This window comes from Indicator indicator, chromosome 39 (genome assembly GCF_027791375.1).
Source record: "Indicator indicator isolate 239-I01 chromosome 39, UM_Iind_1.1, whole genome shotgun sequence".
NCBI lineage: Eukaryota > Metazoa > Chordata > Aves > Piciformes > Indicatoridae > Indicator > Indicator indicator.
This window is the reverse complement of record NC_072048.1, coordinates 25,356-85,144: the sequence shown is the minus strand read 5'-3', so window position 1 is coordinate 85,144 and position 59,789 is coordinate 25,356. Positions and strand designations below refer to the sequence as shown.

Below are 59,789 nucleotides of genomic sequence, written 5' to 3'. Positions count from 1 at the left end.
CTTGGACCACGAGGTGGAGACATCTGCCTGCAGCTCTTGGTACAATCATTGTGATTTTTAACTGTCAGGTTGTAGCTAAGGTTTAAATAAAATGCTACCTTCCTTCTCCCTTCCTTCCATTTAAATAAATAAAATAAAAATTGTAGTTATCAAGAAGGTCTATTATTATTCTGTTTTGCATTCTGAAAAAAAAAATCACTGAATTGTAGCAACTGTGCACCACTGCTGGGTGGATGTGAGCACTTTCATGTAATTTTGCAGTGTTCATTCTGCAGAGCCACTGGCAAGATTTGATTGTGCAGCCTCCAAGCTCTAGTTGAGAACTTGAGAGCATGTTTTCAAGCTGAGCAGCAAGGAAAAATGGTGAAGAACTCCTTTCTGTGAAGGAAGCTCAGACTTAAGCATATGAGGTAGTTAAAAAATTCCATGTGGGACCAATTCATTTAGGAAAGATCAATGCCTTAGTGTTCAGTTAGCAAAACCAAACACGTTCAGACACCTGACCGTACAGGTAATGGCAAATCACTGCTTTAGACAGGACAGTTGTTCTGGATTACTCAAAAGAGAACAGTGGAGTCTTGTCTTGGCAGCAGGAAAACAAAGGCAAGCTTAGGAGCTAGTGCACTTTCACGTTCCTTGTGTTGTGTGTCATCACTGGGTCCAGGGATAGGGTTCTCCACAGCTTTGCTGAATTCATGCTCCCTTCTTCCCAGCTACAGCCTTTGTCTTGTGTATCCTCATTTGGTTTTATGTTCATAACTTATCCACTCCAGTGCCTTTCAGCAAATTATAAATGTGTTTGCCAAATTGTTTTCTGGGAGTAAGGGAAGAAGGTATTTTTTTCCTTGTCATTGGACTGTTGCTGTTGTGGGATCTATGTGTCTGAGGGACAAAATCCTTTGCTTGAAGGTGACTGTGACAATCACTCCTGTAGTTCATTACTTTAAGGCAGTGAGGCACCATAGTTCCTGCTGTGACTCAGAATGCGAAAGTTAAGGCTTATAGAAGGAGGAAAAAAATTATTTCCCTGGTTTCTTGTCTTGCTCTTTTCAGTTCTATGTATGAAAAAAAGAAGTTTCTGGTGGATGCCTTGTTTTTTAAAGTGTCAAGCAACTGTCTCCCCCCCCACAAACATGTACATTTTAAGGTCAGGGAACCTGAAATGACGTTTGTTGACACATGCATTAACCACTTACAACCAGAATCCTATATGCTGAAGAAGCAGAAGCGCATAAGATAATGATGCTACAGTTTAGAACAGAGAATCTGTGTTACACCAGAGTACAGCTACTAAGCATTTGCAGAAGATGGGCTAGAGCAAGGAATGACCAAGGAAGTGTGTTGCAACCATCATCATCAGGTGCTAAGAAAGGCTTGTCTAAGCCGAAGGTTATCATTTCTGGAAGGGTAGGGACTGGATCTTTGTGCAATCTTTCCCAATAGTTACATCTCTCTGCATCCAGATTTGTATTTGAGGAACCTGCTATCCTTTCCAGCTTGGGTTGTTTTGTGTGTTTGGTTTTACTTGCAGAAAATTTACAAGCAGTTATCATGCAAAGTTCCCGCTTTCTTGACTCCTTCCTCATCCTTGCTCTGCAGTCCCCTCCACAGGACTGTAGCTTGGTAGCAGGGATTCTCAGCCAGCACGCTCCCTCCTAATCGCCAAGGCAGTTTGCTGGAATGGCCTCTGCGGTTGCCATGACAGTGACTAGTGGATCATAACACAAAGGTGAGGAGCCTGTAACTTGAAGGAGGCCTCATGTAGGGTTTGATTGATAGAAGTGATTTTTAGCTTGGTAAGAAAGAGTCTGAGCAGCGCCTCCACTTGCCCCTCACTGAGTTCCCAGGGCCCTAAGCCTTCTTGCAAATAAGGATGTGTTTGCCTAGAAGCTATGAGAAGAGAAGCTTGTTGAGAAAAGACCAAGAAATTCTTCAGTTTCTCTCTGAAGAATTCCAAATTGCAAAAGAAGAGCTAAAAATGGGGCAGAGAGGAGCTATTGATCCATCCATTCCAAAATACATATTATACTGTGACTGCTACTGGCAGGTTTAAACATCCTGATGCTTATTTTTTCCTGTATAGTTGGATAAGCTTAGAAGTCTGAGAGCTCTCTTATTTTTGTAAAGAGTAGCATGCTATTATAGTAAAGATTTTAGACTAAACTTCTTGGACAGGATTTGACAAGGGTTTTTTTGTCTTTTGGCCAGTCTTGCAGTCAATATTCCTCATTAAGAGGGGCTACAAGATTCCTGGTTGCCACAAAGAGCTGTTTATTCTAATTTCCACAGTTTCTTCTTGGTCATTTGCTTTTTAGGGGACTCATAAGATATAAAGCTACTGCTACTGCAATTAGCAAATCTTCTGTTCCCCACTGGTAATCAATAGAGTGCAAAAGAATGGTGAGTTTCACCAGAAATGAAAAATCTTTCACTGAGTTTTCATGGCCCGAATAGTCTAACTTTCAAATCAGCTGAACACCTGTGTCAGTCAAGAAGTCAGAATGTCTTTATAGGTCTAACGTAATACTCCCATTACCAACTAGTGCAGTTCCTGGAGAGAAAAAGGAAGGGAACATGTCAGAAGAAATACTTTCATAATGCTTTCTTCATGCTTGCTAGTGTTGTTTCAGGCCTGCAAGAATATCTCAGGTATTTAGGTCAGTAAACTGTGGGAAAGAAACCTGGAAAAATACGCTTGCATTACGCCTGTGTTAAATGTTGGATATACAGTTGTAGTTGGCTTATCAGTATATCATAATGATAATTCCTCTTTTTACTTGATGTCAGTCATAGTTTCTAGCCAGAATTACCCAAATAATAAAATACGAAATTTTTAACTTGGGAAGGAGAGTGGTTTCACTAGAAAAGGTGAAGAACAGGACCTGAAAGTCAAAAGTGTATTTCCATATGGTGACTCAGTTACCACACAGCTGTAGGCAAACCAAATTTTCTGTGTTGCACCTATAGCTGGAAGCAGATCTTCAAAGGAACACAACATTCGACAATACAACTATAGGTTGCTTTATGAAGTCCTCTGTTTTGCCAGGGGTCTACGCCAGTAGAAGCTAATAGCAGTAGACAGCTTGGAGGACTAGAGACTTCTGTTCAGTTCTATGCTGCACTGTCAGCCTAATGTAAGTAGGAAATGGCCAAAACTGAACACAAATTGACAATAAATTCATACTTTCAAATGGTTCCCATTTTATTTGAAAACTTGAAAATACTCTAAACTAGATCCAATTAGCAATTACCCCTTAATTATTGTGAACAAGTAGAATTCTGATTAAGCTGATTTGAGCCTTAGGTACCCCCTCAGATTGGATTGTCAATTAAGGTGCTACTTGTACTAGTAATTATGGTTTACCATGAAATTACCCTCCCTTCTCTCCTCTCCCCCCCACAAATCATCGAATTATCCATGAGTGGAATTATATTTATCACAGGACTCTGTGCAGTAGAGAATTTGCAAACAATTACAAGCAATTAGAAAACCACTAAGAATGTTGTGCCAGCACAGTAATTAGGGTTAGAAGACACAAATTTTTGCTCAAGACAAATTTTTTGGGTTGTCATGCAAGAGGAGCTGCAAGTGTCTCCAGCAAGCACCCCTGAGGATGAACATCCTGTCACTGGCTCTCATGGTGCCTTTGCAGATGCAGTAGAAGGAACAATGCAGAGAATAGCATGTTCTCCCAGTATGATCCTACAGTAAGGGAGAGACTCTGTGAATTCACCAGTTCAGTGTTTTCCAAGATGTTACAGTGACTGCAGGGAGTAACAGGCAGAGTGCCAGCAGTCAGACCAATAGAAGTCCGATGCAGTGTATTTCAGCAGACAGAATGTACACAAAAGGATAGCAAGCATAAAGTAAACCTGAATTGTTTTCACTTGCCCAGGGAATGAAAACCAAACTTCCTGTGCTAATATTTGAATTCTAGTCCTTATAGTTGCAATCTGTTCTTTCAGTGAGAATTTCCAAATGTAATGCTGTTGTACTTGCTAATGAATAAGTCAGCTTCTGACCTTTTCTCTCCCCTTTCCTCTTCGAGGTGCGGAAATGCAGTTAGCTCTGGTCTAACAGCTGAAGTGCAGCATGCTCTACCACAGAGCTTTTGACTTTGTAGATGGAATAACTGTCCCATTTCATTATCACTTTTACATTTACTACCTTGGAGGCTGCCAGGTACAGTTGCTTTTGTGTATCATTGGGGGGGATCATGGACTATTGTTGTGTATACATTTTAAGAGTTGCTTTCATTTTCTTTCCCCTTTTGATGAAGTAGCTTTGCCTCACCCAATGTCCAGAAATGTTGAAAATGATATTTTCCAACACTTTTAGCCATCCAGCTAAGCATAAACATATTGAATTTCCTTTGGAACACTAAAAGTCATTGCTAGTTTACAGTCAGTGTAAAGCTGCTTTTAAGCAAGCAAAGAAAGAAATATTTGATTTATAAACTGTCAGATCTTAATCATGTTTAGATCAGTGTTTGACTTCTTCTCAAAGAAGACCATCTTATCACCAAAGCAGGTGTTCAAATAGATGTGAGTTTTCATAAATTAGGATAGATAATGGTGTATTTTCCAGTCTTCTATGTTTCCAACAGAGTTAATGCTGCACAAGGTCTTTCTCTTACAATTTTTCCTCAGACTCTCTGGTATTATTTCTGCTTAAGCAATTAGCACATCTGAAAACTTGTCTTACTTTGGAGGCCAGGTTATTCTGTATTTGTCCAAGGCAGATTGCAATCTAGGACGCAGACAGCACAGAATAGAACATTTGTATCATAGTAATTCAAACTACCTGTTTAAGTTAGACAAATGAAAAAAATAGACTACAGCCCACACATTGTGGCCTGGCACAGAGTAGCATCCAAAGATGAATGCAGCTGATGAGATTAATTTGTTGGGCCCTTACTTATCACCTACAGACTGAGGCTTCATATATTATGAGATCATTTCCTGACGCATGCACAACATGCTATTTCAGCTTGGCTCCATCTAAATAGGGCAATTTAGTGTGGCCAGAAGGGGCCAGAATTATCACCAGATTACATTATTAAAATGGTCTGACACTTAGTACAGCCATTTGACTCCTGAGTAGTAGGTCTACCAGGGTCTTCTAAGAATGGCATGTGAAAAGTCTCTTTTTGGTCAGTCTTATGCCTGTCACTTTTTTTTCTCTGGCATTTTTAAGTATGGGAAATTCACAAGCTCTGGTGCAGAATTTTCTTATTTGCACCTATTTGTATGCTGGACTCTGTTTGATTTTTCTCTTCATGAAGTCTTAATGTAATGTATAGTCTGTCTGTAAGAAAAAGGTATTATCCAATGCTACGCAAACTATCCTGCATGTAGGGTCATCCCCACAGGAAGGCAGTACAAGGAACAGAGCTAGGACACTCAGTTCGGCCAAGCTGACATATGCCACATGCCACAATTTGCTTAACTATTTTTCTGAAAAACGTGAAAATGTGGCCTGGATCATGTCAGTGGCTTTAACAAATACTTTAGTGAGCAGCAGTTTAATATGATTCTTTCAAAGGTTCTTTTGGAAAGAACGTTCTGGCAGTTCTTGCAGGAATCCAGCACATCCTACTGATCCTCAGCAGCCAGTCAGACATACCTGCAAAACCTGCTCCATCATTTGTCTACAGCAGGCACAGGAAGATCTGTCTGCATCTACTAATTATCAGGAAAATTTATCGCAATTAAGAGTTCAATTTATTGTTTTGTAACTTAAAGGGTAAGATCTGTGGGGCTCCTGGCATACTGTGCCCCTGAAGATAGAGCAGCACCTCTAATGAACATTTTATTTACCAAAAGTGGTTTGTGTTTGGAAGTGTGTTACTCACAATAGTACTCTACCTATGTTCACCTTTTCTTTTCAGGTGCAATTCATCTTTCCTGTAAAATGCTACTAGGAATCAAAGCATTTTCAGAGAGAAAGTTTTTCTGCATGACTGTTAGGATCAAGATCATGTCTAGTATCCAGAGCCATTCTGAGTATTCTTAAGGCACATTTAGAATGGTAATGTGATTTCAAAGAAAGATGAGCAATTTGCATGTACTGAACTCCTTGGTATTTAGCTTTGTGATATGAAAAGATGATATTGCACTAATGATGGTTGAAGTCAGTGAAAAATATTGTATTGATGTAATTATCTGATCGCAGCATATTCCCAATATCTCAATGACCCGTTTCTAGGCATGTATTTGCTCATGAAACATTTTTCTTTGATATACATTTCAAAACCAGTAGTAAATGTTTTCTTGTGAACTCTGTAACTGAACTCTCTACAACAATATTAACCGAGCCTGATTATCCACCAGTCTTACATGTGCGTATGTTTTTGGTTTACATTATATAAATAGCTGCCTGGCACCAAGAGCAAGATAAAATGCAAGTCTTTGAACTGCAGGAAGGACAGCAGGAGTGACTGACAGCAGCAAACCCGTGAGACTGGTTTTGACAACTTTAATTTATTTGCAGAGCATGCATATGGAAGGGTCCTCACCTCCTGTTTTGGTAATGATAAATGACAAGATGTCGACAGTTATTAATTAAAGTGCCCAGCATAGCAATGTACATGACGATAAGACCTACGAAATGTGTAGCATTCCTTCTACCCCATCATGAGAATGAGGCCCCTCCACTGTTCTCTGGCACCGCAGAGATTACACTAAAACATCAGTATTCCAGTACAAGCTGGCTACCTAGTAACTGCCTGAACACAGGACCCTAAAAATTGAAATCCTCTCACTTGTTATGCGTAGTAATTAAACTTCAGCATTCTTTCTGCAGCAAATGTTTCTCCTGTGTTATTCCCACAGACTATGTTACAACAACAATTTTATCCCCATGAACTGTTAACCAAACATAAAGGGATTTTATCAGTCTGCTTTAACTAAGGATCAAAGGCAAAAATTTTTTTTTCTTGCCAGATATTGTAAATTAGGGTACAGAACACCAAGTGTACCAAGGCAAGTCAGTCAAACAGAATGGACTTGGGGTAGGAGCATTACTCATAACCCATTTCAGCTTTTCTCATTTGACCTGCCAGTATTGCAGCTGCCCGACATTTTCATTTGCCCTGCAACTGCAGTACATTTAATGCTACTCTACTTTCATTTATATCTTTCATATTGATATCCTTTATGTGTGTGCTACTTGAAGCTAATAATGTCTAGATATTGCTTAATTACTCAGAATTTAATATATACCAAATTTCTCACCAGATTATTTGCCTAATGAAGCCTTAGTTTTCCTTTTAGAGTCCCTTCTGAATTTTATGTTGTGTAAGAATAGCCTGCTGAGTTAATTCAGTTGTCTAATACAGATTGTGATTCTTGGCTGTAATTCTGATATGAAGGGGGTGACAATGTAAGCTAGCATGGAGAAGGTTAGACATAGCTGTAATAGGACTCTTTTGTATACTTGCCATTGCCTCAGAGACCCCCCATAAACCTCCTGTAATAAATTAAGTGTTTTTGCACAAACACCCTTAGGCTCATGTCCTTTCCACTGCTCGTGGGCCTTCTACTTGCCTTCTACATAGCAGAACATTCTATATATGTCTAGGATTTAATTTCACCGTTTGCAGAGAAATACAAGTAAATTCAAAATCATGGGTTATAATCTCTGTGTGTAACGTACTTCAAAATGATAGTGCTGTATTTCAGTAACTAGAGGGTGACTACTACTGACCAATACAGAATTATATATGTGAGAGCTGTGTAAATGGGATGTGAACTGAGCTTACTGCTCACATGTAGATTGCTCAGACTGTGCTATAAATCAGCTGCATACACATTTGATGGCCACTTTGAGGTTTAAAGCATGCCAAAATAATGAAAAACTAACTAAAATTCTTAAATTCTAGACAGGCAACATTTCCAGCTATAAGAAAGGAACATGTTTGAGCTTACAGTCCTTAAATTCTGAAATTATGCCATTTTTTCCAGTAAGGATGTCCTAGTCACTAATTCTTGTCACTGAACTATATTCCATTGAATGTTCACATTTATTAACACTTTTCACTCCACAAAGTACCACTGCTCTGTTCTTATTGCAAGTGCAACTCCAAGGAATAATCCTTATAAGTAACTGTTAGCTCTAGGCTAACAAGAGAATCCCAGACACCTCTGATCTGAAGATTAATTTATTCAGAGACCCATATTAACTGATGACCAGGCTGAAATTTCATATGCATTTTCTCAATCTACTGGAATTCTGTGAATTTGTCTGTCCTCTCTCTCCCCTAAATAATGATTGCCTGATAGTGCTACTTTTGTTTCTAGACATGTAGAAATTTATCATGGAATCAAAGAATTTCCAGGTTAGAAAAAACCTTAAGATCATTGAATCCAACCATGACCCAACATGTCCCTTTACACAACTGCACGGATGGCAACCCACCGCTTCCCTGGTCAGCCTGCTGCAGAGCCCAGTGACGCTTTTGGTGAAGAAATTTTTCCTAATATCCAATGTAAATCTCCCCTGGCATAACTTGAGGCCATTTCCTCTCATCTTGTCACTTGTTACCTGGGGAAATGAGTGAAAAGTTTCTGGTTCTTAGCACCACTCTTAATCTGAAGAACAATTTTAGAAGAAAATGATTGCTTTTAAAACTATCTTCTCGTGTTAATTTGACTAGAAGAAAATAAGGCCCTGCAAATAGCAAAACCCTCCAAATGGGAGAGTAATTACCTTAAATTAAGCCTTATTTCTGGTTATAAAAAGACCCAACACACAACAACCACTACTCAATTCTAAAAGCATGTTGTACAGACTGGAAACATTAGAGTTAAATACTATCCATATTATAGTGAAAGGGAAGGAAATAGGCAGGAGGAAGGAAGGAAGAAGAGATTAGAGAATCTGGCAGATGTAAATAGCCTCAGAGGAGCCACTATGTCCCAAGGCCTCCCTTAAGGGAAGTTTTTATACTGAAGAATCTGTTAGCTTCAATGAAGAATGACATAACTTATTTATCTAGTCAGAACTGAGCTGTTTGCTTAAAACATTGGAATAACTTCATGCCACAAGCATTAAATTGTTAGTGAAGTGATAAAGATGTCTGTTTAATTTAGGGGCTTGATAACCACGAAATAAATACACTTTTATTTCTCAGTTTGAGAGTATATTTAAATTGCCTGGAAAGCCATGAACAAGAAAACTTGAGTCTGAATGTAGGAGTCTTCAGTAGGAATATGTAGGACTTTGGACTTTTAACTCAGAGTCAGAGCTGCTACCCTTGGAGATGAAATGAAGGTATTGCACTTATGAACACCAAGCACAGACCACATCTTGGATGCTGTACTGATTAATAAGAAAAGGGCAATTTAAATCTGAAGTGCTAATGCTGAAGTACCATAGCAGCCCCACTAATACCAGTTGGAATCTGAGTGACACAAATATGGCAAAAAAAGTGATTCACGTCACGCACACACTGACCTGCCTATGATGGCTAAAATGGATCTTCAGGGCATCAGCATGAAATAGTCAGCCCTTGGTAGTTCCAGAGAGAAGTAGGGCTGGGATAGACTACAAGCTTAGATACTAAAGTGTGCAAAATGACACCAACCTGTGTGGTGTGGGTGATACTCTAGAGGAAAGGATTGCCAACCAGAGTGACCTTGACAGGCTAGAGAGGTAAGGCCAAATGCAAGGTCTTGCACCTGGGTTGAGGCAATTCCAAACACATGTATAGGCTAGGTAATGGCTGGATTGCAAGCAGCTCTGCAGAGAAGGACTTGAGGGTATTAGCGGAGAAAAAAATGTGCACTTGCGGTCCAGAAAGCCAAGCACATTCTGGGCTGCATAAAAAGAAGTGTGGCCAGGAGGTCGAAGCAGGGAATTCAACTCCTCTGCTCCTTGTGACACCCTCACCTGCAGTACTAAGTTCAGTTCTGAGGACCCCTGTGTAAGAAACACCTGCTTGAATGGGTCCAGAGGAGGCACCCAAAGATGATCAGAGGGCTGGAACACCTCTGCTATGAGGGCAGGCTGAGAGAGCTGGGGTTGTTTAGCCTAGAGAAGAGAAGGCTGTGGGAAGACCTCACAGATGCTTGCCAGTACTTAATGGGACTTTACAGAAAACATGGGGAAGGTTTCTCAGGGACTGTAGTGATAGGATGAAGGCTTATAGTTTTAAATGGAAGGAGGGTAGGCTTAATTTAGATATTAAGAAATTCTTTACTGTGAGAGTGATGAGGCAGTAGAACAAGTTGCCCAGAGAAGCTGTGGATGCCCCATCCCTAAAACTGTTCAATTTAGCCATACACTGTGACAATCATAGAGGTGATCAGTGCTGGGCCCCATCCTATTCAATATCTTTATTGATGATGAAGGAATTGAGTCCATCATCAGTAAGTTTGCAGATGACACCAAGTTAGAAGCAGGTGTTGATCTGTTGGAGGGTAGAAGGGCCCTGCAGAGGGACCTGGACAGGCTCAATGGATGGGCAGAGGCCAATGAGATGAAATTTGACAAGGCTAAGTGCAAGGTTCTACACTTTGGCCACAACAACCCCAAGCAGCGCTACAGGCTGGGGACAGAGTGGCTGGAGAGCAGCCAGGCAGAAAGGGACCTGGGGGTGCTGGTTGATAGTAGGCTGAACATGAGCCAGCAGTGTGCCCAGGAAGGCCAATGGCATCCTAGCCTGTATCAGGAATAGCATAGCCAGCAGGACAAGGGAGGTTATTCTTCCCCTGTACTCAGCCCTGGTCAGGCCACACCTTGAGTATTGTGTCCAATTCTGGGCTCCTCAATTCAAGAGAGATGTTGAGGTACTAGAACGTGTCCAGAGAAGGGCAATGAAGCTGGTGAAGGGTCTGGAACACAAACCCTATGAGGAGAAGCTGAGGGAGCTGGGGTTGTTTAGCCTGGAGAAGAGGAGGCTCAAGGGTGACCTCATTGCTGTATACAACTACCTGAGGGGAGGTTGTAGGCAGGTGGGGGTTGGTCTCTTCTCCCAGGCAGCCAGCAGCAGAATGAGAGGACACAGTCTCAAGTTGTGCCGGGGGAGGTATAGGCTGGATGTTAGGAGGAAGTTCTTCACAGAAAGGGTGATTGCCCATTGGAATGGGCTGCCCAGGGAGGTGGTAGAGTCGCCATTGCTGGAGACGTTCAAGAGGAGACTGGATGAGGCACTTAGTGCCATGGTCTAGTTGATTGCTTAGGGCTGGGTGATAGGTTGGACTAGATGATCTTGGAGGTCTCTTCTAACCTGGTTGATTCTATGATTCTATGAAATAATGTTTTCAGGGTTGTCTTTGTGTTACTTATACTTTTATTTCAGAATTATCAAGGCTTGTGCTGATAAGTTTTACCTCTACTCACATTTTACTGATTAGTTTTATTATCCTGGATGCATTCATGTGTGGACTACCCTAGGTGATCCTGCTTTTGGCAGCAGGGCTGAACTCAAAGACACTGGAGGTCCCTTCCAGCTTCTAACATTCTGTGGTTCTGTGATCCTATTTTCACAATAATAACTTATCCCCATAAAAGAGCAGTGAGAACTTTTAGGATTTCATGGTCCAGTATCAGGAATGGTTAAGAGAGACAGAAGAACCAACAGTCCTTTGCTTTGATCTCCAGGCACAGTAGGTTTATTACACTCTAGTAGGAATAAAATTCATTTTGGCATCAAAAAAATACAGAAAAGCATCATATTCCTAATTCAATGGAAAGACAAGATGACATCATGACCCTTGTCCATGAAACACTGCAGCCTGACATTACACCTCTCCAACATTCAGTGTAAAAGCTGTTTTCATAGTTCTGGGAATAGAAATGTCCGGGCCCTTGTATCTAACTGGAAAAAAACCCTTTGTGCAGGATTGTTCTCTGATGGCTTTAAGGCTGAAAGTTGCACTGTTTTGTGTAACCAAGTAACACCAGTTGCATTTGCAAGTTCTGCAGCTTGTACTGCCTTTATTTTAAACTGTGAGTTATTTTAAAGGTGGGCTTCCATTACTCATCTATGGAGAGTTTCAGTTTGTTCAATTTTCGGGTTACAGCTGCACAGTATGTTCAATCCAAACTCAAGCTACATATAAATATGTTCTATGTTAATTTAAGACCTTTGAGCCTGTTTACTATAGAAAAGTTGTTCTCTGTGCCCATATACTGTACTAATTTGAGTGAAACGAGCTAATTATAAGTTGATGTCATATGGCTAAAAAAAACCCTTGTTTATTCCTTCTGTATTTCACAATGCTGATTTTCTCAACCACATTTGCAGAACACATGCATAATGTGTTTTCTGTGCCTAGGACCTCATTGGATAAAGCAAACTTTTTTATTGCGTAATTTATAATTAAAAAGTTGAACCTCATGCAAAATCTTTGGGACCTAGTGGGTAGCAGCAGACTGTTTGTGCTGCCTGTGAATATATCTTTTCCTGAATGATAGCAGAATTGTATTTTTGCCAGAAAAAGAAATAAAGCAGGCATACTGACTGTTTATAGTAGGTCATGGAGAGAATACAGTATGGTTTGTCATCTACACAAGTTGGAGATTAAAAATAGGGGACAAATGAATGTTCAAAGCTGGTTTAGGGAAATCATGAATACTGTCTGAAAAAAAACCCAACTTGATTGTTTTTTTCTGTGGACTACCCATTATGACAGTTGTTCAGCTGCTGGCAGGCAGCTGTCTCCAGCCAAGTAAACGTAAATTTAGTTCAGGAGCACCTAAATTACACACCATTATGATATTTTATTGCAAAAATTACAATGAAGAAATTCACTCTTGCCTGAAAACTTATAGTCCTGAAGAAAAGCTGTTACTACTGTGTCTGTAAAAGTATTTGCAGAGCAGGTCTCTGCCCATTACAAAGTGCTCATTTGTTACTCTTAAAAAGCCCATCCCATGTATGGCTTGTGCCCAGTAATGTTTCACTGATGAAAGGACCATCTAAGGTTGCTGTGTTTTCAGTTATTTCCTCTGGGTACTGGATCAAGGTTTTTTTCTCTGAAAAGAATTGGAAATGTACAGATTTGGTGTGAAAGAGACTTGCATTTCCTGCAGGAACTCATCCTCAAACCCCCAGTTAGAGATGGCATCTCCTCTGTACAGCATGTCCCTCAAGTCATGAATAATGCTTTCAGCCAGCACTGACATAGATCAGCAAGTCACTCTCTAAACATCTGCCCTGTTCTGTTCTAGAGCCCTGCTAACAGCTGTAATCAATGTCTACTAATGTGAGGCTAAAATAATTTATGCTTTTATTAGAGAGTTTTTCTTTTTTTAGAAGATAGAGAGGTTAAAGTTAAATGTGTGGGGAATGTAGTCATCCACTTCTGTGAAATATCCCACAGTTTGGTTTTCCAGCTGTTTGCAGAACAATATTACTTGCTGTTCCTCTCCTGATAACATAAATTGCAGAAGAGGTGGCTGGAGGGGACTGCTTCAGGAGTAAGATTACAGAAACCCAAGCATATCTGCAGACTGCTCCTCTAATCCACTTTTAACCTGTGGTAAGAAACCAGTGTGAAGAAACTGTAAACAGGATGGGTGTTGAGAGGAAATAGAGAGGAGTAAGTGCCTCAGGGCTCCCTGTATTCTTATAAAGCTTTTTTAACATGCAAAGAACTGATCACTACATTGTAAGGTAGAAAAGTGAAAGATTCTGAATGGCAGCAGGAAAATTCTGCACTTTTGGTACAAGAGAACTGTGTGGGAGGACTGGGTTTGGTTCTTAGATGTTTGGTTTTGGTTTTGTTTAGAAGGCGACTTCTTTAAGGTGAAACACTTGGGAGAAAGATGTTACTGGTTCACCTGAGGACCTATATATAGCCTGAAATCCAGCATGACATCTTAGATAAAGTGAAGTCTTCTTTTAGTGGATTATCAGAGTCAATATTTTAAAAACAATGTTCCACTAATTTTAGATGCCCTTGAGACTGAGGATTGGCTTTTAAGAGAAACTTTTTGTAAGAAGCATTTGCAGGTGTTCATGCTAATTCCTGAAAATTAAATGCCAAATTCATAAAGTCAAATCTGGAAAATGTTGCCACAAGTATGACAACTGTCTGTATTAGTTTTTATAAGAGGTATCAAATAGCGGTAGTGAAAGGATGCCTTGTCTACTGGGTGTTTTGAAAAAGCTGTTTGTCTTTACAGCTGTGTTCAAAGATCTGCATGTTGTGTGCAGTCCAGGCTGTTTTCCCTGACTTCGCTGGAAAATGGCTTTGTTTCTTAAAGAACATGGCCTTATAAATCATAGTGGGCAGAGGTCTACAATATCAAATTGTTACAAAGTTAAGGGTTACTTGGCAGCACTTGCAAGGAGATTCCACATTCAGGTTTTTTTTTTGGTGAAAGAAATCTGAAGCAATCAGACCTCAGTCAAGAAATGTTGACTGACAATCCACAGGCTTCTTTGGTGGCTTAATCAGGTTATGAACACATGAATCAGGAAATACCACTGCAGGTAGGAGAGAAAATTAAATCAGCTGAATTTTTCTTTCTCAGAAGTAGAAATGAGGATATCAAAATAGTTCTGAGTTCCACTTCTTCCCAGGAAGAAATTTTCCATGAGAAAAGTCATGCATTGGAGCAAGAAGTTAAAGGAATTTCTTTAGATATATGTGGGGTTATTCACTGGGAATTAAGGGCCCTGACACTATCACAGAAATGGGAGTCAAGACCCTGACTGATTGGTAATTCACTGTCTTTGCAGCAAATCAGCTTTATATTATAGCTGAAAATCAATGAGTCTTCCTGTAATTAATCATTGTTTCTACTTTATTCACAATATATTTAAAAATAAAAATAATAGACTAATATTTTAAAGCAGTATTACTTCCCATTCTCTACATGGAAAAACATTGCATAAATAATTTCTGAGAAAAATAAATAAATAGGTAATTTGCTCTTTGAAACAACACCTTTTCTTTAGGTTCTGGTCCCACATAAAATAGCTGCAAAATCTATCAACAATGCAAATTTGCATAGTTTATATGATTTCCGCATAAAACAGAAAATAAGAACATTAAGGAACTGTTTTCATTTTAAACAGTGTTCATCTGCTACGAGGCTTAGCAATTCTACGGGATATATACAGCATGTAGTGATTCTCTTTCTAAAAATATTCTTTAATGTAAATACACAAATATTAGTCTGAATGTTGAGAAGCTGTATAAAGGAAACTTGCTGTCAAACTAATGACTTACCAAAGTTGTACATACCAAAGACTTTTCTAGAGGAATTAACGACTTTTAAATTAGCAGAGGCTCACTTTTAATGCAGGGTCAGGACTTTGCTTCCAGAGCTTGGCTTGTACATATTTTAGCACTATGAAGTGTGTGGCCAGATAATCCAAACTCTACAGAATAGAAAATGTAAATTGATATATGTAAACGGATACTACAGTCAGTTATGTTTTAGGATATAAAGAATAGTCAGTATCTTCTATGTTAAATTTACGGGACAAACATCAGTGAGGTTATCTGGTTTGAGAAGAGCATCCATTTCATAAATCTCCTCCACTTAGTAGAATTTAAGTGTTCCTAAAGAAAGTCATTGTCCTTAAAAAAAAATATAAGGTTTTATCTGGGAAATTCTCAGTTTTGAATCTGATGATCTTACAGTCTTTTAATTGAAAGTATGAAATAGATTTGTCACACTTCTGTTTTGAGAGCACAATTGTCTCATTTTAATTCTTACGTTGAAGAGGAAACAACTGGAGCATGAGGACATCTGACAGGAGGTTAAGTTCCCAACAGTTTGGCCACCATAACTGTGAAATCCCTGCTATCACTGACTTTCTACAACTCCTTTAGAGAGTTGTAACTCTCCTGGTGCTTCCTTAACACATGCCTGTCATGCATCATGGCACTTGTAAAAGTGGGACAGGGATCTCAGATTTCTCTTCACCTAAAGTGAGTAGAATGACTTCTAGCAAAGTATGACTGTCACCATAACAGCTTTGCTTCCCTCTGCCTTCCTAATTGTACAAGCCACATGATCTCAAGTGAATCTCCAAGTTCTATCTCTCCTCTCATACTGAATTTAGTTTTTGCTACCTTCACCTCAGTTTATCTCATTCTCTTATCAGACAATAACTGCTATCATCTGACAGATTTTTGACTGTGTGAGCCTTTGACCCTGTTTAGCAGAAGGAATTGGAACCTGCTGCGGTCAGAACATCATGGTGTGGCCTGTGAGTGCCATGTGATGTTTAGTAAAATAGCCAGAGCTGCTAGGCTGTATCACCCAGAGATGACTTCTAGTATGAATTTTCTAACTCGTGCTGGTTAGATTTGCTGCTTCTGGCTCTGGAGAGACGGAGCTTCTTGTTCTTCTGAGGCCTGACAGCTTCCTTTCCAAAGTCCTTAAGCTCAGACTGGTTGTGATAGCGAGTGAGGCGCTTGCATTTGCAGGACGTGACAGCTCGGAATTTGTAAGTCCGAGTATCTTCCTCGGGACAAGTCATCTGGATGCGCTGCGTGCGAGTGTGAGCAGGAATGCAGCGAAAATCCAGTGCGTTCTGACGCCACCACTTCCCTCTTCCAATCGAATTGGGAAGGAGGTGTGAGGGGACACATTGACCAGAGCAGACCAGTTCCTTGACAGGCTTGATGCTGCGGCAAGGCCCCTCTGTGATGTAGCGGGTGGTTCGCATCTCTCTGCAGCTGAAGTCAGAAGCATCTGCAAACAAGAAAGGTTAATTACTGACAGTTTTCTTCCCTATCCTTCTAAATGCACTTTTTTGGTAGCTGATACCTAGCTCTGAGCTAGATACAAGCTGGACATCTTGAATTTTGGGAAGAGTATCTCCAAAGGCTCAATTGTGCAGCTTCTGAATTTGGCTGCTCTAGTTACGAGGCCCTTAAATAACAATGTACAAACCGATGGATAAAATCCTTCTCTTGCCCCTAGGTAAATTTCCATATAAGGGTTCTGCAGATGGGCAGTAGGGCTTCTGAAGTGTAACCCCAGAAGCAGTGGTTACTTCAGGGGAAATTTTGATAAGATTCTCCTTGCTTGATTTACTTGTGGGCAAACCCCTTCCCCCATTATTCATGCCTCAGAAGGTCTAGCCACTTTGGAGGGTCATTTTGATTCCCTGTGTTAAACATATTAAAACAAGTATGCAAGAGAATTGCAGATTTGAGTAACTGTCCAGTCTTCACTCTCTCTTTCTTAGTTCCTATCCACTTCAAAACATATGCATGTATCGGTGGCCCTAATTCCCCTTAGGTGATGTCAGAGTAGTAAGAGGCTAAAAAATGAAGTGTTCAGATATAACAACAAAACCAGCCTGCCTTGACCTGGTGGTTGGTGGGGCTGCCTGTGAGAAGCAGAGCACTTCCTGTTTTAGGGATGTAAGACCCTTATAAACTTGCACTCTCAAAAACTTCATATTTTTTCTTGTAAAATATTGTTAATGTTATGGTTTTAAACAACTTAACTGATAGCTGCAGCAGAAAAACACAATTCCCTTGCAGTTGTTCCCAGAAAAAGGAAAAAGAAGGCTAGGTCAGATTTACAACGCACAACAAAAATTGATTCTAACATTACACACCTCTGCAGAAATAAAATACCTTCCAATTCATCTGGACATGTATTCCCCTTGGGAGTGCTTCAGCTGTTCATAACAGCTTTTTTGGCTGCTGGAATCTGGCTGAAAAGCTGTCTGTTGGCAAAGGACAGTGAGCATCACACCTTTCTCACCTAGCCAAATGCAGCCTCCATGTGTTATTCTTACATTGAGACTCTTTCTAAATATTAAGAATTTATATTATTATCTCCACTGTCAACCCAGTGCTTCATGCTAACATCAAAGAGAGAAATATGACTAGTGATACTTCCTCACAGTGCTTGCAAGCACAAAACAGAGAAATTGAAGTTATATCTTCTACAGGTTTAATGTATTGGACTTGTGTCAGCAGAGAGCAGCTGTACAGAATAGGATGCATGTTGTAGCACCTAAGGATTACTCAATAGATTAGACCACATTTTTCGTCAGTAGATTCAGGTATATCCCTTCTCACATTTACATTGATGATTTTTCAACAGTAGATGTAAATCCTTATCTCTCAGAGCACTAAGTCCACACCTAAAAGTTTTAATAAACAAACATACACCATATTTTTTTGTTTTTGTTTTTTTAATAAACTGTCTGTTAGGATCCAAGATAGTAATGATTATGTTATTTTTCTTACCATTAGGCTCTGGAGCTTGTTGTATGTGTCTTCCTCCATGCTTTGCCTGGTTCATTGTATTGTTGCTGAAGGTCTGCTCCATTGGCGGTTCTGTATTTTCAGTGATCTCAGGAATGATTTCTGTAGCATCGTTTTTAAACGTTTGCCACCCTTCCACAGATTGAAATGCAATTTGTGTTAAGACACAGACAGAGCACACAGCCCAAGAGATCTGCATGGTGGCAGCTCACAGATCAGCTTCTCAGCACCCTGACAGTCTCAGATCCCAGGCAAAGGCACATTATTCCCCTTTTTAAAATCCTTTTTAGAACCAAGCCAGCCAATGTCTATACAAAGTGGGAAGGGCCAAACAACAACTCATTCATCTCAGCTTTTGTCAGAGTGAGTGAGTGTGGGGGTGGGTTGGTGACGATATTCTACAATTTCTGAGTAAAAACTTCTCAGATGTGCTTCATTTTTGTGCCTGGTAACAATGGTGATTAACAAGACTAGGATGAATTGCAACCTGATAAGTCTTTCTGCTTCTACCTTTATATTTGAATCTTTTGCTATTGTCTTTTACAAAGGTTTCTTAGACTTTTTATTTTTATGGATGTTCTTCCTCTTTCCCCTCCTCTCTCTCCCTTCCCCTCAGGTATAAAATAACCAATCTATAAACTGTAGCTCAGTAGTTATGAGCAAGGGAGATGGAGTGGTAGCTTTTTTTTTACCTTTACAAAACAAGGAGCTCTACATTTTGTTTCACAAATGTACTTGAAGAAACAAGAAAGAGCTTCTTTTCAAAATGAGCAGTTGTTTCGCTTAACTTTCACTCAAAAATATGCTATTTGGAAGATGTTAGGGTAAAGAGCCAGCATGTATGTCACACTTTTTGATGTGCCCTTTCTCATGTTTTTATCACTTAATAAAAGCCACCCCAAAATATTTGCATTTCCTTTAAATTTTCCTGCTGATATTCTGCACAAGTGTTGAATATAGGACATTTTCTCATTTTCAGCAGAAGAACATGACCAGACTGATTTCCATTCCTCTATCAAGAAATGAGAATTAATGACCTTATGCCTAGGGTATCTATGACCAAAACGTATTCATGTGTCATGTTTTAAAAAGCTCATCTATGGTATTCTTCCTCCTTGTGAAAATAAGATGGCAGTGGTGACAGTTGCGTGATTTCTTTGTCTCAAGACCATGTACACTTTGAAGTTATTTATGGATGATGCCAGGCTAAATACTTTAACTGGAAAGCATCTCAGCTTTTAGCCAGGTTAGATATTACACTGAGATCATCATAGCTAATGAAAGCAAAATTTACTTAAAGCAACAGAGGGACACCAACATGTGTAACTGCAATGTTTGTCGTATCCATCCTCATGAAAATATTTAATTAAGAAGAGTCTGAATTGCTTCATTGCCTTACTTTTCCTTGCTACTGTAAGACTCATTACCTAAGGCTTGCATTCCATTCTGACAGTTCCCATGACCTGGCACAGAAAACATAAAGTGCCTGGTGCTCAGTATGCAACTGTCTTTGTCCACACCTGGGCTAAGAGTGTTCTATTGGGTATCCAGACCCTAAGACACATGTGCAGTTCAAGCTTACTGTGGACAACTCATAATTTACATGCTGCCTAGAAATTAATTTTCTGACATGTTCAAGAAGAACTTGTTTGCTTCTTAAACAGTTCTTTTCCTAAGATGCTGCTAAGCCACCCATGCCCAAGCACCTTTTATTTGTCTCCTAAGAATTTTGCTGATTCACACACTACCTTGAAAATGTATTCAGTCTGAATGCTACTATGTGATCTCCAAGTAGCCAAGAATAAATGGAATCTTAGTAGTTTCCCACCAGAGAGCAGCAAACGCTCTAATAAAACAGTCTAGTGACTGCCATTTTCAGTGATAAGAATATAGGAGATTCACACAATAGCATTGTTCAGAGATGGAACGATGACTATCTGGTGAAGAATTATAAGCCTGCAGCTCCATCTGGTGAGTCAGCTGGCCATCAACCTTGGTATACTGGAATTAAAATTTAAGAAAAACCCTCAACAATTGATTTCCAGGATTTATTTGCAAAATAGACATAATGAATAGGACACTAATTCTCACAAACAAATCCTTACAAAATACCTCTCAAAACTGTTCACTTTTACTCACTGGCAAACCCCAGAAACTAATTTTAGCAGAAACCTCTGTGCTGTATTAAGTGAAAGTCCGTTAGATAGTTCCTCCGTTGAAAACATTATAGTACATGGAAAGAATTAATTTTCAAAGAAGAACGGAAAAAAATCCTGCTTCTAGTAGTTCTAGCTCCAGAAATGTCATTAGTTCTGGATGACAGAAGACAGTTCAATTAAAATATTTACATGATGAAAACAAACACTGCCATTTGCTCAGCAGGAGAGCTGTATTTGACACAAGTTTTTCAACTCGGAGAGCATGTACTGTTCGTATAGCCTGCGCTTTTCAGCTTCAAAGCCTTTTATGAAGATTAATTCTTTCTCACATCACCAAGAGAGGAAAGCCAGGCATACTCATATAGGAGAAAAATGTGTCCAGTCCTAACACAGGCTCTACATCCAAAAATGGAATTACAATAAAACATAACTGTGGCTGTTAGTCCTGTATTCGGATGCTATCACTTCTAACTCTGAAATAACTTCATAGAATGCCTGCTTTTCAGCAGTAACATTCTGTAGCATTCTTTCTCAAAGTATTTGATGTCAGTACCCATGGGGCAGGGTTAGCATGCTAGATGCAACACTTATCAACCTTGCAGTTTTAGCTGCAGCACCAAAGGATGAAAAGCACTCAGAAAATGTTATTTTTGCTTTGAAACTTAATTTCCAGTTACAGATGTCACTCTTCTGTTTATGCAATGGCTGGGAAAGATTTAGTTCAGCATGAGTAGGAAGTGAATTTAGTTTTACCGATACAAACATTTTATCTGCACTTTGTTCCATGCTATAAAACGCTAACAGCTTCTTGTGTCCACTTTCCTCCCTCTGTTTCCAACTTCACTAATTCTTTAAGTAACAAACCTCCAAGCTACTGCTGCTTCCTTCCTTCCTTTGTTGTACAGGATTTGGCATGGTAGAGTTCCTTGTTCTCTGTTTTAGAGATACCCAACCCATCCCTTCTCCAGAGTGCTACCTATGCAGCAAGTACTCCATCACTATTCATGACCAACATATTAATGTGAAATCCAGATCACACTATTTTAGACATAATTAAGAGGTTTCAACTCAAAAAATGTAGTGTTGCTATTTGCAACAAAGAATGGCTTAAAAAAAAATCTTTCCCAATTAGCATGCTTGTAAGGAATACCTCACAGCACAGGGCAAGTATGCAGTAAATTCAGAAGAAAAAGTATTTCTTCCAATACTTTCGCAGTTTTATATTACATGGAAAGAAAGCTCTCATTCCCATTTTTATAGTCTTTCCTTCTACAATAACAAAAAGAAATTTAAAAGTATACAGCATATAATTAATAATGAGAAGCATAGCAGCTCTTCTTGGCCAGTTAAAATAGACACAGAAATTTAACAGCAAGGGAAGCCTAAAAGATGAAGGGTATGATCCAGTACTGGAGCTGTGTTCTCACATTCTAGCTATTTTTAGCCTACTCTAAAAGCAGAGCTAAAAATGGTTTCCACACTGAGTCATCTATCAGTAACTCATAATAGGATATACCATCTTCAGAGTTCAATTTAAAAAATCAGTTTAGAGCATTGCCCTGTTTATTCCTCTCCACTTTTATATTACAAAGTATTTGTTGAATCATTTTGTTACACTAAGATAAACAGGCCTGAGTACCACTGAAGTTACCATTAGAAGTAAGCAGTGTCCTAGGAGTTAAAAGGCCATCTTGAATGCAGGAACAAATTCCTGTACCTTTTGATTTCTTATTATTTGTGGATACTGACAAATGCAAACCCATCACCATAAGGTAAGCAGCCTCAATTTTAATAAACTATTCTGGGTTTAATCTGACAACTGCTAGCCTTCTTAAAATCTATGGAAGAGTAACAGAAAATTCTAATGGTTACTGGTTTCTTAGCTCTTTAATGAATGGGAATTTTTGACTTCTAAGAAACAGGTCAAAGACAAAGTGCATGCCAATGAATCTCCATTTTTTGTTTATTTGTTTTCTTGCAGTGCAGATCGGTATTATAAATAAAGGGTGTGAGACAAGACAGGAAATAATTAGTATCTGTGTCCATAGTGAAAATCCTAAAAGGAAGATTTATAAGTATGAAAAAGCTCAGTATAGTAGAAAATGTAAGGGCAGTATTCTTATTCCCCAAGATACACTGTTTGAAAGTAAGAATTTTGAAGAAACCATTCATTTAACGGGAGAAAGCAAACCAGGTATGAAATCAATGAAACTGACTACTGCTCTTGATTACTGAACCATCCTGATTCAAAGCAAGCACTAGATACTGCCTGTAGGGAGGTGAAAGGAAGCTGTTCCCCAGTTGTTCATTTAAAGGACACAAAACAGAAAAGGCTACTTTATTTGGCAGCTCCCATCCCAGGCAAGGAAAAAGTAAACCTTGTCTTTACCTACAATAGTCACCTCTGGAATGTAATTTGAAGAAAGTTATCTAGCTATACAGAACTTCCTCTTGCTACTCTCACCCCACTGAACTACACAATGTACACCCTTTATGATTTCTGATTAGTAAACAGAATATAATAAACTAGATCTAGGCTTACACATTTTCCTAATCCAACAGTGTTTCTGTTTAAAATAATGTTAGGATTTTCAATCTAGAACTACATTAAAGAAGAGATGCAAAGGGAATACATACATCTCAGGTTCTGCTAACCAACAATTTCAAGTTTGCAGTGGAAGACCCTTTGTGTTAATACATTGTTCTAACTCACAAGTACACATTTAAGCACTCAGCCATACTGTAAACAAAGCTCCTTCTCCCAACATTTGCAATGAGTCATTTAATCTGTATGTCAAACAGAATCAATACATTATTTATTTTAATAGAAAGGAAATGTTTCCTGTTCTGTGTGGTATGTAACAATGTCCATTGCTCTTTAATGATACCATACAAGCAATCCAGGAAGAGCATACTTCTGCAAACTGCGTTGTAAGCATACCCTTATGAAGTAATCTGTATGCACTCATTCCACTCTGTTCACAAACAGTGATAGTAAAGAAGGGAGAGAGACACTGTTAAGTCAAAACAAGTCTCATAAGTCATTATATTCTGATACTTAGGACTTTATCACACATCCAGTACAAGCACTCCTAAAATCAGACATTATTTCTTCCTCGATATTAAATTCTTACCTCAGCATTTGCTCTTGACATTTTTTTCTGGTATGATTTCAAAACAAAGGTAAAAGAGCATTTAATGTCAGAGTATTTCATGCCAATTACAACAGCAAGAGGTACAAATATTCTTGGAAATAGCGTGCATCGAGTCTGGGATCTGAATGGCTTTACAACCATGCACTGTGTATTGTGTAAATCTTGCACTAAACACCACACTGCAGTGTTACATGTGAATGCATCTGTGCATTTGTACTTAAATGTTTCTCTCATCCTTGAAGCTCAAACACTCAGACTTTAGGCACCTGTGTGCATGAAAAAGAAGCTGTAGAAAATAAAGTACTTCAATGAAGAGTGATGTGATGTGATGCGATGCGGGTCTCAGAAAACGATGCTCTGGCAGAATACAAGAGAAGGCTTAAATGAATCACACTCACACCAATGCAAACCACATATGCTAGGGAGTCTGCAGGGGGCTCTGAAACGTGAAGATAGCTGTTATCCCTGAAGTTATGCCCCCTAAAAACACCTCTTTATTGCAGCAGCTCTAAATAGTGACACATTTTTGTGCCATCTTGAAAAGCAGATACAGAGTTTGAGGAAGATACTTTTACTAAACAAAAGAAGGAATTCTGTCTCAATTAAATTAGCTTGGTTGGGGTTTGGGAATCTAAACCTCCTAAGATGTCCTCTGATGGTTTGAGAAACTTGACAACAATACAGTGGTGCTCTGTTCTAGGGCTTCAGTTTGCCCTCCTTCACTAATTGCTCATTGAGCTGGCAAAGCTGCCTTAGAAAGCCATCATTGGGGCCAATCTCTCGCTTCTGCCGGACAGCACTCAGTGCAGACTTGACATCCATCTTCTGGCGAAGCATGAGGTAGGCGATGACCAGAGTAGGAGAGCGGCTGTAGCCCTCACGGCAATGCACAAACACTTGTCCTGCAGGGAAGACAGGTCATAATTTGGGTTATACTGGAACATGTGTTTGAAAAAGCAACACTTAACAGCTGGGTTATGAAGGGTACTTCTGAATGCTATAGAAACATGTAGGACTTAGGAGAAAGCTGCTGCCACTCTATGAGTAGCTACACAGTTTGTCACCAAGGTTGTATATAAAAAATTCACACTAAACCAGATTTGCTAGTATATTACAAAGACTCAAATTGTCTATTTACTACATATCTCCAGTCTTTCGTGGCTTAGAGTAAGCCTTGCCCCTAAAGACAACCAATACCAAAGAGCACAAAGAAATGATGCAAAGTTTAAAATACACTGAAGACAGAGAAATATGCCGGATGTCACACACTGCCTCTCTTCAAAGATATTCAGTCTTTTTGCTGCACTGCTGCCGGTTCCTATGCTAACTCCATGTTGGATCATACCTGCCTACTTCTCTGGCTATTTATGAAGCCACACTACCACCTGACTGTGCAACAGAACCAGAAATGTCTCATCACACCTATGCCAGCACAAATAAAATGCTTCCAGCTAACTGATCAGGGAATTCATTCTACACTCTTCCTGGGTCATGCTGAGTTTGTGTGTACAGCGATGGCTTCTGTGAGATGCCAGAAGCTTCCCTCATGTCTGTTGTAGCCAGTGTCAGATGATAGCTTCAAGATGGACCTCCCGCTGGCCAAACCTGAACCCAACATTAGCCTCTATGCTAATGTAAGAAGGAGATAAAAAACCTGCTGCAAAACAGCATCTGGCAGAGAAGAGTGAGAGAAACAACTCTGCAGACACCAAGGACTGGGAGAAGGTGCTCCAGATGTTGGAGCAGAGATTCCTTGGCAGCCTGTGGTGAAGCAGGCTGTTTCCCTACAGCCACTGGAGGCTAATGGTGGAGCAGATATCCACCTGCAGCCTGTGGAGGACCCTACACTGGAGCAAGTAGATGTGTCCGAAGAAGGCTGTTAAACTGCGGAAAGCCTGTGCTGCAGCGGGTTCCTTGGCAGGAACTGTGGAAATATAAAGAGGAGCCCATGCTGGAGCAGGTGTGCTAGCAGGAGTTGTGACCTCATCAGGGACCCATGCAGGAGCAATTTGTTCTTGAAGGACTACACCCCATGGAAAGGACCCATGCTGGAGCAGTTCATAAAGAACTACACCCATGTTGGAGAAGCTCATGAAAGAGTTTCTCATGTGGGTGAGATGTCACACTGGAGCAGAGGAAAAGAGTGAGGAGGAGGGAGCAGCAGAGACCATGTGTGATGAACTGACTACAATCTCCACTCCCTGTCCCCTTGTGCTGCTCAGGGGTAGGAAGCAGAGCAAATCAGAAGTGAAGCTGAACCTAGAAGGAAGGGAGAGGTGGACAGAGGAGTGCAGAAGGTGTTTTCAGGTTTGGATTTATTTCTCATTATCCTGCTCTGATTTGATTGCACATAAATTAATTTCCCCAGGTTGAGTCTCTTTTGCCTACAACAGTAACTGGTGGGTGATCTCATCTTTATCTTGACCTACAAGCCTTTTATTGTTTTTTTCTCCCCATGTCCAGCTGAAGAGGGGGAGTGATAGACCAGTTTGGTAGGCACCTGGCAAGCAGCCAAGGCTAACCCACCATATGGGTAAATCCTGCAGGTAAATATCCAACAATAATGAAGCAGGCCACTGCTCCCTGTGAGAAATCTAACTCAATTTTATTGCTTCCCAGTTGCTTCCTCTTTGACCTGCTTTACAAGACACAAAAACTTTCCTCTTCCCAAATGCAGAGGGAGAAATGGCCTCAGGCTTCTCTCCATGGTCAATTTTTTTCTAAGGCAAGAGAGCAGATGAACCATACACACAGATTTTCATCATAACCACAACTGGCTTTGAGCTATTGCAACAGAAAGCCCGTAACCACATTGCCTTCAGCGGCAGAGGCTTCTCAGTTCAAGGCGAATCTCTTAAAAGAGCTAAACTAATTAGTTTTCAACATCTGAGAGCCTGTAGCCATAAATTAGCAATATTTAGAGAGTCTTAATCATATATATAGAATTGACTTGCTCTCTGCAAATGATCAGAGGCAAAAGGGTCTCTAGCATTCCTCTGTGAAAAGCAATCTTAAGGGTTGCCTTCCAGACATTTGACATACTGGACCTGCCTTCCAGAACTTCATGCAACTACAACACGAAAATGGAATTGAAGGAAAATACTGCTGCATCCCTCTTCACTGTCCTTACTCTGTACTTCACTGTCAAGCAGAATGATCAAATTTCCACAGCAAGTTAATCTTAAAACTGGCTCCAGCATCACCCAGTTCCTCTTTGTTTATCACAGTAAGAAAACATTGACAGGCATAGTAGACAACTGCTAAGGTGAAAGAACCAGCAAATGGAACTGCTACTGTGAATTGAGACTGACTATGCAGCTGCTTAGGGACAGCCCTGGCACAGCTGGCACTGTTGCACTCTCCTACTGCAAACGAGTTGTTAAGAAACATATGCAGTGCATAGAAAATATGCTAGAAGGATACTTCAGTTTGCCTTACCATCCTTCTGCGAAAGAGCTTTCTCAATAAAATCAGCTGCCTCCTCAAAGTAGCGACTGAGGTTAAATTCTGGTGTATCGTTAGCTTTAATGCCATGGTATCTGATGCCTGTGCCTTCGTAGAACTCTGCATTAGTGTTCACATGCATGAATGACTTGCCCTCTGCTGCATTCAGAACATGGGTTATCCCCAGACGCTGCAGCCTCGTAATGTTCTTGGCTATGAACCTGCATGGTAAAAAGAGTCAAGAAAACAATTAGAACTTGGTGAATCATCTAGGTATTTAGATGTCCACAGAAAGTATTGTAAACCAAACCCTTTGATTTTTCTATTAATAGATGCCAATATACTGTACCCAGAAGTGAATAAACTATGGATCAAAAATTCACAGAAATATTTAGAGTCATGGCTGCTATGTGGGCATGACAGCATACTACTGTCTTGGCTGACAACCAAACAGAGCACACATGAAACTTCATCTGCTAGACCCTGCTCTGGCATAAAATTGTAACTCTTTCTGAATATAAAATACTTCTAAGATTAACTTCTAAGATTAACTGCTATCTACATAAGATAATTTAAAACCTAGTTATAAAAAGCCTCTACCTCAGCCACTGGTGTTACAGGGATAGGTAAGCAGCACTTGCTACTCGAGTGGACAGTCCAGAGAAACAGGCATTTCAGGGGACAATTTTAACCACTGTGAAACAGCACTGGCTCATTCTCATGCCACAGGAAGATGAGAAGTAACTATGAGTAAATGTTCCTGCATCTTCAAAAGTCTCATCTGAAAATTCCTCTGTCTCTGTATTATTTGACAACTTTGAAGCCATAGAAAGATCTGGCAAGGCTCTCTAAAGGCCAGCAACACAGTGATATAATTGTCTTTGCTATTCACTGTTTCCATCACAAGAATTATAATTTTTACTGCCTTAGTTGTAATCAATATCCAAATGGAAAGAATCCAGATGAGTGGTGTTTAAGATGCTTAAGTGCTTAAGAAAGCATTTAGTACTTTTAGTTCAGCTCTGTCCTTTCCAGTTCCTCAGTTCTATCAAGTAATTGTAGTTTACAATTTCCACATAATTCAAGACTATATGAACATCTAGAGCATTCCTTTTCTCCTAATGACTATTCACCCCATAAACTGTACTGTAAGCTGATGAATCCTTATGAAGCTTCTACATTTTCTGATGTCTGTGCCAAGTAACTATGTCAACGAGCCAAATATTTGTAAAGACTTCATTACCCAAACAAATGTTGACAGATTTTCCATTTGGCAGGACATCATCTGTGCCAGGGGACAAGTAGCAGTGCCTGGGGAATTCTGCTTGCAACACAGAAGTAAATCCTACAGTGCAAGGCCAAAACAAAAAAAATGTAAATTCAGCTGTGAGTTCCTGTGCTTAGTGGGGTGAGGATATGGTTTATGTAATAGTATATAGATAAGTGTATATCTAATAGTGGTCAGGATCAACAGCAACTTGTGTTCTGGAACTGTGTTTGAATCTGGCAACACAGACCGGCTCCCCAGAAGCAAACTCATTCCAGTGAAGAATTTTTGCAGATTTTATAGATGGATTTCTTATATAGCTAGAGGGGAAAAAGAAAGTAGCTGTATGCCATTTTTTCTCCCTTTACAAATAGTCCTTGGATCTCTCCCATCCACAACATTTCATTGCAGCTGTATCATGTTTGGCACTGAAATGCTAGCTCCTGTTCCATTCCTTCCTAGACTTCCCTGTAGCCCAATTCAAAGTGCTTAACAACTCTGTGCCACTGAGTTATGAAGTGAGAGACAGTCAGACGCGCTGTACCAAGACAGCTTCAAATAAGAGATGTATTCCAACATCTGCATAGATGCTAGAACAAGACAGGCCAGTGAACTGCAAATACAGGTCCCAATCAAAGCTTTGGCTTATTTCCTGCACATGGTAGTAAAAGCTTTACTGAGGCCTTGCATACTGTTGGACCCACTTATGCATAAAGCCTGACAGGCTGAGTGCAAAAGAGGATCACTTACAGTTTGTAGGAGAAGGAGTCAGGTCAGAAAAACATATCTCCCTTCAGCCTTATCTTTACACAAGGAAAGTACAAAAGAGGGACATGCAGCTGGAAATGGCATAAGATCTGCAAAATTTCAAATTCTTTCAGAATGGTAACTAATATAGCAAATGCTACTTACAATGCAGTATTGATAAAAAAGATTTTAACAAAATCCACTTAAGAATTAGCATTATTTCCAGTTTGAGAATATCAAAGATATTACTGCCTACTAAGTCTTGATAAATTAAGTTTTCTGTTCCCACTCTAAAAGAGCTTTTTCAGCTCCCACTCCAGAAGACCTTTTTCAGCACACAAATTTATTTCTTACCTCTCTGGCTCTCCTTCACAGATTTTCAGTAACCTCTTGAAAACACTAACAGTAGAACTGCACTTTGTCTGTAAGTACAGCTAAGGTAAACCGTTCTTATCCTACAAACTGCACTGGTGCTCCAGATATTGCCAGTTGTCAATGATCATATAAAAGGCACTTCTCGGTGGCAAAGCTTTCCATTAGACAGATATTTTCCATCCTGCAATTCCCACATTGCATTCTCTGTTCCTAGATAACCCTGCATGTGAAGTCCATATTGTATAATTAAAATCAATTACTGAAAAATGAAAATGGTTCTGTACTAATTATCTTCACATAACTATTGACTGCACAAATCACTTTGCAGGCTACCATGTAATTTCTTCCAGGTAACTGATAAAAATATGAAGGAGGAAGTAGCTGTCAGATGTCAGTTTGGCCATTGAGATAATTTCGGTCTTAGCTCTAAATGTGAATGCCTTGCATCAAATGGCAGTAACATACATCATTTGGCTTGGCTTAGGAGAAAGTTAATGAAAACCTGTGGGCTTGACTTACATTGCTTTAGGATTTACAAACCTCAGCTATGAACAGTACACTACATACATACTAAAAAGTCGCACATGTCACAGATAACAAGTGCACAAAGATCGATAAAAAAGGGGACAGGAATCAGCAGGGTATGATAGGATTGGAATGGGTAATGTAGGTTGTAATCTTGGGGCAAGAATAAATGTCATGCATATGAGAAAACAAGTCATACTGGTGAGCCCTCTACCCTTTTCCTCATTTAAGGGCTTTTATCATAGCCATATGCCTACCACTCTGCCTCCCATCATGTGTATAAATACTTAAGATGAATAATTAGGATGAGGTCTTTTAGTGCATACAGTACAAAAATACTCATTTGACCAATCACAGGCATGGGTGGTGACTTCTATTAAAGCCTTGCTATCCTTAGGTCATTTTGCACACGGTTAAACCAAGATCTAATAGATATATTGCTACTTTTTCATGTTCCAGCTTATTCCACTCATCTGACCCACAGTTATTACAGCAGTGCTGTGATCAGGCTCCTGCATCATACAGCTCATGGCATCTTGTCTCTCCTCCCTCTTCTGTATGATCACAACTTGTCAGCAAGAAATATCAGGAGAAAGAAAAACCCTAGCTCTGACACAACTCAGAGCAGGTGAATTTCATTCTTAAGCAACTTAATTAGCTTCAGCCTTGTTTCTACTCTATTTTAGCTTAGGTTTGGGACCTCAACAAGGTACTGAATATTTTAGATGTAGTTTATGAGCTGTGCCTCTTCATGTGCCGTGTCAGGAACCAGCAGAGGCCGCAGGCTGCCTGTTTGCCAGGTCTTGCCGCCACAGGCCTCCCGGCTGACAGCTCGAGGCCTTCGGACAGCACAGCCCGGCCCAGGCTCCGCAGGGCCTCCTGGGACCTGCACGGAGCCAGCCTGACTTCCTCCGGCTCAAACTCCCGCTCGGGAGCCCTACCCAGTGAACGCGCTGCATCTCACAGCCCTTCACGGCCTACTCAAGCCTTTGCGATCAAGCACCCACGAGAATTTCGCTCACAGGCTGCCGAGCACGGACCCTCCTCCCCCGCGGCCGCACCTCTCGGCCCCGCTCCGGCGCACTCACGCGTTCCCCACGTGGATGCGCGGCACCACCTCGTTGCTGTGCGCACTCGGCAGGCTGTAGCAGCCGCTCCCGTTAGCCAGGAGGTCGTTCAGCTCCTCCACCGAGATCTGGTAGTCGGACATAGCCGGGCTCTCGCCAATCCCCGCCGGCCAGCCAGAAACCCCTTGGCACAGCAGCTGGGGCCTGGCCCACGGCCCCGCCCCGCCCGGCACCGGCCGCCGCCTCCTTGGGCGGAACAGCGTCAGCTGGTTCTGGCGGCAGTAGCCGGCAACGTTGGTGTGGCCGTGGCGGCGGCGTGGGGAGTTTGCGGGTTTTTCGGGCTACTCTGGTCCGGCTGCCTCTGCCGCGCTCCTCGGCCGCAGGTAGTTTCTGCAACACAGGGGATGGACGCTGCAGGCCTCACCCTGAAGCTGCTTTTAGTCGGGGACAGCGCCGTGGGGAAGTCCAGGTGCGGGCTGCGCGGACCGGGCAGGCCGGGCGCTCTCGATACTCAGCTGAGGTCTCGGTTTCTTTCCCCACAGCCTCCTGCTGAGGTTCACTGACGGTGCGTTTGAGCCGTGCCTGAAACCCACCATCGGTGAGCTCGGAATCAGTCCATCCCCGAGCCGGGAACATCTTCGCTTGTTTTCGTTTGGGTCCGGTCGGCGAGAGGAAACGGCGGGGAGCAGGACCGGGCGGTCGCCAATTCTTTCTGACAAGCCTTCCCTTTTTCTTACGTCTTAGGTGTTGATTTTAAAGTGAAGAAAATGGTGGTGGACGGCCATGCAGTACAGCTTGCAATATGGGTAGGTTTTATTTCGGTCAGATAAAGGTAGCTTTGTTCTCGACAGATGTGAAGCCTTGCAGCAAAGGCAGTTTTCATTCTCATATAACCCAGAAGCACTCCCAGGACAGCACTCCAGTAAACTGCAGAAGAGTGAAGTTCTGGGTGAGGAGTTGCACGATTTCCTTTAGGGGCTATGCAGTGATAGTTTGTGTATAGGATATCAGAAACAGTCTGGATATTCTGGATAAAAACACGGGGAGAAAAAAATACGCTTGATCCACAACTACTTAAAAGTTGCTTCAGGTTTACTGGGAGACTTGAGCATTTGTCCTGAACTTCCTGATGTTACATTTCTGCTGCTTGCACACTGGGAAATCACATTGCAACTGTGTGATCAGGATTATTTACAATATTAAATCATGTCATTTATTATTATAAATAGAATGAAAAAGCCCTAGCAGGCAGAGAATTTTCATTTGTAGTCACAGGTATTTGAAAAAGAACATGCCATTACTATTAAGTAATCGGGAATATTGGAAGTAGAGTGCATATGTACCTTGGGTCAGTATTAACAAAAGTAATATAAATGCTGAAACTTGAATTGTTTTCTTGTTTTCATTTACACTTTGTGTACAGAAAGTAGAGCAAGAGGCAATAGGCACCACTGCTCTAGCTGGTGAGGGTATGTATTGGCCGTATTGTGAGCATCCTGGGCTCTAGCTCTAGCAGAAGCTTTGCTCAAGGTAACCAAGATATGCTTGTCCTAGTAATTGTATGGGGTGTGTCTCCTTGCTGTGAAATCAAAAGCAAGGCCAGAACTTACACAAGTTGTATATCTGGAAAAGGCACATTTGCAGCACTCTTTAAAATACTATCAGGAGAAACTGCTGATTATGATGGAAGAAACAGTGCAGTTGTACAATGCTAAATACAATCTTTAATGCATGTACGGTGCATCAAGGTAAAAAAGAGGCTTCTGCTATAGTGTCAATGTGTGCATAGATGCCTAGTACTCGCCTTAGTAATGATGACCTGAATTAAGGAAATAGTGTCAATTTTAGTTTCTTCTGTTAACAAAGAAGAAATAAATCACAACGTAGCTATTACTCTCTCTATTGTAGCATGTACATAAATTTAGATATGTATTTTGGTAAATATCTTATTTGTGCAATTCATTTGCTTCCTTAGTGTTTGTTCTGAGGGGTTTTGAATTTCATATTGCTCTTAGGAGAAGATTCTTGAGAATATGTGACGTACTGCTGAAATTTTAAACTTATCTGCTTAGACTCTTAGCAAACTTAAAGTAGTTCTTTGTAACTGGATTCTCCTTTCCTGCTGTGGAGGAGCAAATGACAATTTTTGGAACCCTATGTCTCCTTTCCTGCAGAGTGTCTCACTGGAAAACTAGTTATTCTCTCCCTCAGCTCAACTGATTATTAACTGCTTAAGCCTAGCTGGTTGGATTGCAGCCATTTATGTATTTCTCTTGAGTCTGGTTGGCTTTCTTGTAGTCTCACTCATGTTACAAATGTCTGTCCTTATCACTTTAACTTTCAATCAAGTCTTTGCTGTGCTTTTCTGCCCCTCCTTACCTGTTTGCTGTTCTTGCTGCTAATGTTTTCTGACTGCTGCTCTCATTCTGTTTTTGGTTTCACGTATCCTTACTGGTCCTGTGTAGTTTAGAATACCTTTTTTGTTCTAAATATATTTGATTTTGTTTGTGTGTGGTTTGTGGTTTTGTTTTGTTTTTTTTTTCCTCTGTAGGACACAGCAGGACAGGAACGCTTTAGAACACTGACTCCCAGTTACTACCGAGGAGCACAGGGAGTTGTTTTAGGTAGGAGGTATATGGTAGAAAAATGTGATTACAAAAGGTGTGGTTTTCATTACTACTGAATGCACATATCTTTACAAAAGGAGGTTGTCTGAGAGAATTACAGGAACAAGTATAGTTTTTACAACATTACTCATCATTAGCTCAAATACTGAGTATACAAAACCAGTGGCAGGAAATAATGCTTCTCCAAGTATTTTAAATTAAAATGCAAGCTGTTGCACTACGAGCTGTTGAGTTGCTGAATTATTAGCTTTGTAGTTATTTATTTGGTGAGTTTCTGGTAATAAGGCAGATTAGGATTTGTGTAGGTTTTTTAAAAAATCTTTTGTGTTTTGTCCCCAGAAACTATTGATATAATTACTGTAAGACATGAAGTTTGTATCACAAGTAGTGGGTGGCTATTCTCTATCTGTGTGACAACACCAATTATAAGAAGAAAGGATTCTTATTCTTGGGGTTTGCGAAGGCTGAACATCTTGCTGTGCAAAATATTCTTTCTGTGATGCCACATTTTTAACCTTAGTGATTTTAAGTGAATGCAGTTACAAAGTTACCAGTAACTTTTTACTCAGAATACATGTTTTTAGCAGCAGTGTGTGTATGTAGTTACACATTTAAGTGAGGTGACAAAATATTGTAAAATATTCTTTGTGATTCAATTCAGAACTAGTAATAGGTATAAGACAGGTAAGTATGATTTTTCTCTCACAGATCTGTTGGAGAGACGTTTGTGTTGCGTTATCCTTAGCGACTCTAGGTGAGCACAGCCAGTGTGTTCCAGCTCTGGGAAGAAGATATGGTTGATGCATCTTTCTGAAATTCCCTAATACTGCTTTTTACTTTTGGGGGTGTGTGTGTCAGCTAGTGAAGACTAAGTTCTGCCATAATGAAGTAACTGTTGTTCAAGACTACAGCTGTTAAGCATCTTTTCCTCTATTACCAGTGTATGATGTTACAAGAAAAGACACTTTTGCTGGACTAGAGAGCTGGCTAAACGAACTGGAAATGTATACCACCAAAAGCAACGCTGTGAAGATGTTAGTTGGCAATAAAATTGACAAGGTAAGTTTAAAAAATGCATTATTTTGCACTCTTTGACAGACAAGTTGGTCATGATAGAGTATAAATGTGAAATAAGTGCTGAAACTAACATCTGTTGTGTGGGGAGGCATTATGTTCCAGTGTGAGGTGTCCCTGCCCATGGCAGGGGGGTTGGAACTAGATGATCCTTGTGGTCCCTTCCAACCCTGACTGATTCTATGATTCTGTGTTCTGTAACTGAACAATCTAGGCTGAGCAGCAAAAGACCTTGTTAAAGATTTTAATGGAAGTTTTCTGTAGAGATGCAATTGAATAGAGATTATCTTAAGATAGTGTGAGGTTCTGCCTAAAAACTGGTGTATAACATTGAAGTTCAGTGCAGCACAACAGCACAGCTTTCTTTTTGGCCAGACTGTGGCCAGTCTGTGTGGGTGGTAGATGCAGTCATTGATGTATGTTTCTGGGATGTTTTGACATATCTTAGATGTATGTGGCAGAGTGAGATGTTTCACTCTTGCTGTGCTCAAGAAGTTTGCCATATGGGGCTGTCCTGTGAACTAGGTTCTCTTCTACCCCTTTCCAACGCTGTCAATTTTCAGATCCTTCGATGACTTTTCAGCTTTTTGACTACCAAAACCGCCTTTCTGGCATATATCTTGGTCCTAGTTGATTCGGAAGATAGCCACACATTAATTTTGTACCGATTTGATGTTGCTGCTGTTCAGTTTGACCCCCTAATAACCTGCCTAGCAGTGAGCTGTCTGCAGAGCTGGAAAATCCAGTTGCTAATGGCTACATAGTTTTATAGACTTTCTTTCAGTGGAACGTCAGTTCTGCAGTGGTGCTTTTCCAGGGACTTCCTTAAAGTGGCAAGTGTAACTTATTTTAGTCATGTTCTCCATTCATCTCTGCAGCCCGATCGTGAGGTAGAGAGACGAGAAGGACTCCAGTTTGCTAGGAGACACTCGCTGCTTTTCATAGGTATGTAACCCTTGTGCCAAGAGGTCATACAACCTCATTAGCATCAGCTCATTTTGCTGCATTAGTTCATCAGTATGGCTGTAGGTTTTGTTTTTCAGAGATGCTCTGCACTGTGCAATTGGAGGTACCTTTCTCTGAAATCCAGCAACTTACTTTATATAATTGAGTAGGCATGGATTTTATGTTCTTTTGAAACTAGTAGGATTTTTTTAATCCAGAGCCTGTAAGACTGGAATTTTTCTCCTGACTGATGTCAGCAAGATTCCTTGGGGGATCTGCTGTCTGTTGCAGCCACACAAAAGACAGTATTGTCAGACCAATCAAGTGTAGAATATGTATTTATAAAGATAGTGCACAAATTGCGTGGGTGCTTTGTTTTGTTGGATTTTTTTTAATAGAAAATGCCTTTTAAGTGAGAAGATTTTCAGAAGGAACCAGAAGAAATACATAGTGAAAAACATTAATTCCCTCTGCATTCTTTGCTTCCCAGCTTAGTTGTAATTATATTGTAAATTTACTATCACAACCTGGGAACAAGTTCTGTTTCTCCCTTACAGAGAGAATGGGGAGTTGTGGAAATTTTTTAGGTGGAAAAATTAGGTGCTTCAGAGTGGGATGCATTTCTGTTTATCATAGTTAAGTATGCCTTTACAGGAGAATGGAGAGGAGGTGAATTCATTAAAAAAAAAAAAAAAGTATCTTCTCTCTGGTCCCAAAAGAATATATTACAAATTGGAATATTCCCTGCAAATAAGGTAAAATTCTTCCCTTCCCACTCGCCTCCCCTTTCTTCCCCCTCCACCAGAGACCAGTGCCAAGACACAGGATGGAGTGCAACATGCCTTTGAGGAACTAGTCCTAAAGATCCTGCAGACACCAGGTGTTTGGGAAAAAAGTGCAGAGAAGCAGGGAGTCCAGCTAATGGCATCTTCAGCACAGCAAGATGAAAGCTCATGTGGTGCATACTGTCCACTTTCTTAAATTGTAGGTGGCTGTTCTGAATGAACTTTTTAAAAGGGGGTGGGTTCCCAAGGAACTAGTCTGTGCCTTGCAGTACGTTATCATTGCTTGCCCTTAATCACAGGAGCTGTTCTGTTGCTACTTTCTTTCTCCATAGTTAACACTTTTTCATTTTGAGCCAAGAGATCACTTTACCTATTTGGTAGTGCCTGTTGTGAATGCTGTGAAAGAATAATTGAGGTAGGCACAAGTCTGACTTCAGACGGAACTACCTGAAGTCAGACTTAAGGGAAAGGATATAGCCTGATAAAGGTACAGCCCTTAACATGCTCTTACGGAAATGCTGACCAAAGCCAATGTCTGCAGTATTCACCGAAAGGTGGTGGAGGGGATCTGTGTGTATAGGGAGGCAAGACAAGATGAATTTGTTATGTAACTTGGACATTTGCAACTATCCATGTACATGTGCCTTATAAATACAAAATTTCAATAGCCACAAAAGGTGTTCATTTCTGTTTATAGCTCAGAGGCAAGGAGAACAGCAAAAATAATGATGGGAAACCAAGGTATGTCTGAAGAGGCTTGTAGAGTGAAAGTCTACCTAAGAGCTAAAGAATTCTGAATAGTTGGCAGGAATGGATGCTGATTTTTTTTTTTTTTAAATAACTATTATTTTAATGTAAAACTGAATAAATTTTTGGGATTTTTTCAAAACATACCTGTTAACTGTATAGCTAATTAAAAAAAAAGAAAAATAGAACTATTAGGAAGTTATAAACAGGAGCATGGGAAACACTTTCTAGAACAAAATGAAGTTAGAAGTCTGGGTTGAAGGGCTACCCCTGTGGTCTTAATGCTAGTGGCTGCTTTGCTGAAGTTGAATTTTGTCGCTACTCTATTCTGATAGTCTCACTAAATATTGCCATTATTTTACCATAATGAAAATTCAAGACAATCTTTCTGTTGTCTAAGCAGAAATACTCATTTGAGTTAGGGCCCAACAATAAACCTCACTGTTCTGTTTCTGAATAAGATTACCTGAAGAACCACCTTGCTTTTACATTACAGAAATGGAACCTTATTTCAGGAACAGTCTCTGCCACCTTTTCACTGCAAGTTTTGGAAGCCATTGAATCCTAGGCAGGTTTTTCTGCTGTCTAGGAATTGAAGATGCTCACAGGCTTGGCTTTATTAGCAGTAATAGCTGAAAGAGGAAAGCATCTTTGTAACTGTCCCCTGTATTTCTCTTGCTCCTCCTTAAATTCTCAATACTATCTGAAAGGGCAAAATAAACTAGTATTTTAGCACATTCTTACTACATGGATATCTGTTTGTAAATGGCAGCCAACAATGGACATTTTTTTAACTTCACATACTTTGTATCCCATTCCAGACAAAAAAACCCACACAAACCCTAGCCTTTATTGTTTAGAAAAAAGGCAACACTGGCTGATCATGCAAGTACTATATACTAAAGACATCAAAGTACCACCAAGCTAACCCAGAGAAGGGGGATGCAGGTGACTGTCCTACACAATTTTGTGGGCTTTGGTTAATATAGACTCAGTGACACTTGTATATAAGAAATGTGCTTTTAATATGCAATGTTGTTACTTTTGCTAAATGCATTGCAAAAAATAATAACATCCTACTGTTAACACGATTAAGGTGCAAGGAATAAGACTGGTGCTCCAAAAGGTCCTGTTAACAGGCAGAGTACATAGGAAGGATTTGATCTCAGCAGGCAGTGGCAAACAAACTGATGTAAGCTAACATGCACATGTACAATACTCATTTTTTTTCAAACAAGTATAAAGCATAGGCACTTCCAGAATCATCTATCTGCATTTTCTTATTGACACCCTTCTAAAACATCCTGTATATTCAACTCCTGAAATACATACAAAGTGTTCTGAAAGTCAAGATTTCTTCAAGACAATGTGGCTGATCAGATGCTCTGGAAACCTTTACCTGATTTGGAAAATGTAGTCATACATGCTAGCAGGATGTAGCTGAAACACTTGGTACTTCAGCCTCCTTTCAGCAGGAATAGTTATTTACAGGCAGACTAAAAAAAAAAAAGTCTCTTGCTCACAGGTTAACATTTGTCCTGTATCAGGAGGAAGAGATTGGGAAAGTGAGCACAAGCTATGGCTGATCAGATTAATAGCTGTGCAAGACAGCTTGGAGGTGTTGGAAAATGTGGGGACAGACATAAGAAGAGAACTGTATCTCAGCCACTAAGAGAGCTACAGTTTACACTGGCCTAGTTTTAGGGTCTAATTGTAAAGGATTTGCAACTGAATAATCCCGAGTGAAGGGATCTGTTCTGCTGGCCTGATAGCCAGTTGAACTTTTGAGGAACTGAGGTGGTGTAAGCACTCTTGCAGGGTCATCCCTCCCACCTAGCTGAAGCAGCTTATTCTGTAGGCATACTGATTTCTAAAAAGTTTGGCTGCCTCAACTCTAGCCACAAAATTTGGGGTGAAAAGATGAAAATCCCAGCTGGTTATTGCTCTAGCACTACTTAAACACATTGAAGTGTAGGCCTTCTCTGACACTTCACTGTACAAAATGTGCTATGTACAGTCTAAAAGTTACTCCAATATTTTACTTCTGTTTAGTCTGAGTATTCACTTTTAAATGACAGCTGCTTATTAAAGATTTTGATTCCGGAAGATAATGTCAGGTTTTGACTGTGTTGTTTTTCTCATACAGTCTTTATTACCTTTCAGATAGACCAGCAATTTGGAAGTGAATTTGACATGTTTTCCTTTTCATATATATTTATAAGATAGTTTTATACAATCTTTCCCTTAAACAGATGATAATAAGCTACGACCTAACCCAGTTGACTGGCACCCAAAATGCATCCTTGTTTAGTTTCTCTAACATGGTTTTCAGCTGACTGCATGCACTCTGAAGGTCTTCTTTCACCAGTACAGTGTCAATTAAATGACCATATTGCTCTTCAATGAAAGCTGCTGAATTAATAATTTCCTGCTGTTCTTCATCCTGCTGATCAATGCAAGAAGATGGCATGAAAATTACTAGCACTTTACTATATTAGCACAGTAAGGAATTACTTTGAAAGGAGATTAAACAAGAGCTGATACCCTTAGGAAAAGGTATGTTAAGAGATTACAACAGAGTGGTGTGCTACTGCTGGAATTGGTAGGCTACTTCAAAAATTCAGGACAGGGAAAGGGAAAAGCAAAACGTTACAAGAGGGATGTAAGATGGTGACACTGTGTGCTGCCTAAGCTAACACCTGGAAATCACTCAAAAATTGAGAATGAATGCTGGAACCACTGTCCTCAAGTTCAAATGAATGCTGGAACCACTGTCCTCAAGTTCAAATGAATGCTGGAACCACTGTCCTCAAGTTCAAATGAATGCTGGAACCACTGTCCTCAAGCTCAAATGAATGCTGGAACCACTGTCCTCAAGCTCAATAATTTTAAGGGCTTGCATGAAAACTTACCGGATGAACAATGTTCTGTTACATATAAATTTCAGTTCAGGTTAATGACACGATGCACTCTTGGTATTTCTCTTTGCATTAACACAGTGCCAATTTGCAGTTGGTCTAGGTTTGGTCCTTACAAGATATCCACAATGGCCTTACCATTTGATGGGGCTGCTCATCAGAAATAATTAGAAGTAGAATAATTAAGTTTATCTGAGCTCAGCAGCAGCTTCCTCTGCTGCAGCCTTGAACGATGTACAGCTGGAAGACATGCACTTTACTTCATATTACAGAGTCATGTTTTAAGAGTCAGAAGATCTTAATCTGAAGTTCCAGCTAAAGTTCCTGTCACTGTATGTGCGCAGGACCAACTTAGTGCCACATTCTGACCCTTGTTAGCATGGAAAAGGAGCTCTTCCATATTGCAGAAATGCTACTCCAAATACTTTCCTCATATCTAAAAAGACATTAAAGTTAGAATACTTACAAGGGGGGCTGCGATTTCTTCTGACATGGGATATTTTAAGACCTGTTTTTTCTTTTCTGGAATGAGAGGCTTCACAAAGATAACATAAGGCTTAAACTCAGGAGTCCTCAACTGCTTTACTGCCTGTGAACAGATTATTATTTTTTTTTTCTGGTTATACATCAATGATCTACTCAAGCTGGGTTCAACGGTTTTACTAGTATACACTCTGATGTAAAGTCCTGCACACTATACATCTGACCACATTAACTTTTTGCTTTCAAAAGAAAGTATTTTCCTAGTTCAGCTACAAAATATGAATCAAAAAAATCAAAGATAAACTCACAGTATGGAGAGATTACGAGCAGATATACTGGCACTGGTTACAACACTTCCTTTTGCTTCAGAAGCAATAGGAAGAAACAAGAATGAAAACCCTCATTTATGCTCTAGGCACCTAGAACTGTAAACACTGCCGTGCTTTCTAAGACCCTATTCCACTTGTTTTTATTGCTGACTATCTGTTAGAAACACAGATTCTGAGAGCATCATTGTTCTTTGCAAGGCAAGTGACCACAAATGGTGGACAACATCAACTACTCAGGCTGGTAGCCCAGAAAGAAATATTTGCTTTCTTTAAAAACTGCATAACTTACTTCAGGTACCACATCCACCAAACAAACCTTCTTTTTAGCCATCACAGACCGGATTGCCTCAAGACTTGTACCATACAGATTTTCTTTGTATTCTCCATGTTCCACAAATCTAAAAAGTCAACATATTTTGAAATATCATCCAAAAAGAACATACAACTTAAAACTTTTCCTGAAATCACAGTATTCAAATGGAAGAAGGGGAGGGAAGCCGGTAGAAAATCAGGGGAGGGGAAAAGAAGAAAAAAAAGAGGACATTCTTTTCTGCCTTTTTTTTCCCCTCCTCTTGGTTATTTCGTAGCAATGTCACTAACAGCCCTTCAGCACTACTGACCAAGAGGGGAAGAAGTTTCATTGATTCCGCTGACTGATGTTCAAGCCTAACAGAAGACATAGGATGTTTTTCTCTGAGAACAGAGCAAAGTTGGCAAGGAAACGGATGCCAATTCTTCCATCTTCTGGGAAACTAGCCAAAAAAAAAAAATCTATGCTTTCAGGAAACACTCAAAATTAAAGCCCTTCATATCCACTGATTCCAACACACTAAAAAGTGGACTTATAAATAAAACTTGTTACTCATATTAAATGATGATTAAGTAGGGCCAGCTAAACATCTGTTACTTTCACTAGATTAAATTCCGACTAATCATACTACTAAATTTTAACTTGTGATCCTACCAGTTCTCTGTTGTCCCTAAATTGCTTGTTACTAAATTTGAGTTAATGCTAACAGTCCAGACTAAATAAAGAGGTCTTTAATAAAGAGGTTTGAAAAGTCAAACCCTTCTAACAGAGCTAGCCCCCGATTTTATTATTAAAATGACATAAAACTTAACTAGCAGTATTTTTGAAATACAGTCAAGCATGCCAGTATTTTAAAATTAACTCACTTGTTTTGCTGCACATCTGTCTCAAATGATTGCTTAGAGACAAAATTGTATTCTACTCCCTCTCTCTCATGACTTTTCTTTGACCTGGTTGTATCTAGGAAAAAGTGCATACATGCCACGTTATGTGGTGATCTATTCCACTATTAAGGGCAAATACAGTGTATTAAAAAAATAAATCAATCTAAAGCACTTCTGAGATATGTATATAAACAATAGTCAAATCAAATTGCCATTCATCAGTGCAGCTAGCAACACACTCTTATACCGCATTTATGGAATAAATTTGCAGCATGCAAAAGTCAGTAAATTTTACTCACGTGGAACTGCAACACCATACTCCTGTGGGTTCTCTGACACAACCTTCTGCTTGAGCTCACTTAATTTGGCCCCCAAACAACCTGATAAAATAAAACTGACTGACAGATTTCTCTGTGGAATGAAGTACTGCACTGAGAATAAATAGCATCAATTTCACACAAACAGTATGATACAGAAGTGTGCTTAAAGAAACTTATACATAAAGAGACCTTATAACCTGCCACATGTTTGAACAACATCATCAGGGAAGAAGCCCAAATCCCTGAACAGCCTGCAAACATCTGTCAGCACCAAGTCAGAAAATCCATGATGTTAGCAGGCACTTTTATGAGCTGTCCTTGAGACATCCTGGGAAACTGCCCTAACACAAACCTGCTAAGCATACTGAGTTAAAATTGCATGCAAAATTTTGTTAGCTATTTTTAACTACCTTTTTTCATTAATTACTCTGACAGTGTAAGCATGCATGTGTTTGAGTGAGAACTAATGGGAAATTGAACACTGAGAAAGAGCCTTACATGGTTAGTTTTGCAATGATTTGGTAAGTGTTTTGGTTTGGTTTTGTTGTTAATATAATGTAAAACTGTGGTGTTTATTAAACAAACAAACAAAAACACTAAACAAAATCAAACACCACCACCACAACAAACAAAAAACACAAACAAAAAATACCCCAAAAGGCACCAGAAACAGAAAACCAACTCCAAACTAAACATCTATAGAAAACCTCCCAGAGTGCAGGTGATAAGGGAAAAGTAAGGTATGTGAAAAATACTGAACCTATTGCATAGCTTACCAATCAAAACCACCAGCCTCTGCTGTTCACCAGGCTGTTGCTGGTATTTTGTGACTTCTTCATACGTTAGGAACTCTGCTGCATCTGCCTGCTCTACTTGCTTTCCTTCATTCAAATTGTTCTTCTCTTTACGACTTAATCTAAAGCTCCTGCGTAAACCAGCTGTAGATGAAACAGAAAGATACTAAACCCTCTCCACTTGTCTAAGTTTTCAAGCTTGTTCAGTTATAAGTCACTGTGGTTTTGAGTAGGATTTACACACAATTTTTTTAATAATCAAATCAGTGCCCACATGCTAATCTTATAGATGAAAGATTTGCATCTCAGATAGAAAACCAAGCACCCAATCTGTAATAAAACCCCTTCCTGCCACCTTGAGTTGCCAAGTGTTGGCTATGCCAAGGTCTAATTATGCTTCAGCACAGAGGTAATCTAGTTTATTAATCAATTAAAAATTAATGTTACCAAGCTATCTTTTTTTTTAACTGAGAGGCCTTTTTTTCATGTGATGTTTTGGGTTTGTTTTCTCCACCTGCTCCCACCCGGAGGGAATAAGAAAGGGATTTTTGTGTCTCACCTATGTACTGTCCTTTGAAGTATCCTTCACAGTCACAATCTTCTGTAAATTAGAAGCAGATTTGGGGGGGAAGGTGAGGCAGGGAGGAAGGGCACAGGGGAAAGGACAGGGAGAGGAGAAGAGAGAGGTATCTTAAACTCTGCCTGCAATACCAGTCTGGCTCACCAGTGGGGAAAGGGGAAGTTTTATATGCTGTGTTATGTGCACAAGTATTAATGACATGAAACTTATCTGCTTTGCTAGCAGTTTTTTAATGACTTCCTAATTGGGTATTATTGTGTAAGAATCTCTTCTGACCTTTCAGTACCATTTGGTCTTGAAAGAAGGGAATCAGAGATGACTGAAATATGATTTCTAAATACTACCATATTGACTAACTTACTGCTTATTAATCCTTTATTAGAAAGGTAAGAATCTGGTGCTTTTGTTGTATGCAAGTTTAGAAAATAGCATACAAATCTATGTTAAAAGAAGGAACCTACCTCCTCAATCTGCATGTTAAAACTTAGGCACCTGTGCCATGCCCTGCAATAACCAAAGAACTCTACTCATTTTAAGTGGATAGCTCTGGGACATGCCTAACCCCAGACAAAAGCATATATGCAGCTTAAATCTTTTAACAAAATGTAGCAATCCAGAGAAAGAGCTTTGTTTAATGAATAGTTGCATGAAGGTATGTAATCAAGCAACGTATACTCATAAAACATTGTACCTACGTTAACAGAAGACACTAGCAGCAATACACACCTATCCATAGCTAAGATCAGAGACTGTTCTCTGTGGCTGAAAGGTAGGCTTTAGTTTTACACTTGTACTTGGATAGGGTATACCAGTCACAGCTAATTACAGAGTAAGATGAGTACTTTCACTGAGCTGATGGAACACCAGTACTTGGAGTATTATTCCCAATAAGTATGTCTAACGTGAAAAAAATTACAGCATGCATAATTGAACAGAAAATACATGATATTTGGAAAGGCTTGTGGTACAGTCAAATTGCAGGAGCTCACCACAGTTGCTCATAATGAAAGTAACACACAATCCAGTCCAAATGAACAGTGAAGAAAAATAAATTTGGATTGATACAGGTGCTCTCAAATGTTAAACTCCAATATTTCTGTATTAAAACCAAACAAAAGATAAAGAAAAAAACAGATATAAAGACTGCATTTAACTTGCAACTCTTTCAATGCATCAATGCATATCAGAAGCAAATAATTTCTCTTGAATCAGGAGTAAATTTGCAATTTATTACCTATGATATCAATTCAAATTAGATTAAATAGTAAGTCAGGAAGAAACTGCTGCAGGAACAAGCTACATGTATTATTCCCTTTGCTTGCGGGCTTAGCAATTATTTTAGAAAACACATTGTTTGTTTATATTCAGACAAAAAATTCATTAGGAGGGTACCTACCTTTATCAGAAGACTGATCATCTGTAGTTAGCATGAAAGGCAGAGTTGGTGTGATATTAAAAGACTGGCAAATGATACAGTACAATTAGAGGGAATGGAAAGAAATGTTCTTCTGGGCTGATTTGCTTAACAGGCTTTTCTATCTTTAAAAAATATACAGTAATGTACCCTTATCAATTGAATACTTTCTTGCTAAAGTTCAGTATTATAACCAGTTATGAGCCTAATTGTCTCCAGAACATCTGAGAAAATGCCTCAGTAACAATCCTAATTATCCGCCTCCTAACACAGTGTAATGGAACCTACTTTGGAAAAGCTTTGTTCACATTAGCAATGTTATTTTATAATTTGGTTGCACATCTTCCCCCTCTTTACAGCATAAGAACACCTGAACCTCTTCATGAGATGTGCTATGCACCTCAGGTCAGAAGCTCACTGATGTTACTCAAGTTCCCAGACTCCTAGCCTATGCGAGGGCAGCACTCTTAGCACAGTGTCTGATTTCACACAGTCACAAGGCTGCCCTCCACACATCAAAAATAGATGTGCTGAAATACCCAACAGCAAGAGGAATGTGATAGTCTTCCACCTTTTATCTCAATAGCAACTTCATCATAAGTAGCAGTTTGTGTAACTTATTGACAGATGCTTCAGAATTGTCAAAAACAATCACTTTAAAGTCTACTCAAGGCCAGCTCTGTCTTATAACACTAAATGCAGATGGTGTTGCCAGCTCCAGTGATTTTCACCCTTCTTACAGCTACAGTTTATTTTAATGTGAGCACAGTCATTTCATGTACTCCTGTAAGAATTTCAAGAAGCATGCACTGGGCTACTTTCGCAGCTTTCAAGTTTCAAATCATAGGAAGGAGACAAAAACCAAACAAACAAAAAAACCAACACTAACCAGCAAGTAAGGCCTCATGTTCTTTAAAATAAGGAGAGGAACAGCCACGCTTTTTAAAAGAGCAACAGGCACTAGCATCACTTGATAAAGCTCAAACCCAAATCCTCTCATGTGGCAGCTTGAACCCATGCAAATCAATCAGTGAAAAATGGCACAAAGCATATTCAAACACATTATTGAAATAACAGAAAAATACTGACCGAGTGGCATTGACAAAGACATCACTGAAGGAACAAAGCAGACTTACATAACGGCTTTGTCGCAGTCCTGGGATGCTGCAGAGTGCCCATTGTCCTTCTATAAGTCAATCGTCTACACAGAAAATAATTAGATTTTAGCCACAAACTCTGAACTTGAAAGAACTTACAAGCATGTAATAGCATTGAAAATGCTTTCCCTTAAACTACAAAACCTTTCTGATTCAGCATTTTAAAATACTTTCTTTAAAACTATGACCATCCCAGACGGCTCCTGATAAGCCACTACGAAGATTCTAATCCAGTTTAGGCTTTCATCCATCACAGCACAGAAATCAGTAACATGTTACTTTCATCAGTTTTTTTCCCCTATTTCCTTTTCCTCATCCTACTTTTGTTTTCCACAAGATTAAGAAAGCAACAACTATTTTACTCTACTCCGTTCTAAGTCTGCTAAGAATCCAATTTTTAGTTGCCATTTTTACAAAAGAGACAGGCAAAATTCCTGTCTGCCACAATCCTAAAACTACTCATCTCAATAAGAGATCAAAAGTAGATAACCTTTGTCCGAAATGATCGTTGCAACTATGCATATTTAGAAATTATCCACTGACTTCCAGATCAGTTTGGCATTTTCTGTTACTTAGTGCTAAACAAACCAATTTACACAGCTTCTGAAGTGCTAAAATCATGAACTAGAGCTCAAATCCTAATCTCCTGGGCTTGCATTTGCTCAAAATCCCCACCTGCTCTGCCTCAAAAACACAGCACCAAATAAAGCCCCAACCACCCAGCACAAAATCCAGCCTTCAGAAACACCTCACTGCTGGCAAAGGAAACTATATTTTCTTCCCAGGTGTGGTTTTTGGTTTTGTTTTTTCCCCCTCCAACATTTGTTATTACAAATAAAAAAGATGCTCAGCCATTTACACAGTTGCTCAAGGGAAACAATTCGCTGAAACAATCTCTGTATTCTTGCATACATTGAAATATAGTTTACAAACCAGAAAAGGGAGAAAAAAAAAAGGCCTGCAGTACAGAAGCATCTGTTGGTATACATATGCATGCACAGGAAGGATACAGCTGTTCAGGCAGGATTTTCCAAGTATTTCAAAGAAGCATTCATTTAGTAGATCCAAGTCCATCAGAGGATGAATGCATACATTGGAGGCCAGCAACAGAATCAGACCTGTTTAATTCTTAGGTACCCCACCTTTAACAGCTACAATCCTATAAAACACATCCAGTAATCCAGAGGAAGAATCACCTGAGATCATTGGCCTAAATCAGATTCCTTCTTAAATATAAGGCTTCTCTACTGTCAATATAAGAAGACTTGAGGGCTATTTTTGCTTTGTAAGATACTCTTGTGAAAATAGAGGAACTTCAGGCTCCAGAAGGTATCCAGGCCCAAGGCAAATACTCTTAGGAGCCATAAGAAAGATCTGATATACTTTTTTTTTTCAACTACTACTTCCACATGTGTAAATCGAAAGTTGTTAACATAAATCAGCATTTCCTCTCATACAATGGAAGTACAAGTCTGCGAAATACAGTGTCTCCATAAACCAAGAGTGTCAAGAGACTGACATTTCACATTTCATTTTATATGTGTTTGTTCAGCCACAGCTTCTGTCCTCATTCTACAAAGCATTAAGTCAGTGGCAATCTAACCAAGGAAAGCTAGGAGGTTTATTATATAGTTCGAGAAGATGCAGCTTTTTAGCACCTTCCTCTAAAGCACCTGGTATTCACCCTGGCAGGATCCTGCCCTTCATTTCCTGTGGAAAAAAAAAAAGTAGCATAAAATCAGTGTGACACTGTATGTGAAAAAAATAAATAAAATCTATAATCTCCATTGACAAACCTTTCTTGGAACTGTTTTGAGGGGATCAGTCCTGCTCTGAGGTTTGTATCTCCAACACGCTTTGCTTGCCACCATGTGGGATCATCTTGGCTTACAACTTCTAAGACATGTCGTCTCTTAAATGGCAGCCCAGCCTCCTGGCAAGGAATGGCTTTGTCTTCTTTGGGATTATAGCAGAAAAGCGCCCTCATGAACACCTTAAAGGAGAGTAACACATCGTTTCTTGTCCCATTTGGCATTCCAAACTATCCTTAAAAGTCTTCTTCCCAGTGCTTACACTGTTACCAATGTATACTCTTAATCTCTCCTTTTATGCTTTATGGCACACAAAAATACCAAAACCTAGCAAGATGCATCTACATTTTTCAAGAAACATGCACTGAAGCAGAAAAATAAATTAACTTCCAAGCATATACCCAGTCATTGTGTATCAACATTGTGGAACATGAGCCTCAAAGATCGAAGTCCCAAGAAACACACTTCACTGTCTATGTAAGTTTGAAATGCAACAAAGGAAAAAAAAAAAAGGGAGAAAACAATAAAAGGGCTTATTGCAAAATTGCTTAATTATAATGACTGTCCTCAAAATGTTCCCTTAATGTATCAAAATGTACTATTCAGCTTTGGATTTGTATCTTATCAGTGTTTAACACATCACAGTAGAACTACTTTTCAAAGTGATTTACGTTGCTTCAAGGAAAAATTCAGCAACTGGGAGCAGAGAAGCAGAGGTTGACAGAGGAATCCTGGAAGGAACCGGTTGAACAGTAGGTCACTGCTGATTGAGAAGAACAAATGAAGGACTCAGAGAAGGGTGTCAGTATTGGCAGTGGGCTAGTGGGGGTCAAATGACAGATGCATCTATTTTCAAATAGGTCTGCTTTGACTCAAGTGAGTGGCAAAATGCCCAGCAGTAAGGGAGAGAGATCAGATGTTGCAGTAAGATGACAACGGCAGGAACACCAGTTCTAGTTGTGTGAGCAGAAAGAAGAGGCTAGATTTTGGAAACGCTACGAAAGAACACATGCCAGGATGACAAGGAAGTCATCCAAGTAATTCCACTGAATAAGAGGGCACTGCGTTTTTCAAGAAACCACTCTACTATTCACTTATGAGTCTGTGACACTCCTTACTGAAATAGCAGGAATTTTGCATTTGAAGAGATGCCAGAATTGTGTAAATACCAAAATGCGTGCTTCAGTATTTCAGTAAGCTGCACACCTTACTGTCTTTTAGATGACCTTCTTCTTTGATGGCTGGAATTATTTTTAATGTTATTGATCCCTGAGACTGAGCCTGAGAAAGAGAGAAATATTTTTTACTTTGAGAGCAGGACAAAGACACAATGCAGATTATTCAAATTCCAGATTAGAAGCTAGTGTCTGTCTCTTATTCTAAGAACACACTGAGTAAATTCACTATTTAACTTCATTGCAGGAACAATCCTGCTGTTCCATCAATCATCCACAACATTGTTCTCCCCACAGAAACATCCACAGTAACTACCTGACTAGAACATACGAAGACCTGCATTAAAATTCCTTCATTTGCTTTTAGCAACTGCATTTATTTCTGGATTACAGTTCACAGGGCACAAAGTATTTCTGTGGCCTTTAGTACAACACACTTGCAGACCAAGCATTTTAAAGTGCTGCTTTGAAAAAGATCGTTACATTTTCCCACATGGTGGCTAACTGGCTAGGCTGAAATGTAAACATCTACTTTCACTCTAAAAATCTGTCCTAGTAAATTTCAATTATAGTAAATTAGGTGCTTTGGTAATCTGCAATAGGTTTATCTAATACAGTTTAGATGCTTTACTTTGGATTAGATGAACCATGTCCCAGGAAAGCCTCCTATTTTGCACAGATTGAAAAATAAATATGTATAGCTCTCGCTGAAAAAAAACTGTGAAAAGAAATTCTTACATTGCAGGCATTTACAGTGGGACAGATGAATAGCACCCCAGGGTCCCCACAAATAAAACTATACACATTATTTCAAAAGATGTTTTTTAATCGCACCCCCTCCACCAGACCAAAGCAGTTATTCTCCTCATTAAAGACTATTTTGATCTACAATTAAATTAGGTGACGCCAGATACTTCAGTTTCCTAGTGCTGCCATTCTTACTGTGTCCCTAACTGCACTCCGCACCAAGGCATGGGAAAACCAAGCCACAAGATGGAACTCAGAGACAAATAAGCCTAAGCTACACCACTTTCTACCAAAATTTGTAGGTATTGATGTTGAAAGAATGTTGAAGCAAGAATTTTCTTATGTTGCAATGAATCTGCTGTTAAAGAACAGACTGACAGCTCTATTGAACACACAGCTGAGACTTTCTTCAGGTGGCTAACAAATGATATGAATAAACTGCTTATCTTCTAGGAATGCACTTTTCATTTGCAGTTTGTTTGTCAAACAAAGCATGAAAGGGAAGTTCTCGACAGAGCAACATATAACTTTACATTTTTATCCTCCTTGCTACCAATTCAATTCACAGATGTTTTTGAAGTCAAAAGCAGAAGGCTAATTCACAGGGAGAAGAAAAACTCTCCATGTAAAGACAAGCAGGGATGACATCTTTTAGCTCTAGATGTATTTTAAGGTCATGGTTAAACTTCATCTATTGTAATTACTCCATCACCCAACAAACATGATCTTGGAAAGAAAATGAGTGCAGACCAAAATGTGACTTATCTCTTCTGGTCGTCTGTGAAGCACAGCAATGCCATTGACTTCTCTTAGTTCATCTCCAACATGGACAAGACCTGAAAAGATGGTAAGTAAGTAAGTAAATCAAAACAAGTCTACAAACTGGAAAGTGTCGCTCCTCTGATATTTGCCCTAAATCATTAGCATGTACCTTATCTCCCTGCTCCCCTAGCTTAATGGACCTCTTGCTAGAGCCTAATGCCTTCTCCTGCCCTTATGCCACATGGCTTTTTTGTCTGTGTGCAGCACAATCTCATAAGAGACCACTGTGGAGATAAAGAGCACGTGGGAAGATGCTCTGGAAAATCACTGCCTCTATATTTGGATCAGTGCAAAGAACACAAAACTGGAATAGCTTTGTGAAGGTGATCAGAGCAACAGGAGACCTGCTACTGAGTATATACAGGCAGGGATAACATGGCCATCAATTGACATACCAACACTTACACAGTCCCAGAAGGGATGTTAGACTCACTTTATTTTAACAAGGCACGAAGAGGCCCTTTTAAGTTTTTAGGCTTGTTTTTCCAGTTCAGTAAGAAACGTTGTACTTGTACTATTTAACTACTGTTAACTGACAAATTCTCAGCAAATAGAAAACAACACATGATACACTGAATAAATCAAAATACTAAAGGTTAATTTCAGTATTTTCTTTCTTCTAAAGCTTACACTGCATTCATCTCTGTTGGCATTTTTTTCCTATCAGCTATTTTAGAGAAAAACATACCTAATTAAATTAACAGATTATTGATGAAATAGAGAAATGCTAAATGCACACTAGTAATTTCATATTATATTTATCAGCTTACACTAAGTTTGAAAAACAATAATCATCAAGAAGAAAGCTGTAATGAGAAAATTACTTTTCATTACAGTAATTCATTAATTTGGGGACTGAATTACTCATATTTAAATAAAAAAAGGGTGCATGAGGCCTGCAGTCTAAATCTCATATAAAGTCAGTTCATCTTATTTAATAAAATCTAGATAATTACCTTCTAGAAAATGGAAGGTCAAATAATGTGTGAATTAACCCTGTAGATCCTGAGAGCATGCGGAATGACAGTATCTCCCCCACCACTAGACACCAGAAATTCAGTTGTCAAATGAACTTAACATGCAGGCTCCCCTTTATAGCCAAGACAGGCAATTCCAGCATTGACATTGACCTAGCCCACTCTAAAGTTTATTGGCGTGATTTTTCTCCAGCAACATTCATCTCCCTCCATCGACTATGCAGGGACCCTACATGCTCATTCAGACTTGATACGTAACAGCTGCCTGTTAGGATTTCAACAGGCTCTTACCTTCCTTTTTTTAAAAATCAAAGCCCACTATACATATATAAACACCTGTGCCAAAAGGGCTGGTTTGGGAATGAATAGCCACTAGATTTAGTTAGAGTTTATTGCTCTAGGTATGTGCGTACAGTGTGTGTGCTTGCACAATTCTGGAAGTTTTAGAAGTTCACAACCACAATTTTAAATCCTCTTCAGAAATTTACCACTGCGATCAGCTGCACCACCTCTCATGATCCTTGCTACAATCACAGCTCCTGTGTGTTCATCTCTTCTGATGGTAGCACCCTGAAATAAAAGTAAAACATAATCCCCAAACATACACACTGAGCACCTCCTCGAGAAACGACCAGAAGAAATTTGGTGAGAACGCAGTGAGTTGTCCAATAACATGCAAGGTGGAATGTGTCTTTGAAACTGGAAATACATTTGTCCTACAAATTGTCTTCCTCCTTGACAATTTTCACGATTACCCAACTTTTCACTTTCATGTGTTTGTGAAAGATGCACACACCTTCCTTTCTGCCAGCCCTGCCCAGTGCTTACAATGTCTGTATCACTGTGGTGATCAGAAATCACTCAAGTGTGCAAAAGAGAATTTCTTACAAGACACTTTCTCCGATTGTGTTCTGAATCTTTATACAATATACAAAAAAGCACTTCAGCAGATTTCTTCCCCAACACAATTGTTTTCCTTAGCAAATCAACACCTCCATTCATATAAAATTAGTACCTTGTCAATACTTTTACCTACAGCTATCATATATACTCTCACCATCTATCACTGACTTCCATGCTAATAAAGGTATTAATTCATTTCATGTTAGCTACAATTTAGCTGTATAATAAGCATATACATTCCCACATTAACTGGCCCTAGAAACCCATGCCTATAAAGCGTCTCATGCAAAACTGTGAAGGTGTATTTACCAAAGTTTTTTTTTTAACGGAATTTTATTACCTTCAGAACACTCCTAGTTTTTTTTCAGACTATTTGATGGCATCTTCATGTATCTCCTCCATACTCACATCAAACATTTTGTACTACAGTTTTCCAACAAGGGATGGTTTATCTTATATGTACCAGAGGTTCTTTATTTTTCACTAGCCGAACAATTTTCACCGATTCCTCATCGAAATCATCATCGAAGTTATCAGGCAGAGGCGGAAGGGCTGGGTCAAAGTTCTTCTGTGCTACAGTGTCATGTACTACAAGCATTGCCTGCACAAAGGAAGTACAAACCAGTAACGTATCCCTGCAATATTACAGTTTCAGTTCTCACATTTCAACATTACAGCAAACTTAAACCTTTCTTCCCACCCTCACCATAAATTCCCCAAAGGGGATTTAGCAATTACCCTGCCCATCACATAAACCGTGTATCAGTCTATATCAGTGTTTAAAGTCAATACAGGCAATAGCAAAGCTCAACCTAAATACATTTATGAGATGGAGGTGGACTGTGGAAAGCAAAAAGTTCAGCAGTTATATCCTTTTCTGCTCCCTCAGAAAACATTAAGGAGGGGAGGGAAAACTACTTGGTTTATTATGCATGAAAGGTCTATACTGTTTTCTCAGTCCTTTTTATATCCTTAAGCCTGTGCAAGAATGTCACAGTAAAATGTAACTATAGTTTGTAGGAGGTTTCTCCTTCTTTTTAGGGATTCTGACGTAACTTTTCCATTACAAGACACACTTGGAATTTTGCAAAGAAATTTCTTTAAGGTCTCTGTTGGGTATTTTACCCTGAGATGTGGTGTTGACAACAGATGAAGTAGCTCTTTTTCCTCATTATTCACTGGGGCAGTCTGCAATTCTTCTATTACCTTTGAAAAAAAAAATTAACAACCTCAGAATTTGTGACTTTGATTGGTGGACTCCTCTTACTTTCTGGTAAGTGTTTGCTAGCTTCTGTCATCCTTCAAAGTAGTGTGCACAGACCAAAACCAATCCAAATCAATAGCACACAAATCCTAAAAGAAAGGAAAGCTTCAGCATCTATTTCATTTTTCAGACAGCGCAAGAAAACATCATCAGGAATCAGGACGCTAGCCTCTAAGCATTTAGTTTAAAAGTGATTGCACTAATATAATTTCAGGAACAAGATATTTTTGAGCTCTCATTTCCTTTATCAGTCATGAGTAAAACTAGCCAAGGGATTCCAATGGCAGCTGGGGAAGACAACACATACAGTACAACTGCAAAGTTTGGATTTGCTAGAAAAGCTGACTATAATAGGAAAATAAGGAGACAAGAGTTTTAACTCACATCTTCAACTAATCCTGCTGCACTGTGTAAAACAGGAATTGGACTCTGACTTTCATAATGATGGAGTTTTTCATGAATCTGAAAAGAAAATTCAGGTATATTACTACAGGGAGATAGATAGCTTCATAAACGCACTCACATTGGAATATTTCTGAGGTAAGTGTCAGAAAATAGCCACTCATGGGGTTATTTTTGTTTAGGATTCTTATCTTTTTGCTCACAGCCATAAAATCTGTTAAGACTTCAGCAGCATAAGGGAAAAAACGAAGGCACTTCACACTGCCTTCTAGTTAGGGGGCATTTTATCTGCATTTTTGCAGTCGAGGCAGAAACGTTTTCCCTGAACACAATGTTAATTCTCAATGAAAGTCCTTAATGTTTTCTTTTAAATAAATAATGCTTCGGTGAGCATATAATTGAAAAAAAAAAAGAAATTAAAAAGCTTTAACAAATTAAACAGCTGATAAATCAAGGAAATGTAGTAAGTAAACTGCAAGGAAAACATACGTTCATAAAAGAACTTTTACCTTCATCAGGTAGCTGAGACTTTTCTCACTGAAGACATCCGTAAGGAATCCCATTTCCTCTTTATGATTTGAATCAGGTCTTAGCTGGGATGTCAAAAGGGCCAAAGTTTCATGCAATCCTAAATTTAAATTCCAGTCAGAACAAAAGCTTTGTAGATAGCATGTCTCACTTCTACTGCATACGTATCAACTACATTTACTTGGGTGCCATCTTGCAGATCAGTAAATTTGCAGAGATTTATGCTTATCTTCCCACATGTTATCTTCTACTGTTCCACATGCTAAATCAAGAATTACCAAAGCAATATTATTATTTGATGACATTAGAATCAACCAGGTTGGGAAAGACCTCAGAGATCATCAATTCCAACTTATTACCCAATACCTAACACCTCCTGACAACAAAACCATGGCTCCAAGTGCCAGATCCAACTTTTTTTTTTAACACCTCCTGGGACGGTGACTCCACCACCTCCCTGGGCAGCCCATTCCACTGCCAACTACTCTTTCTGTGAAGTATTTTCTCCTCACCCTGAGCCTAAAAAGTTTCAAAGTTTCCCCCTCCATGTTAATTGTCTGTTGTTTCAAGAACAGCTAGCTCTCCAACAAACTTTCGAGTCATCAGAGTGCCACTGCAGACTTCGTTGTTGCACAGCTACCAGCTATACTTCTGCAGCAGCTTTGCTTACAAGTGTTGTCTTGCCCTTGCTTCCTCTAAGGGACCTATTAGAAGTCAGGTTTGACCAGAGAAGGAAAGGACTGGTGTAGATTTCCACTTCAGTGGAAGCAAAGCTTGTAGCTTATTTTCTGAAAGGTGCTTAAATTATCAATACCCCAATTTTGCAACATACAGGGCCAGATACACGTTAGGTTTTTTCTGATGGACCAGACTGGGAAAGCAAAACCAAACCCAGTAATAATTAGAAAACCCACATCACAAAACCAAACCAAAAACCCTAGCAACAAACAAACCAAACAAACAGAAAAAGGGGGAAAGTTGGAAAAATCTGCTGTATTGACTATTATCTCCATGAACTTGAATGCATATTTGGCTTCAAAGCTCAGCATCATTGGTGTATACAGCTTCACCAAGAGCAGCATACTGGAGAAACTGGTAAGCAAGCCTTCAGCAGAATGACTGCTTTTTAAGTCACACAGAGAATATTAACAATTACCAACAATTACTCAGAAAATATTAAGGCACAGGAAGCAGCAGAGATATTAGGGCTGATCTCTAATAAGCACACGTGTTACACCGAGAGGTGCAAGTTTGCCCATAGAAGCCTCTCTACTGGCATATACTCAGGAGCTCCAGGGTTCTTATGAAACTAGGTGTTAGCTGACTAACTTTATTAATTTTCATCTCTTATACTCCATCTTCTTGGTATTCTTTTAGGTAATTATTAGGGAAAAAACAGTCTAATTCAATTATCTTAATTCCCTCCTATTTAACTTCAGCTTGAATTTCCTGTGTGAAACATGAACACCAAGATTTCAGTCACTGGTCTGCAGAAAGCATGCAGTTAGTTACCTGAGTCTTCTGAAAGCACTGGCATGGCTTTGTTCTTAATCTTACAGACAAACGTTCAACTTAACACGATTGTTTCTTCTTTCTGGACTGTGAATCAGAGGCAGTCCTGAAATAAGCAAAGACAACACCTAAGCTCAAGCGTGCAAGCAAAATGGCAATCGTGTAAAACCAGTAAATTCTTAGTACATCTTTCTCTCAAGTGTTCGGTTTAACATGAATCAGGCAAACTTATGCAAACAACTACATGAAAAAGACTGTATTATATAATAATCATATGGTGTCTTGGATAAAGCTGATGAAAAGAGCTGGTGATTCCCTACTCTGTTTTCAAGCTATGTAGGCCTTTCAAATCTGTCTAAAAGCAGTAACACCACACGCACAGCAATAGAGAGCATGCAAGAAGATGCTTCAGCCTAGAAGACCACCCCAAAGGAATTTACACGGCAGTTTTGTGTACAAAACGTTTCCAAATCTTACGAAACTAGTATTTTACTAGGTACTACACCTGCTTCAGAACTAGAAAAGCCACTGCGCTTATGGATGAACGAAGCACGGAGAAAACCCCACATCGGCACCACGGGGACAACCTCTCCGTGCGAGCTACCACAGCTGGCGCACAACTCCACAGCCCCGCGCCCGGGAGCGGAGACTGCAGCCCCGGGCTCAGGGGTAGGGGTGGAACGAGAACGGGGCTAGGTTATGCCCCCGACCGAACTTTCCGCTGGCCGGCTGTGAGACATCCTCTTCCCGAGCCGCAAGGCCGGACCCCTGCAAGCACCTCTGCGGCCCCGTACCTATCACCTGGAGAACTCTGCAGGGCTTTCACCAGGCACGGCCCCGAGTCCTCGGCCAGAGCCCCCGCCAAGCAAACCCCAAGGCATTCACGGGCTCCCGCCACACCGAGGCCCGCACCTCGAAGGGAGCATCAGAACCCAGCCCGCCTCGGCTTCACCCGGCTACCTAAAATGGCGTCTCCCTAGCCGCCACTGCAGGTTTCCTGAAGGTATCTGCAGCGATCCTGCCGCCGGGCGACCGTTACCTGCGGGTACGGGCCCGAGTCCGGGCCCGTGCGGCGCCGACTGGCTGCCCAGATAAACCGCAGAACAACTCCCCAGCGCTCACGTTGCTGTAGCCCGCTGCGCTTGATGCGTCCTTAAGAGCCGTTCTACGCACCACCCCTCTCCACCCCGTAATACGCCTAAGACTGGGCGGGCGACCAAGTGCGTACCAGGACCGACCGCAGCCCACCTCCAATCCTAGACCCGTTCCGCAACTACAGCCCTGCACCTAAACCCGTTCCCGGACCGGGGTATGCCGGGAACCCTGCAGACATCATCAGAGCCCGGATTCTGCGCATGCGCTAAAGATCCTCGCGTCGCTATGGCAGTGGAGCCTCCTGTTGCTATGGATGCGGTGCATGCATTACAGAGCCTTATGTTGCTAGAGACTCGGCGCTTGCGCTCTAGTGCCCGGCGCTCTCATGCTAGTGCTGCCCCCCTGTGGCTATGGGGAGGGACTGCTTGCTGCCCTATGCTGCTAAGGGCTGTCGGTCCTACGGTGCGTGCGGGGTGCTGCCGCCAGCTCTTTGCTGAATCTCCTCTATTTATAGATACTTTTCGAATATAAAACAAAATCATAAGTAGAGTCAAGCGCGGGGCTGGGGGGGAGGTTGTGCAGTGTGATTTTGGGGTCTCTGTCAGGTCCCCACAATGGCTGGGTTGTTCTGCGACGTTGCTAGGATCTCGGCGTCCCTAGGGCCGCAGACTCTGCCGCTCACTGCTGCCACCTTGTGGGCACGCCCTGGTACTGCTGGCTGGCACCTGCTGCTAAGAGGTCTGAGTAGCCTGCAAAGGGGGTTTGAAGACTGATAAATTTTTTGGGGGGCGTCTAGAGGGGTTTTGTGAGCATCTAAAGTGGTCTGGGATTTCTTGGGAGCTCCCGGGAGGTCTCTGGAGAGTCCCAAAGGAGGTGGTGGTGAGGTGTCAGTGAGGTTTAGGGGGTCTCTGTTGGGTTGCAGGTTTTGGGGGTCCTGCAGGATTTGGGGAGGTCTCACTCTGGTTTTCGGTATCCCTGCAGCCCCGGCACCCCCAGCCACGTCTTCCCCGGCATCTAAAGGTGAACTGGGGGCATCTAAAGGGGTTTAGAGGGTGGCAAAGGAGTGCTGGGGGCATCGACATGGGTCTGGGGGCACCAGGATGGCGCCGGCCGCTCAAAGACGGCGCCGGCCGCACAAAGACAGCGCCGGCCCTCACCAAAAGGGCGCTGGCCGCTTTAAAATGGCACCAGTTGCGTTGCCCTAGCCACCAGGTTTCCTGGCTCCTCTGCTCTGCGTCAGGTCTGTGCCAGCCTCTGCTGTTCTCTGGGATTCTTCTGTGCCAGCTCCCGGTTCCGGGACCGTGTGGAGCTGTGGGGGGCGGCGGCGGGCAAGCACCGTGGCGGGGGGCGGCAGCGGCAGGCAAGTGGCGGCGGCGGGGAGGATCGGGGTAGGGTGTCGGTCTGCAGCGGTCTGGAGGGGTCTGCTCCTAGGAACACTCTTTTCCTGGTTTCTCCTGGTGCTCTCAGTGTGGGTCCAGTGTTCTGCCAGTCGTGCCGGTAATTCCAAATTCCATTCCTAGTGCTCCCAGTGTCCTCCCAGCTCCTCACAGTGCTCCCAGTATGGGTCCAGTGTTTCCAATCCATTCCAGTGCTCCCAGAAACCCCAAATTCCCTCCGTAGTGCTCCCAGTGCCCTCACAGTTCTCCTAGTGCTTCCAGTAACCCCTTAATGTCCTTCCCAGTGCTCCCATTGCTCCTAGTAGCGACCCCAGTGTCTCTGTATTCCAAACTCTCTTCCCGGTGCTCCCAGTAACACCAAGTGCTGCCCAGTGTCTCCCCCTGCTCCCAGTAATACCCAGTGTGTACCCAGTGTCCTCCTAGTGCTCACAGTGTGACCAAAATGACCCCCTCCCCGTCTCTCCTAGGGCTCCCAGTAATTCTAAAATCCTTTTCCAGGGCTCCTAGTAACACCCAGTGGCCTCCCAGTTGGTCCTAGTGCTCCCATTAAAGCCTAGACCCCCTTTCCAGTGCCCTCCCAGACCTACCAGTGCTCCCAGTAATACCCAATATCCTCTCAATCTCTTCCAGTGCTCCCAGTAACACCCAATCCCTCCCAGTGTGACCCTAATGCCCCTCCAATCTCTTCCAGTGCTCCCAGTAACACCCAATGCCTCCCAGTGCTCACAGTGTGACCCCAATGCCTACCAGTCTCTCCCAGTGCTACAAGTAATTCCAAAATCCCTTTCCAGGGCTCCCAGTAACACCCATTGACCTCCCAGTTCCTCCCGGTGCTCCCATTAAAGCCCAAAT

At 40.5% G+C, this 59,789-nt stretch overlaps 4 protein-coding genes across 4 annotated transcripts; 1 reads left to right on the top strand and 3 right to left on the bottom strand.

Annotated features, from left to right (window-relative positions):
* Positions 1-16,241: 16,241 nt before the first annotated feature.
* SOST (sclerostin) lies at positions 16,242-18,397 on the bottom strand. The gene is made up of 2 exons (XM_054396892.1): positions 18,181-18,397; positions 16,242-16,663 (listed from the first exon to the last, which is right to left on the bottom strand). Exons 1-2 carry the CDS (start codon positions 18,395-18,397, stop codon positions 16,242-16,244), a joined length of 639 nt encoding a protein of 212 aa, XP_054252867.1.
* Positions 18,398-22,739: 4,342 nt separating this feature from the next.
* On the bottom strand, positions 22,740-31,080 carry DUSP3 (dual specificity phosphatase 3). Its single transcript, XM_054396833.1, has 3 exons — positions 30,959-31,080; positions 26,951-27,177; positions 22,740-24,414 (listed from the first exon to the last, which is right to left on the bottom strand). The coding sequence occupies exons 1-3, from the start codon at positions 31,078-31,080 to the stop codon at positions 24,209-24,211; spliced, it is 555 nt and encodes a 184-aa protein (XP_054252808.1). The 3' UTR covers positions 22,740-24,208.
* Positions 31,081-31,341: 261 nt separating this feature from the next.
* On the top strand, positions 31,342-36,975 carry LOC128978805 (ras-related protein Rab-18-B-like). The gene is made up of 7 exons (XM_054396829.1): positions 31,342-31,406; positions 31,480-31,535; positions 31,682-31,743; positions 33,489-33,561; positions 34,505-34,623; positions 35,517-35,583; positions 36,389-36,975. The coding sequence occupies exons 1-7, from the start codon at positions 31,342-31,344 to the stop codon at positions 36,562-36,564; spliced, it is 618 nt and encodes a 205-aa protein (XP_054252804.1). The 3' UTR covers positions 36,565-36,975.
* A 2,403-nt stretch (positions 36,976-39,378) lies between these two features.
* MPP3 (MAGUK p55 scaffold protein 3) lies at positions 39,379-56,470 on the bottom strand. Its single transcript, XM_054396834.1, has 18 exons — positions 56,446-56,470; positions 54,915-55,033; positions 54,388-54,465; positions 53,865-53,945; positions 53,203-53,340; positions 52,325-52,406; positions 50,788-50,873; positions 49,322-49,396; positions 48,101-48,297; positions 46,284-46,348; positions 45,130-45,150; positions 43,713-43,754; positions 43,136-43,297; positions 42,339-42,419; positions 42,022-42,115; positions 41,135-41,243; positions 40,500-40,622; positions 39,379-39,561 (listed from the first exon to the last, which is right to left on the bottom strand). Exons 1-18 carry the CDS (start codon positions 56,468-56,470, stop codon positions 39,379-39,381), a joined length of 1,761 nt encoding a protein of 586 aa, XP_054252809.1.
* Positions 56,471-59,789: the final 3,319 nt, after the last annotated feature.

What these genes read in the sequence shown, in the direction of transcription:
- SOST (XM_054396892.1), bottom strand. Translation starts at nt 18,397, where the DNA reads ATGCAGATCTCTTGGGCTGTGTGCTCTGTCTGTGTCTTAACACAAATT. An exon ending in ACAAGCTCCAGAGCCTAATG is followed by an intron (nt 16,664 to 18,180) that starts GTAAGAAAAATA and finishes TCTTGTTTGCAG; the next exon opens with ATGCTTCTGACTTCAGCTGC.
- DUSP3 (XM_054396833.1), bottom strand. Translation starts at nt 31,080, where the DNA reads ATGTCCGACTACCAGATCTCGGTGGAGGAGCTGAACGACCTCCTGGCT. An exon ending in CGCATCCACGTGGGGAACGC is followed by an intron (nt 27,178 to 30,958) that starts GTGAGTGCGCCG and finishes TTTACCATGCAG; the next exon opens with GTTCATAGCCAAGAACATTA. An exon ending in AGCTCTTTCGCAGAAGGATG is followed by an intron (nt 24,415 to 26,950) that starts GTAAGGCAAACT and finishes TCTTCCCTGCAG; the next exon opens with GACAAGTGTTTGTGCATTGC.
- LOC128978805 (XM_054396829.1), top strand. Translation starts at nt 31,342, where the DNA reads ATGGACGCTGCAGGCCTCACCCTGAAGCTGCTTTTAGTCGGGGACAGC. An exon ending in TTGGCAATAAAATTGACAAG is followed by an intron (nt 34,624 to 35,516) that starts GTAAGTTTAAAA and finishes TCATCTCTGCAG; the next exon opens with CCCGATCGTGAGGTAGAGAG. An exon ending in ACACTCGCTGCTTTTCATAG is followed by an intron (nt 35,584 to 36,388) that starts GTATGTAACCCT and finishes CCCCTCCACCAG; the next exon opens with AGACCAGTGCCAAGACACAG.
- MPP3 (XM_054396834.1), bottom strand. Translation starts at nt 56,470, where the DNA reads ATGCCAGTGCTTTCAGAAGACTCAG. An exon ending in CTTCAAAGGACAGTACATAG is followed by an intron (nt 43,298 to 43,712) that starts GTGAGACACAAA and finishes TTTCATCTACAG; the next exon opens with CTGGTTTACGCAGGAGCTTT. An exon ending in GAGGCTGGTGGTTTTGATTG is followed by an intron (nt 42,420 to 43,135) that starts GTAAGCTATGCA and finishes TTATTTTATCAG; the next exon opens with GTTGTTTGGGGGCCAAATTA.